Below are 72,089 nucleotides of genomic sequence, written 5' to 3' on the forward strand. Positions count from 1 at the left end.
TTTCTCCACGCCACATTACAAACTTCTGTCAAACTTTGAGAATTTTGTAGCCAAAAAAAAACCAAATTACTGCTGAGTCACATGTGGAAAACAATCTGGTGAGCTTGACAGATATTAATTTATTCCATCCCCTTAAAAAAGCCACATTGAGTAACAGTAGCTATTATTTAACAACAATAACATTTAATTCAACTAGGTATATTAAGTTTTTATACGATACCAGAAATTTTTCTGGGTTCCTAAAGATAAAAGGATTAATGTGAAGGAGAAAATGCCCTGGCCCTTAATGAACTATCCAGCTGAGGAGGCAAAAGCCATATATACACACATATACACACATACACACACACACAAACACATATACACATACACACAACCTATAGCTACTTCACAGATTGAAACTATGTGTACACATGTATATATAAGAACATGTTCATGTACATTACATTCATGATCTTGGTCAATTTATTTTATCTCTATGATCTTATTTTCTCATCCTTTATTTTTAAATTTCTGACTGCCTACTTTTTACTGTTTTTTTCTAGTTATATATGTATATTAAATTTTAAATACATATTTTTATGAATCATTTTGGGAGAGAAAAATCTGAACAAAAGGGAAATACTACAAGAGAAAAACAACAGAAAAAAGGGAAAAAAGTGAACATAGAATATGTTGATTTACATCCAGTTATATGTGTGTATATATTTATATTTCTCCTCTTTTAAATGAACAGATGTTATGTCTTTGTTCATGATGTCATTTTTTTTTACACAAATCTAGAGTTCAGCTAAAGGGCACAGTGAATAGAGCATCCTCCTTGGATTCAAGAGGACTCTTTTATATATCCAAACTTTATGTATCATTTCAAGTTCAGCTCCAATGCCTCCAATGTGTCCAGGAAGATTCGTCATAACTTCCCACTGAGATCTGATGTATGTCTTTGTTTTATAATTTTCAAATAAATTTGCTACCTAATGTCATAACTAATACTTATTATTATGTGTCACTTACCTATAACAAAATACCTTTGCAGGAGGGATTGTGTCTGATTTGAACTTGATATTTACCACAGAGTCTACAATCACAATCTGCTGCTAGTATCTGCTTAATATTACTGAAAATGACCAAAAAATTAAATTGTTGGGCTAGATGTTCTCCAAGATACCATGTAATTCCAAGTCTTATGATCATTATATTATCTAAGTCAATTGGAAAACATACTTCTCCTCAGTGGTATTTTATATTCCTTTTTGCTGGAAGCCCTTCTTTATTTTACAGTGATTTTTTTTTGCTCTTATAGATATTAAATTTTTAAAGAGTTTTTTTTTTATTTTTAAAATATATGCAAAAATAGTTTCCAATATTCAACCCTGAAAACCCTTATATTGCAATTTTTCCTCCCTTTTCCTCAATGCCTTCCCTAAAGAGCAAGTAGTCCTATATATGTTTAATGTGGAATTCTTCTTTACATAGTTCCACATTTGTCACTCTGCACAAGAAAAATCAGATCAAAAAGAAAAAAAAAAGAGAAAAATAAAGCAAACATACACAACAACAAAAAAAGGTGAAAATACAATGTTATGATCCAAATTCAGTCCCAACAGTCTTCTTTCTGGATGGATCTCTCCATCATAAATCTATTGGAATTGTCCTGAATTACCTGATTGTTGAAAAGAGCCGCATCCATCAGAGTTGATCATCACATAATCTTGTTGCTGTATACAATGTTCTCTTGGTTCTATCACTTCACTTTACATCAGTTCAGGTAAGTTTCTCCAGGCCTTTCTGAAATAATTATACTAATCATTTCTTATAGAACAAAAATATTCCATATATTCATATGACATAATTTATTCATACATTTTCCAACTTCTGGACACTCACTCATTTCCCAGGTCTTTGTCACTACAAAAAGAGCTGCTACATGCAGAAATGTATGAGTATCTTTCCCATTTTTGTGATATCTTTGGGACACAGGCCCCAAAGAGACGCTACCCAATCAAAGGGTATGCCCAGTTCTTTACACATAGTTCCAAATCACTCCCCAGAATGGCTGGATCAGTTCACAATACCACTAACAATGTATTAATATTCCAGTTTTCCCACATCCCTTCCAACATTTAATCATTATTTTCCTGTCATCCTAGCCAATCTGAGAGGTGTGCAATGATACCTAAAAATTGTCTTAATTTGCATTTCTCTGATCAATCTTGATCTAGAGTACTTTTTTCTTTTTTGGGGGGGAGTTATGGATTTATTTTTTTAATTTTTACAGAAAAAAATTATGCATAGGTAATTTTCCAATATTGACAATTGCAAAACCTTTTGTTTCAACTTTTCCCCTCCTTCTTCCCACCCCTTCCCCCAGATAGCAGGTTGATCAATACATGTTAAATATGTTAAAGTTAAATACAATATATGTATACATGTCCAAAAAGTTATTTTGCTGTACAAAAAGAATTAGACTTTGAAACAGTGTACAATTAGACTGTGAAGGAAATAAAAATGTAGGCAGACAAAACTATAGGGGATGGGAATTCTATGTAGAGGTTCATAGTCAATTCCCAGAGTTCTTTCACTGGGTGTAGCTGGTTCAGCTCATTACTGCTCTACTGGAACTGATTTGGTTCATCTCATTGTTGGAGAGGGCTTCATCCATCAGAATTGATCATCATATAGTATTGTTGTTGAAGTATATAATAATATCCTGGTCCTGCTCATTTCACTCAGCAGCAGTTCTGAAATCATCCTGTTGGTCATTTCTTAAGAACAATAATATTCTATAATATTCATATGCCACAATTTATTCAGCCATTCTCCAATTGATGGGCATACACTCAGTTTCCAGTTTCTGGCCACTACAAAGAGGGCTGCCACAAACATTCTTGCACATACAGATTCCCTTTCCTTCTTTAAAATCTCTTTGGGATATAAGCCCAGTAGTAACACTGCTGGATCAAAGAGTATGCACAGTTTGATTACTTTTTGAGCATAGTTCCAAATTGCTGTCCAGAATGGCTGGATGTATGTCCTAGTTTTCCCACATCCCCTCCAATATTGCACATTATCTTTCCCTGTCATTCTAGCCAATCTTACAGCTGTGTAGTGCTATCTCAGAGTTGTCTTAATTTGCACTTCTCTGATTAATAATGACTTGGAGCATCTTTTTAATATGGCTAGAAATAGTTTCAATTTCTTCATCTGAGAATTGTCTGTTCATATCCTTTGACTATTTATCAATTGGAGAATGTCTTAATTTCTTATAAATTAGAGTCAACTTAGAGTACTTTTTCATATGATTAGAACTGGTTTTATTTTTACCATCTGAAAATTTTCTGTTCACGTCCTTTGATCATCTATCATTTGGAGAATGGTTTGTATTCTTATAAATTTGATTCAGTTCTCTATATAGTTTAGAAGTGAGGCCTTATCAGAAATCTTGGATGTAAGTTTCCCCCCACCCCCTGCCAGTTTTCTGTTTCTCTTCCATTCTTGGCTGTATTGGTTTTGTTTGTACAAAAACTTATAAAATTTAATATAATAAAAATTGTATATTTTGCATTCCATAATGTTATTTAATTCTTCTAAGGCCATGAATTCATTCTTTCTCCACATATCTGAGACATAGATAATCCCATGCTCTCCTAATTTGCTTATAATATATCCCTTTATGTCTAAATTATGAGCCCATTTTGACATTATCTTGGTAAAAGGTATAGGTCGATGGCTAGTTTCTGATAAATTATTTTCCAATTTTCCCAGCAATTTTTGTCAAATACTGAGTTCTTATCCTAGAAGATGGGTTCTTTGGGTTTATCAAACACTAGATTTCTATGCTCATTGACTATTATGTCTTGTGAACCTAACCTATTCCATTGATCAACTACTTTTCTTAGCCAGAGTCAAATGGTTTTCATAACCACTGCTTTCTAATATAATTTTGGTCTGGTACAGCTAGGCCACCTTTATTTGCATTTTTCATTAATTCCCTTGAGATTATTGACCATTTGTTCTTCCAGAAGAATTTTGTGGTATTTTCTTCTAGCTCAATAATATAATTTTTGGCAGTTTGGTATGGCACTGAATAAGTAGATTAATTTATGTACAATTGTCATTATATATATATATATATATATATATATATATATATATATATATATATATATATATATATATATATATATATATATATATATATATATATATAAGCTTGGCCCACCCATGAGTACTTGATGTTCTTCCAATTGTTTAGATCTAACTTTATTTTTGTGGAAAAAATGTTTTGTAATTGTGTTCATATAGTTCCTGACTTTGTCTTCGCAGGTAGATTCCCAAATATTTTATATTATTTACAATTATTTTAACTAGACTTTCTCTTTGTATATCTTGCTGCTGGACTTTGTTGTTAACATCTATATGTCAATGATCTAAATGTCAATGATTTATGTGGATTTATATTGTACGCTAAACTTTTGCCTAATTTGTGAATTATTTCTTATAGTTTTTAAGTTGATTCGATAGGATTCTCTCAAGAATATAATCATTTCATCTGCAAAGGGTGATAATTTGGTTTCCTCATTACCAACTCTAATTCATTTAGTTTATTTTTCTTTTCTTTTTGTTAAAATTAACATTTCTAATACAATACTGAAAATTATTGGTGATAGTGAAAAACCTTGTTTCATCCCTGTTCTTATTGGAAATGGTTTTAGTTTATCCCCATTACATATGGTGTTTGCTTATGATTTTAGAAAGATACTGCTGATCATTTTAAGAAAAACTTTATTTGTTCCTTGTTAGGATTCTTACAAGGTACTTATGCACTTAGTTCACACCTTTAAAGGAGTTTACACCTTTAAAGGAGTTCGCTCATTGGTCCACACATTATAGTCACACCTTTAGAGAGCATATAAAAGCCCATTCTCTGGGAGGAGAAGTCAAGATTTCATTCGAATTTCAACTTTCATGCTGGCTGGAGACACTTGGACAAGAGCTCTTGGGAACCAAAGAGAGAGAAAGGTCTCTAACAAAGCTAGACGATACCCAAGTGAAGGACACAAGACCTGAAGCAGAAAATAAAGTATCTGGAGCTAAGATTTGGAAAGAGACAGTAAAGGACTTTAACTCCTGTCTGCATTTTGGGATTATTGAACTGAACTGAAAGGAAGGCTGCCTCCAGAAGCTCCCCAAAGGATCTGCTCCCAGAGAAGGATTACAACTTAGAGAAACAGAACATCACAATTACTGTGCTCTGTAGTTTTTTATTTTTTTATTTTTTTTTTATTTTTTTTTATTTTATTTATTTTTTTTTTATTATATATATACATATATATATTTTATAATATTATCCCTTGTATTCATTTTTCCAAATTACCCCCCCTCCCTCTATTCCCTCCCCCCGACGACAGGCAATACCATACATTTTACATGTGTTACAATATAGTCTAGGTACAATACATGTGTGCGAATATCACTTTCTTGTTGCACAATAAACATTAGATTCCGAAGGTACATGCAACCTGGGCAGACAGATATTAGTGCTAACAATTTTCATTCCCCTCCCAGTGTTTCTTCTCTGCGTGCAGCTACCTCTGTCCATCATTGATCAACTGGAAGTGAGTTGGATCTTCTTTATGTTGAAGATTTCCACTTCCATCAGAATACATCCTCATACAGCATTGTTGTTGAAGTGTACAGTGATCTTCTGGTTCTGCTCATTTCACTCAGCATCAGTTGATTTAAGTCTCTCCAGGCCTCTCTATATTCCTCCTGCTGGTCATTTCTTACCGAGCAATAATATTCCATAACCTTCATATACCACAATTTACCCAACCATTCTCCAACTGATGGACATCCATTCATCCTCCAGTTTCTAGCTACAACAAAAAGAGCTGCCACAAACATTTTGGCACATATATGTCTCTTTCCGCTCTTTAGTATTTCTTTGGGATATAATCCCAGTAGTAGCGCTGCTGGGTCAAAGGGTATGCACAGTTTGATAACTTTTTGGGCATAATTCCAGATTGCTCTCCAGAATGGCTGGATTCTTTCACAACTCCACCAGCAATGTATTAGTGTCCCAGTTTCCCCACATCCCCTCCAACATTTGTCATTATTTGTTCCTGTCATCTTAGCCAATCTGACAGGTGTGTAGTGGTATCTCAGAGTGGTCTTAATTTGCATTTCTCTGATCAGTAGTGATTTGGAACACTCTTTCATGTGAGTGGATATAGTTTCAATTTCTTCCTCTGAGAATTGTCTGTTCATATCCTTTGACCATTTATCAATTGGAGAATGGTTCGGTTTCTTATAAATTTGGGTCAGTTCTCTATATATTTTGGAAATGAGACCTTTGTCAGAACCTTTGTTTTTAAAAATATTTTCCCAATTTGTTATTTCCCTTCTAATCTTGTTTGCATTAGTATTATTTGTACAGAAACTTTTTAGTTTGATGTAATCAAAATCTTCTATTTTGTGATCAATAATGATCTCTAGTTCTCCTCTGGTCATAAATTCCTTCCTCCTCCACAAGTCTGAGAGGTAGATTATCCTCTGTTCCTCCAATCTATTTATTATCTCCCTCTTTATGCCTAAATCATGGACCCATTTTGATCTTATCTTGGTATATGGTGTTAAGTGTGGATCCATATCGAATTTCTGCCATACTAATTTCCAGTTTTCCCAACAGTTTTTTCCGAATAATGAATTTTTATCCCTAATGTTGGAATCTTTGGGTTTGTCAAAGATTAGATTGCTATAGATGTACCCTTTTTTGTCCTTTGTATCTAATCTGTTCCACTGATCTACCGGTCTATTTTGTAGCCAATACCAAATGGTTTTGGTGACTGCTGCTATATAATATAGCTTTAGATCAGGTACACTTAGACCACCTTCCTCTGAGTTTTTTTTCATTAGTTCCCTTGCAATTCTTGACCTTTTATTCTTCCATATGAATTTTGTTGTTATTTTTTCTAGGTCATTAAAATAGTTTCTTGGGAGTCTGATTGGTATAGCACTAAATAAATAGATTAGTTTGGGGAGTATTGTCATCTTTATTATATTCGCTCGGCCTATCCAAGAGCACTGAATGTCTTTCCAATTATTTAAATCTGATTTTATTTTTGTGGCAAGTGTTTTGTAATTTTTCTCATATAATTCCTGACTTTTCTTTGGTAGATGGATTCCCAAATATTTTATACTCTCAACATTTGTTTGGAATGGAATTTCTCTTTGTATCTCTTGCTGTTGCATTTTGTTAGTGATATATAAAAATGCCGAGGATTTATGTGGATTTATTTTGTATCCTGCCACTTTGCTGAAATTTTGAATTATTTCTAGTAGCTTTTTAGCAGAGTCTTTGGGGTTCTCTAAGTATACCATCATGTCATCTGCAAAAAGTGATAGTTTGATTTCCTCATTTCCTACTCTAATTCCTTGAATCTCTTTCTCGGCTCTTATTGCCGAGGCTAGCGTTTCTAGTACTATATTGAATAGTAATGGTGATAGTGGGCAACCTTGTTTCACTCCTGATCTTACAGGGAAAGGTTGCAGTTTATTTCTATTGCATATTATGCTTACTGACGGTCTTAAATATATACTCCTGATTATTCTAAGGAATAATCCATTTATTCCTATACTCTCAAGAGTTTTTAGTAGGAATGGATGTTGGATTTTGTCAAATGCTTTTTCTGCATCTATTGAGATGATCATATGGTTCTTATTAATTTGATTATTAATATGGTCAATTATATTAATAGTTTTCCTAATATTAAACCAGCCCTGCATTCCTGGAATAAATCCTACTTGATCATAGTGTATTATCTTGGAGATGATTTTCTGAAGTCTTTTTGCTAATATCTTATTTAAGATTTTAGCATCAATATTCATTAAGGAGATTGGTCTATAATTTTCTTTCTCAGTTTTCGATCTACCAGGTTTAGGTATCAGTACCATGTCTGTGTCATAAAAGGAATTTGGTAGGACTCCTTCATCCCCTATTTTTTCAAATAATTTATATAACATTGGGGCTAATTGTTCTTTAAATGTTTGGTAGAATTCACATGTGAATCCATCTGGCCCTGGGGATTTTTTCCTGGGGAGTTGATTAATAGCTTGTTCTATTTCTTTTTCTGAAATGGGACTATTTAAGCAATTTATCTCCTCCTCTGTTAATCTAGGGAGCCTATATTTTTGGAGAAAGTCATCCATTTCACTTAAGTTATCAAATTTATTGGCATAAAGTTGGGCAAAGTAACTCCTTATTATTTCTCTAATTTCCTCTTCATTGGTGGAAAGATCCCCCTTTTCATTTGTAAGACTATCAATTTGATTTTCCTCTTTCTTTTTTTTGATCAAATTTACCAAAGGTTTATCTATTTTATTGGCTTTTTCATAAAACCAACTCTTGGTTTTATTTATTAATTCAATAGTTTTTTTACTTTCAATTTTATTGATTTCTCCTTTTAATTTTTGTATTTCGAGTTTAATTTTTGGTTGGGGGTTTATAATTTGGTCTTTTTCTAGCCTTTTAAGTTGTAAGCCCAATTCGTTAATCTTCTCTTTCTCAATTTTCTTCAAATAAGCCTCTAAAGATATAAAATTTCCCCTTATTACTGCTTTAGCTGCATCCCAAAGATTTTGATATGATGTCTCATCATTATCATTATCTTGGGTGAAATTGTTAATTGTTTCTATAATTTGCTCTTTCACCCAGTCATTCTTTAAGATGAGATTATTCAGTTTCCAATTACTTTTTGGTCTATTTACCCCTAACTTTTTACTGAATGTAGCTTTTATTGCATTGTGATCTGAGAAGAAGGCATTTATTATTTCTGCCTTCCTACATTTAATTTTGAGATCTTTATGTCCTAATATATGGTCAATTTTTGTATAGGATCCATGAACTGCTGAGAAGAAAGTATATTCCTTCCTATTGCCATTCAGTTTTCTCCAAAGGTCTATCATACCTAGTTTTTCTAATGTTCTATTTACTTTTTTAATTTCTTTCTTGTTTGTTTTGTGGTTTGATTTGTCGAAATCTGAGAGTGCAAGGTTGAGATCTCCCACTATTATAGTTTTACTGTCTATTTCTTCTTGCAGTTCTCTTAACTTTTCCTTTAGAAAGCTAGATGCTATACCACTTGGTGCATATATGTTTAGTATTGATATGGCTTCATTATTTATGCTACCTTTCAGCAGGATATAGTTTCCTTCCTTATCTTTTTTAACAAGATCTACTTCTGCTTTTGCTTGATCTGAGATAAGGATAGCTGCCCCTGCTTTTTTGGCTTTACCTGAAGCATAATAGGCTCTGTTCCAACCTTTTACCTTTACTCTGTATGTATCTCCCTGCTTTAAGTGTGTTTCCTGTAGGCAACATATTGTAGGGTTCTGCTTTTTGATCCAATCTGCTATCCGTCTCCGTTTGATGGGATCATTCATCCCATTTACATTTACAGTTAAAATTACTAATTCTGTATTTCCTGCCATCGTATTATCCCCAGATTATACTTTTTTCCCTTGACCCCCCTGATCCCCCTCCCCGATATTTAATTTACAGACCCCCCTTGTGACGCGCAACCCTCCCTCTTTTTTTTTTTTTTTTTTTTTTTAGGATCCCTCCCCCCTCCCTCCAAGTCCCTTCACTTATTCTCCTTTTCCTTTCCCCTTTTCCTCTCCCCCCTTTTAATGAGGTGAGAGAAAATTCTCTGAAAAACAAATATGTTAATTATTTACTCTTTGAGCCTCTTCTGATGAGAGTAAGATTCACACAATGATTCTCCCCCTCACTAAGTTCCCTCAGATATGGTGTATTTTCTATGTCTCTTCCTGGGATGTAGTTTCCCTCTTTTTATCACTCCTTCCCCTTTTTCTGAACCGACCTCCTTCCCTTTACCACACCCCCCTTTTTTTCTTTTATATCAGTAAAATCAAATTATCCTTGAGTATTTTTTATATACCCACAACAAAGTTACAGTTCTCAAGGGTGCTGTGTACCTTTTTCTGTTTCTCTTCAGTCTTGTGGATGTAGATCAAATTTTTTGTTTAAGTCTGGTTTTTTTCTTAGAAACATATAGAATTCCTCTGTTTCATTGAATGACCATCTTCTTCCATGGAAAAAGATGCTAAACTTAGCTGGGTAGTTCATTCTTGGTTGCAGTCCTTGATCTTTTGCCTTTCGGAATATCAGGTTCCAGGCCCTTCTATCTTTTAATGTGGAGGCAGCCAGATCTTGGGTGACCCTTATTGTGGCACCTTGGTATTTAAATTGTTTTTTTCTAGCTGCTTGCAGGATTTTCTCCTTTGTGTGGTAATTCTGCAGCTTAGCCACAATATTCCGTGGTGTTCTTTTTTTTAGGGTCTATTTCAGAAGGAGTTCGATGAATTCTTTCCACATCTACTTTCCCTTCTGTTTCTATTATCTCTGGACAGTTCTCTTTGATAATTTCCTGTAAAATAGAATCTAGGCTCTTTTTTTGGTCATAGTTTTCTGGAAGTCCAATAATCCGCAGATTATCTCTCCTAGATCTATTTTCCAGGTCTATAGATTTTCCCAGTAAGTATTTGACGTTGTTCTCCAGCTTCTCATTTTTTTTGTTTTGTTTGACTGATTCTTGGGTTCTCTGTGAATCATTCATTTCTATTTGTTCCATCCTGACTTTTAAGGAGTTATTTTCTTCTTTCACAGTTTTTAGTTCTTTTTGTAAATGCCCAATTTCGTTTTTAAATGAATTATTTTGCTCTATTGAGTTTTTTTCCATTTCCCTAATTTTTTTTTTTGAGAATTATTTTCTTTTTCCAATTCAGAAATTCTATTTTCTTGAGACTTTTTTATCTTTTCCAATTCAGAAATCCTACTTTCCTGTGTTTTTTTAACCTTTTCTAATTCACTAATTTTGTTTCCCTGCATCTCCTGTGAATTCTTTATTTTTTCCAACTCCAATTTCAGGACATTATTATTCTCTATCATAACTTCCCTTTCTTTTCCCCATTTTTCTTCGATCTCCCTCAATTTCTTAAGAGCTTCTTCTAGGAGAGAGTTATGTGATGGGGGGCAGGAATCGTTCCCCTTTAGGTTGTTATCTGATTCTCTGCTGTCAACTTCCTCGGGGTTGGACACCCGCTCTTTCTCTGTATAGAAGGAATCTATGGTTTTTCTAGCTTTTTTGTTCATACTTAAAAAAAATCTTTTGGGGTCTGTCTCTGGGGTAGGAAATTATTTACTTCTTTACCAGCTTCCTCCCAGACCGGATGGATGCAGCGGCTCCTGCGCCCGAGCTAAGAGAGAGCTCTGGGAGAGAGTTCCCCACCCTCTCCCTGGGAGTGCCTCAAAGGTGATTAGCACTGCTGTGCTTTGAGGGCGTAGAATAGTGAAGACAGCAAGAAGCTCAGCCTATGTGTCCGGGTGGGGAGTGGGTGTCTGCAGCAGGTGACGTAAGAAGCCCCTGCGCTCAAACTGGAAGTGTCTGCCAGAAACCGCGGTCCCTAGTTCAAAGGTTCCGCTTCTCTGGGACTTCCTGGAGCTGAGTTCCACTCCCTCCAGCTAAGCTAGGCAGTGTGTGTTGCCTTGGGCCGTATCCACCCACTTGTCAGTCTCTTAACTATTCTCAGGAGGTAGCTGAGGCCACACCCCCTGGTGCCGAGTCACCCCCAGGGTCCGGGGAAAATTTAATCTGAGTTTTAAAATATTTTGGCTTTCTCTTCTGAACTGCTAAATAATTAGCAGAGAAGAGCTAACAGCCTGTGCCAGATTCCTTTACCTCAGTGGCTTCTCTGATCCCAGAGCCCTTCCCAGCGCAATGGGCGCAGTGTGCCCCTACCCCACCGTCTGTGCTGGTCTTTCTTATTCCTCCCCTGAGAACTGACCTTTCCTGTTGAAACTCCAGATTCTCTTCAGCTGGTAAGTCGTGCTTCCAGTCCTTGTGGTATCTATCAGTCCTGAGCTAATTTTGAGACTTAATTTATCTAATTGGTTGTGAGGGAGTGAGGACGTTCACTGAGTCGTGTGTTTCCTCTCCGCCATCTTGGCTCCGCCCCCTCTGTAGTTTTTTAAATAGGAATGGGTACTGGATTTATCAGATGCTTTTTCTGAACTTATTGGGATAATTATATGATTTCTGTTAGTTTGCTTATTAATATAATCAATTATGCTAATAATTTTCCTAATATTGAAACAGTCCTGCATTGCTGTTATAAATGCTATTTTGTCATGATGCATTACCTGGTGATGACTTGCTATTAATCTCTTTGCTAATATTGCTAATATTATATAATAAATTAAATAATAAATTAAAGATTTTTGTATTGGGTGGATTCTTTGAGATGATAGTCTCCTTTAGATCTGGGACCAAACAATGGATCCATTTGGTCCCAGTAAATCTCTCCCATTTAAATAAATTATTAAATTGTTCTCTAATCACTATCTTGCTCAGTTTCTCTGGCATTACATTTTGGGGCTCCCCAGCAAGATGTTAGAAAATGAGCAGGATTAGAGATAAGAGACTTTCTGGCCTCTGCCTTGGGCCTGAGTGGCTGTGGATCTGAATTCTTGGCCTCTAGAGGCTGGGCCCCCCTGATTTTTTTTTTCCAGAGCCTCCGGGAAAGAGAGCAGTTTCCAGCCACAACAGCCTGACACCCCCCCATTTTGGACACATGAGAGTGTAAGTCTGTCTGGGTACCTTTTGGGGTACCATCTGTTCTGTTTGTATAAGAATTGCATAAGGTCCTATATGTGTTCTGTTCTGTATGCTAGCATCTAGATTCCCAGAATTATGAAATGCTGATGGGCATAAATTCTGGAAGTGGGGTCTTCTGGACGCAGGGAACCCTATCTGGTGTCTAAGACACATCTGTGTGCCAGTTGGCACAACTCTGGGCATTCAAGAGCACCATCTGACTAAAAAAAAAACGCACAAAACAACAACAATAACAAGAAAAAACAAAAAAACAGCAAACTCTGTTTGGATTATGGGAGGGCAAACTGGAGTTGGCAACCTCCCTCAGGGATATTCTTTCCAGATAGCCCCTGGTCTGTGTTAAATGTGTGTTCTGTGTGATTTGTTTGTCTGTTTTGTTAATTTTAAGAGCTCAGTTAAGTTTAAGAACAATGATCAAATTTGGGAATTGGTTATTTCAATACTGAACTCCTGCTGGAGAAAACATTTGATTAGGAATTTTAGGATGATTTTAAATTGTGGGGAAAAAAAATACCGTTGCCTATGTTGGCTAGATTTTTTTTTTAAATCTTTAAGTATAATATCTTAAAAGAACAATAGTTTGTTGAAGAAGTTCTATTAACTTGCCTGAAAGGGGTCACATGCATCTAATCAGGTAAAGTTTGTAGCAAAAAGGATCTGACCTTTCTGAAGGCTCCAACTCTGGCCAAGTTGGAGCTTAGGAGAAGTCCATTGGGAATAATTGCCATGTGGGGCCAAGAGGGAGAGAAAGAAAAACTATGCTGTTTCATTACTTGAAATATGATAGGAAAAGCAGTTTTTTATTATTAGGAATTTAAAACTGTATTTAGTTTGGTTCAGGGTTTGTTACCTATATTACAACATTGTAAGTTATGCTTTAAATCCAACTCTGCTAGACATATGGGTTTTATGGAATTTTCCTCCCTCCCACTGATTTCTGCTACTTTAAAGATTGGTTGGGGTAGGAAAATTTTGTTTCCAAAAGTGAAGATTTAAACTCACCCCCCACTGCTCTCTGATAGTTCAGGTCTGGAGCATCTAGTTAGCCTAGAGTGAAGGTTGGTTCACCTTCCTATCCCCCTTCCTCTTTGGAGGTGGAGTGGGGGGGAGGGCAGCCACAAGGAATCCTTCCCCTCTAAACTGTGTTCCAGCCATTTTCTATCAAGTTTTAGACACTTGATGCTTGGCTAAAAGCAAACAGATTCGTATAAATACAAGGTTATGTTTAGGATTTATCTGAAACTTTGCTTATTGGAGGTTATTGAAACTTGTTATTGGAGGTTAAATTTCTTGGGTTTGTAGTTAATATGTCACTGAATTTTTTTCCTCCTGTAACTGATTTCTATACTCAGAGCAATGGTCAACAAGAAACTGTTAATGCAATTCAATTATGCCATGCCTTGCTGTTTCTAATCCAGTTATCTGTAATCATTATATCCTAAATACTTGAGCAAATAAGTATTTAGTCTGGTCATCTATCAGTTATTAGATATTGTGTCTTGATATTCAAGGTTTTTTTAGGTTTCTAACTAATGAGAGGCCACATCTTGTAGCAGTCCTTGTGGGCCAGTCTTTCTATCTCAGACTGTTCTAACTTTTCTTTGTTAGATTTATTTTTGTTTCTAGATTTGGTCAAATTACAGATACTGACTTGCTTCTGGGACCTAGATTGAGCTTTGATTGTCAGCACTCCACATTATACCCATCCTTCTCCCTGGATTGAGAATTTCCACCCATCTTCAGCAGAAAGCAGTTTTTGAGAAAGCCATCGCCATCGCCCCTTCTCCTGATGTAATTTGGACTGATATGGGGGAGTAGGAAAGTGGCTGAATTATTGTTAACATTTTTACTGTATTACTGTGTTTAAGATTTGGGATGGAAATTGTTAAACTTGTGTAATTATTACTGTTATGTTTGAGGGATTTTAGTCTGTTATGTATATGTATATGTATAGGAATTTTGATTCACTCTTGGGATTTGTACGTAGAATGATTATTTGATAATTCCTTTCCATGAGAAAAAAGGGAGGAAGAAATAGGAAACTGGTGAAACTGGTGTATTTTCTTAGGCACTTCTGCCCTACCCCCTATCCACTAGTTCAGATTGAATTGGACGTCCTTAAATTTACTGTACTATGATTTACTGGTTATGCGTTAACTTTGAAATCCCTTATTCTGTTGAATTGCCCTGGAAAACTCAGTTTTTTTTTAGAAAAAAAACAGAAGTCAGACACCTGGCAGTCTCTCTGATCTGTTTTTCCACTTCTGTATCCCCAGGTCCTTAATTAGTATTTCAGTGTTTTCAAAGAACCATGCAGCAGTTTGATATCAGGCCTCTAAAAGTTTGGGATTGCTTGCCTTGATCTGAGCATACACTGCTCAGAAATCTGGATCCTAGTAGCAGCTCCTGTACCATTGAGGGGACAGGTGGAACTACTCCAGGCCCCACTTTTCCCTCTAGGACTTGGGATGCCCCTCTTAGGATGGGCAGCAAATTTAGGACTGTCTTGAGCCTTGCTGCTCTATAAGCAGAGGCTGAGTTAAATGAAGAAACAACCACAGACCTAACTCACAGTGAACTGTCCATATTCTCCCCAACTGCAGAGGACCTGGCATGATTGCAATGAGGAGCCTTTGTACTGCTGATTAACTCTGGGGTTATCTGGCAGAGACTTGTCCTTGGCATAAATCCTTGTATTGTTCTAGCTTTATTTTATTTACTTCACATAGGATTGGTCAAAATTATGGGGCTAAGACTTTCTAGAGGAAGGTTATTCAAAGTTTTGAATAGTTAGATAAGAGAGAGTGTGGAATGTTTTGCCACAGTTCTCTTTTAATGTCCTGACTCAGCTTCCCTAATTGTCCTATTCAGTTACTATGCCTCAGGTTATAACCATTCCCTTTTTAATGTTAGGATAAAGGTTTTGTATCTTAGACCTTAGGCTATACTTATTCCCTCTTAATATTTAATGGGATAAAGGTCTTTATGCATTTTAGATATCATTAGAATATCTGGAGCCTCTCCAGTACCTCCCATTATGTCATCCTAGGTGCCTCCCTCCATTAGGTCATCCCCATCCAAGTACCTCCCCAATTATGTCATTGTTCTTGTTACCCTATAAAGAATCTTGTGTATCTGACATTGGATCTGGATTCTTTGAGACTATAGTCTCCTTCAGACCTGGGACCAACCATGGATTCATTGGTCCCAGTAAATCTCTCTATTCAAGAAATTCTGTATTGAATACTCTCTTAAAAAAAAAAAAAGTATCAATATTCCTTGATATTTTTTTTCTTTATGGCTGCTTGCAGTATTTCCTCCTTGATCTGATTATTCTGGGATTTAACTATAATATTTCTTGAAGTTTTCATTTTGGGGGGGGTCTCTTTTAGGAGGTGATTGTTGGATTTTTACAATAAATATTTTATCCTCTGTTTCTAGGACAACAGGGCAATTTTCCTTGATGATTTCTTGAAAGATGTTGTGTAGGTTATTTTTTTCATTATGGTTGATTCTGATTGAAGGAAAGATAAGTTCAGGCAAAAACCTGTTTATTCTGCCATTATGGCTTTACCCCTATTTTCCTATAATCTTGAAATTCTCCCTGAAGTTATAGTGTAACAATGTCATTATCAAATGAGATTATGGGAGTAAAAGTTTCTGTAATAGTAATCGATCCTGTGAATATGTTATTATGTGCAGAAGGACAGAGACTAGACTTATGATTTCACTGGCATAGGGAACTCTGAAGGGAGACCAATATCTCCCTCAATGAAAGTCATCACCTTTTCTTCAATTTGAAATCTGAGAGCTATTTCAAGCACTGAAAGGTTGAGTTACTTTTCCAAAATCACCAGCAATATATGAGTCAGACTTGAAATATGAGTCAGACTCCCTAATCTGAGGCACCCTCTCTATCAACTAGGTCATATTATCTATGGTCTTTTATTAAATATATATATATATATATATATATATTTAATAAATGGGAATAATGGCAGTACCTTCTCTGTTGTGAATATCATGAAATGAAATATATAAATTTCTTTGTAAAACTTAAAGCACAATGTCAGATATTCTTTTTATTCTATTATCCAAGTATCTTCCCACTATGCTCTACTTCTTCCTGTTCTAAACTAGCATCATATTTATGTTAACACTGCCTTAATTAATTCAATCTGAACTTCTTAAACTTAATGCCATGGGGATTGTTTCTAGATATGTAACTAGAGATGTAAAATCTAAAGGGACTCTTTAAATGTTCTACGTTACTCATCTTCTTTATTACCTGCCTTCATAAAATATATTTGATAATTTTCAATGCTATCTTTATGATTGGAACCATATTTCTGCTTTTTTATGACCTGGGACTATAAAACAGAAGTGTATGACGGAGGTTAAGTTTCCCAGTTGAGCATAAATGAATTCAGCAGAACTAGGATTGTCCCAAAAGAGAGTATGAGGCCATCTGTTGTCCTTTGTACTCATAGATTACTTGATTGTATTTGCATAGCCCTTGAATTTAGCCCCCATGAAAGGAGTATAAGTAAAACAAATGATTTAGCTGCACTAAAAAGGATATAAAATAATGATGGCAAGGAAGAGGAAAAGGAGGGAAAGAAAGGAAAATAGAAAGAATAGGAGGAAATGAACAATATTTATACAGCCCTTTAATATTTGCAAAATACTTTACATACATTATGTCAACCAATATGTGAAGCAGACACTATATTTATTTCCATTCTATTGAAGATCACATATTTCATAATGTCTGAAACAGATCTCAATCATCAGCTTCTGCACAAGGAGCAAGAGTAACTCACATTGAAAGCTTAATCAGGGTCAAAAATCATTCACTTTTGAGAGCACTAAGTAATGAATAGACTAGCCAATCTCTGACCCCAATTCATAATGAATACCTGACCCTGAGCTTTCACATCAGCAAAATGGAAATGATAGCAGATCTAAAAGGAATAAAGGTGTTAACTAAGTGTTTATCATAATATTTGACATTAATTCACTAGGAAAGGAGGTCTAAAAGGTAAATCTTTATTAAAATGTTTTGACTTCAAATAATTTCTTCCAATAATTCCCTCCCTTAAGAATTTGATTTTTTCCATTCTTTGTATTAAAAATTTTATTGCATCTTCAAAGGAATTTGAAATTCCTGATTATAGTTGTTACTGAGTAACATCAGAACCAGGATTTAAACCCAGAAATCTCTCACTTACAAAGGTAGAATTTTTTTCTCCTGCATGGGTTATTACTCAAAAAGCATTGGATTTGGATTCAGGATAACTGAATTCAGATATTTGTTCTACTTCTTATCCTCTGTGTAAAACTTAGCAAGTCATTTAATATGTCCAGCCCTCTTTTCCTTCATGTTTATGTGTTTGAAAGTAGGGGAAGGGTGTTCACCTGAAGCAAATTAAGCAGTATCTCTCTGGTTTCCATCCTTTAATATATAGTCACTCTTTCCCATTTCCTCACATCAAGTACTATGTCAATAATTGACTTTTCTTTCAGCCACCACCACCACTATGTGTATAAGGGGTGGTGGAGAATGGCAAGGGGTTTCCCATACATAGTGTGTTCATTAACTTGTTAAAGGGGAAGGCTAGAGTAGTAAATTTGCCTGAAACCACTGGCTCAGAGAAGTTTTTTTTTTTTTTTTTTTTTTTTCCTGCCCCTACTTACTAAGCTTTCTCTTCCCTTTCAGGACAGTAATTGCTCATTATATGCTGAAGTGTGGTCCAAATTCGCTTAAATTTTTCTCTGCTTTGGGGAAGCTACAATATTATATGTTAACCTTTTTTTCCTCTTCATTTGACTCAAGCCCCCAGCTGGAGAAACAAATTCCGATTATCAGAAAATCTTATTTTCTCTATTTTTCTGCTTTTCTCTCTGTCCCATGATCTGGTTCTCCCTCTTCTGTTCTATTTCTGTCTTCCTTTCTGTCACTCTTTGTGTGTCTCTGCCTCTGTCTTTCTGCCTTTGTTTCTCTTTCTTTTTCTTTCGCTTTCTATCTCTATGTCTCTCTACTTCTGCCTATCTGTGTCTGTCTCTGTCTGTCTCTTTCTCTCGTTCTCTTTTGATGAGCTACTTGTTTCTCTTTCTGTCTTTCTCTGAATCTGTTTCTGTGTCTCCATCTCTTTCTCCTCTCTTTTTCTCTCTCTATTTTTTCTTTCCCTGTCTTTGTTAAACTCTCTTTTTCTGCCTCTATCTCTGTATATCTGTCTCTTTGTCTCTCTCTGTGTCAGTCTTTGTCTCCTTTAATGCTTATCTACTATTAATTCCACTAAGACACATGTACTCAAAGAACAATATCTTAGAGAAGGCAGTTTCTTTTAAAGATACATAGAAAATACAGAAAGTGAGCAATCCTAAACAAATGGAGAATAGGAAATAAGCTCAGCAGGAGGCAGTCAAAGAGAGCTAAATGATAGGGAATCAGGAGTGTCAGCATTTCATGCCCTTATCATGACAAGGGTAGAATTGAGCATTCCCCCATCAGCCCTAAGCCTTCTTTCATCTTTTCTCTACCATCACATTTCTTCAACTCTCTTCTCGACAGATTTTAGTTCTTCTTTTCCCACAGGACTGGGAAGGAGCCATCTCATTGGTCACAGTCCCACAGCCTAAGAACTTGTGAAGAGGAACTAAAAGCCTGTATTTGTCAGCAATCTTCAGTCACTTTACACACAACACAAAATGAGAGGAATGGGCAAAATTATCTGTAAATTCCCGGGAAGCATATGACTTCCTCCAGATCTTAGTGAATTCATATTGCCACAATTCAGTTAACTTTAGGCTTTAGCTGAGGCATATTAGGACGTGCTAAAGTGACAGTCAGTAGGAGAGTCAAAAGCAAGTTCAAACATTTCTTTACATGGAACTTTATTAAATCGAAATTTAATAATTCATTTTCTTCCCACCAAGGTCCTCTAAATATTTACACAAGTCTTGAGGGAAAACTTTCCTTCCTGTGTTTTTCAAGTTGCTGGGAGCATAGCCAATCACCCTTAATCTTCTATTTAGTGCTATGGCATTAGAGAAATATACAGAAGATTTCCTAATAACAATGTTGAATAGATACTAAGAGACTAGAAAAAAATAGATATTAAATTTTGCTCTCAAACTGAAACTCAACATATTTGAAACAGTACCATAAAGGAGCATTAGTATGTAGTATGGAACAGATTATCCAGAACTTGATCATTACCCCATTTTCTTTTCTTTTGTAAAGTTCTCATGATTGCTCTCCACATATCTGTATGCAAGAAACAAAACCCAACTTTTCTGTTATCTCTTGGGATCATCTTTTGTTTACTTGCCTATATAAATGTATTCTTCTAGTGTGAGATCTGTGACATAAAATCTCTTTTTTCCTCTGTTTCTCTCCCTTGCTCTTTCTCTTTGCATATATATATATATATATATGTATATATATATATATATATATATATATATACATATATATATATATATACATATATATATATATATGTGTGTGTGTATATGTTTATATATGTATATACATATAACACAAGTATATGTTATGTATATACACACTTATTTTATGCACGAATGATATATATATATACAATGTTTTTCACTTAAATATATAATACACACATATGTAATACTATATTTCCTTTTCAATAACTACATTTAATTTTCAGTTTCAAACTTTTTCATTCCTACCCATTGTGAAGACAAGAAAAACAGAATCCATTCAAATATGTATAATTGGAAAAATTTATTTTTCCCATTAGCCATATGCAAAATTAAAAAACTAAAAAGAAGAAAGAGATATATTTCAACATAATTCATTTATTTTGCAATGTTATATATAGACTTTTTGTGAAATTTAAAAATGTTTTTCTGAGAAGGGATATGTAGATTTCCACAGATTGTCAAAGGAGACTCAAAGGAGTCTATGACACACAGACAAAAAAGATTTAAGGACCCTTACTCTAATGGAATGAAAGTTCCCAAAAGCCACAATTTCTCCCCCTTTGTTTTTGTATTCCTGCCCTTGGCTCAGTACATTCTATAAGAGTGATGCTTAATAAATGCTAATTGTATAAACCAATACATTGGCTCTTTGTTTGATGTACTTCATATAGCCCACTGCTGAATTTTGTTCTGCCCACTTTTTTTGCCTCAGGAAGAACCAGACACCTCAAGGAGTTGTTTTCCATAAACCTTAACATAAGACCTACTTCCAGTTCCATCATGCCCCAGGTAATGTGTTTTAAGTGGCACACTGACCTGCCACTGGAATTTTGTATGAAAAGGGATGACAGATGAGGAAGAGACAGCCATCAAGATGCTAGTTTATTAGCCCACTGCTGGCTGAGGGATTGTTATCTCTAAAATATAGCATTCCCGTTATAAGGTACAATTTTTCACATCCATTAAATTGCTTTGCATGAAAGTGTACTTCTCTGCTACCATGGCAACCATGTTTTCTAATCTGATTTCAATTTTTTTTTTTTTTTTTAACCGTGTGCTGCATAAGATAATGCTACTTTTTCCCATTTGGAAAGGAAGTTAGTGGTAGCTTGAAGTTGGGACTTTATGTCCCCAGGGGGGAAAAACAAATAACCTATATATTAAACAATGATTTTTCTCCTTAGGCACAAATGACCTAATATTAGTTCAGGCTCTTTCTTAATAATATTGATATTGAGCTTGGACATCTTTAATCAGATGGATCTATAGCCACTATGTGATGTCATATCTAGAGATATTCTAGATCACTCCTTCAACTGTTCCAATTTAGAAAATTGAAGTTATTTGCCACTCTCACTACCCCAACTCTATGACATTTTTCTTTGTGCCAGACAAAAACACTTTTCTCTCATTTACATTATTATTACATATTGTTATGGATATCCTTAACAGATTTTTGTTGAATTTTAATTTACTTAGGTAATAGGAAGTTAGAACAAAGAAGATGGGCATTCTTAGTTAGGAATGGGTAAGAGTAGATTGACAAGGGATAATGTTATAATTGATGTTATAATTACAAATAAATCCAACTCCTTCACAAGCACTAAAATCCTTAGACATTTCTCTTCATCCTTTAGCTTTAACCAAAGAAAATAATATTTTTCAACATATTTTATTTAATTTAGTAAATATTTCCCACTTATATGTTAAAAATGTGCAATTACAAAATTCTGAATTCCAAATTCTTTCTTTTTTCCTTGTCCCTTCACTTGCCTTGAGGAAGCAAGTAATTTGATATTGACTTTACATATGAATTCATGCAAAACATATTTCCCTATTAGTCATGTTGAAAAAGCAAATGAAATAATGGTTTTTAAATGGTGATTTCTTAAATTTTAATCCAAAGAAAATTAGGTCTGTTAAAAGTGTCATTCTTCTCTACTTGAATATTTGTAAAGTCAATTGTTTTCCTCTTTTTTGGATGATATAACTCAACGGTGTTAAGCCATTTCATGTTGTGTCAGGTTAGGAGTTGTGTTTCATAATGAAACATGACTGATACAACCTGACATCACATGTTGCAATGTGATTCTTCATCAGAGAACTCAAAAATATGTATTTTCCCCCTCAAATCGGTTGTTTCCATCACCTAAGGGATAGTTGAAAGAAGGGAAACAAATTTTCCCCTGATGGACATAGATAATGAAATTGCCAAAACGGAAGTAAATATTTTATTTTCTATAAAAATGGAAAACAGTATGAGCTTTTCAAAGTATTTTTTTTTTGGTAGGTAATGGGAACAAGATGATAAAATCATACCATGCAATAGATTTCTACTGCTGAATGACAAAACCATTTAGATCAGTGATCACTTATCCTCTCTTGTAAGGGGATTTTATGTTTTTGTTTGCTTGTTTTGTTTTGTTTTGTTTTTTACTGTGTGAAGAAAAAATTGTCAATTGGTCATTTGTATATATATTTTCTTGGGAGATTCTTACATGCATGTGAAAAAGTACATTTATTCTTTAGACCCACCACTTGTATCATCAATTTTCACTACATTTCCACAATCTTTGATAGTTTTCAAAGCCAAAAGAATACTGGCAATAGAAATAGAGCCATTTTACCTCAGGAGATAACTATCTAACAACAAAAAGAAACTTTTCAATCAATAAATAACACCAAGGTTCAAGGTATAAGAATTAATAAAAGTCTTTCAGCAATGTGAAATACATTCAACCTACATTCATACACCCACCAATGTTAGTTTTTTTAATTAAATAAACAATACATAATTTTCATGTATGCTGTATATGTTTATGTGGTATAAATATTTCTAGATATATACGCATGACTATATATGTATACATGTACACATATTTGCATGTTTGTCAGACTTAAGGGAAGGTAGAAGGAATGAAGAAACTAGAATATTGAACTATAAAGAAGTCCTTTTTGGTTAAAAAAAAGCATACCATGCTGTGGCAAGGATAAGAAACTTGAATAATTCAGTTGTATCTTAAGCAAAGACAAATAAATTATCTCTAAGATACAAGTAAAATTTGTACTTTTGTACCTAGATACTTATGTATATGAGAACCCAAAAGGACATTTCAATTATCTGAATCAGGATAGATCACCATAAATTAAGGAGTAATCAGTATTTGACTAACAGAACTTCTCTAAACAAGATAGGTTACTCTTAAAACCCTCCACAATAAGAGTAATCTTTCTAGGGATACAACCTACACTGCTAATGCCAGTGCAAGTTGAATGAGTGACAGTAATGGGAAGGGTATTTATTACATATCTATTGCATGTATATATTTATGTATGTTTGCATACAAGTATATTATGTGTATTTACACAAATATGTGTATTATATGTAAATTCATATATTTCTGTTTATGCTTCTTCAGGATGGATAAATTGGAATTCCTTCCCACATGAATTGTATATTACAATTCATATATTAACTCTCTTCTTATGTGATTTTAATCCATGCTTTTTCATAGAAAATCTAATGATAATCTTCTAATGATAATGCTCGTTCTCTACATCTTTTAATTTTGGTGATGCCAGAAGAGCATTTGGATCTATATCCCTAGTCTATATTTCTCTTATTCTTTTTTCCTCTATCTTATATTTCTTCAAAGGCATCCCGTGTCACTTCTGATATGTAGGAAATAATCATATTATAATACTTTCTAAAACATCCATAACATCTATATGAATATATGCATGCTTATATATGCAAGGTGTATATGCATATTCCGTATACATATATGTATTTGTTGTATAAATGTAATCTCATTCTTGAGTGTTGCATCAAACCTGAGAAGTATACACTATTATTATCTCATTTTAAAGATGAAGTTGAAGCTTAGAGAAGTTAAATGATTTATGCAAAATCATGCAATTAGTAAATTTTTAAGGCAGGAGTTTTAATCGGGTCTTCTTGATTGCTTGTCCCATACCCTGTTCACTATGTCACCTAGCTAATTCAAAGTAGCCTAATGGACAGAGATCATTAGGGACATTTTGTACCTTCCTGGTGCTTAATATTGATTTCTTCATTGGCCTTTGATTCTTATATTATTCCAGTATTTCAAATATATAACACCACCAGGACCACTTCTATGCAAAAATAACACTTTTAAGATGATTCATTATATGGGTATGAATTAGAACCATTAAAATATATTGTATTATTTCCCATTTGTAATGCAGTCTGCCCTCTTTATTCAATTCTAGACAACTCATTTTTTATTTTTTTCAGCTGCAATTACTTTCATATACATATATAATATACTTATAGACATATGTAGTCGTATATCTTTTTGCCATTTTCATTCATGAATTGTATTCAGATGCTGTAGCTTAACTAGTCCACAAATACTTCATCCTCTCTCCAAGTGGAGAAACATGACAGTCAAGAAAACACCAATTTAGAGTAAAATTACAACAGCAAAATAGAACAGAGAAAAAAGATGGATAATTATGAACAACATTAGTCCATAAAATAATGAAAATTCATTAAAATTAAAAAAATATAGAGCTTGTTGCATGCCTCAAGTACATCATATTCATGTATATTATTAAACTGAACATATATTGAAAAATTCCTTCATAGGAACATGGTAAAAATCTAAACTGAAATAATTAAGATTTTAGGATTATGTAATTTTCAGCTTCAAAGTTGAATGTTACCTCCATCAACCCTTTCATTTTACAGATAAATAAAATGAGTCCCAAAGAGATGACATAATTTCCCTTATAGGTTTTAAATAGCAAAGCCTAGACTTGAATCCACTTCTTCTGAATCATTGACAAGTATTTTTTGGTGTTTTGCAAGAACTGTTTAATTGATGTTCTTTTGACAAATTTTGCTTTAGAGTTAGGAATTTGCTAAATAGTTTTTTGTTTGCTTGTTTATTTGTTTGTTTTTAAGAGAATCTTCAAGCTGATAAAAGCTCAATAGTTGTGTGAATTAGGTTATGCTTTCTGTTAGAATGAGGATGAAGAACACTATTGGGTTGTAAATCCCATTTCTTTCATATTGCAGAGACTTGGAAATTCATATTGAAAACCTTGCTCTCTGGTGGATGAATTTTTTAAAGATGCATTTCCAGAAAATCCCATGGGTCTTTCATGATAGATATGAAAAGTATCAGAATGTTTTCACTTAGCTCTGATGGCATCTTACCAGTCCAGCAAAATCCTCAGTTTGATCTTGTTAAAGGAGTTATATAGACATAGCTTTACTAAAATTAGAATAGAAAATGTACATTACCAGTGAAAAGGAAGAATAAATTTAAAACCTAAAAAAAGACTGAAGCTAGATTGTACCATTTCCCATCTATCATTATGGAACATCTGAATATAAAATCCTAGTCCCCTATTTCTCTGTTTCTTTTTTTCTAAGTCTTTACTTTATTTCTCTAATCACCTTAGCTAGATACATTTTTTCATATGTCATTTTGAAATTATGTTGTGGAGACGGCAAATAAGAAGAATCTAATAAGATTCTTCTATGAAGAAAATAAAAGTTGATGCTTGTATATCAGGTAATAGAATAGTTTGTCTTATTAAAAAAAAAAAAGAAAAAAGAAAAAACTTAAAAGTTATTTTAAGATAAAATGAAAAGAAAAAAAATCCCAAAGTAGAAAGAAACAAAAAATAGGGAACATGAGGGAAAAGTAAGGGAAAGAGATTTGAAAGAAGAGAAAGGAAGAAGGAAGGAGGAAGAGTTTAAGTTTCTATGAGTGTGACTATGGGTCTATTCCACAATTCATGAGAAATGATTTCAAATTCTTCAGTCTCAGTTGCAAGTGATAATTATATTTCTTATATTTTATAACACAATTCCTAGATCTAAATAGATTTTACAAACTAGTGATAAATAATTAGTTTTTGACAACATATGAATCCCACAAAGAAATTGATTTTTGGTACCAGCAACATCAATGGCATTATATGAAATGTCTAAATGTGAGAATTTAATCATTTGTACAAATGTGATTTACAATCACATACTTATAATGATCACTAATAAAAAGTATGTTCAAGATTAGCTGTACAAAAAAAGAAATTGTGGTAGTCCTGTCCATAGACCATTGAAGGTCACATAAAGATGAAGAATTCTTAATCTCAATAGGTGATAATACACTGAAATTTCTAAGACTACAAGGAGCTATAAATAACCAGGAAAAATAATTCTGCATTTATCTAACAGTTGAGATATAATGTTTACATATCTTCACTTTCTAAATCTTTGCAGCATATGTATATATGTGCCTATTTTGATGTGCATATGTGTGCACATACACATGCTTACATATGTGTATACATTTCTAGGTAATGGCAACCCAAATTTAGCTGGAATTGGTTGGGAACTCTTCTACAGCTATAAGGTGACTGCATTCGCAAAGTTTTTCCCCCCCTTCTACCTGCAATTCCAGACTAAAGACCTATCACTAAAGTTGCTGCCTCAAATATATCCTCAGGGAAATCAATAACAAATCAAGCAGCTATTCACACAGATTTATTGGCATAACCAGGTGAGACTGCCAAAAACCTCCTAGAGTGGATTGTTGATTATAAGGCAGCCAGTGGAGATCAAGCTCTAGCTGGATTTCATGCTGATTTGATAAATTCACCTGCAGCAACTGATAGTATGAGTGCTAACTCAAATGATACTTCCCAAAGATGCAATAACATTTTTCATCCCACTTACAGCATAGATGTAGCTAATCAGTCTTAATCTAGACATAACTCACAACACACATAACTCAACCCCTGTGTACCTTTGGGGCTAAAAGGAGGCAGTACTATTCTCACAATCCTAGTAATTTCGACTTTACCAAAATTATTTTGGGAATTTGCTGCTATCTATGGGTGTGTAAAGCAACCTTTTTTGGGGGGGGTGGGGATCTTTTACTGAATTACCCAATGATGTAATCAAAATTCTTATTCAGACTGGTAGCATCAGCTCTTTGAAGGGTACCTAAATGAATGGGAAGGCAAGATAGATTTCTTCTTTTTAGTAGAGATTCACCTCCTTCCTGCAACCAAGCAGGATTACACTCCTGCCTCCTGCAATGAGACTGGACCTGGAAATACCTTGGAAATGGATGAGCAGACTATGTACTGAGCCATCAATTAACTACCTTTATTTCTCACACACTAAAATACATTTTAGAAATGCAAAACTGCAGCTTTCTGGCAAAGCAAATAAATAAAGTTCATCTTATGATAATTTCCTCCCATGTTCTATGTGGCTAACAATTCATCAGTAGCAATTTGTGCTTTATTACTTTTTTTTTTCAGAATAAACACTGCCCTACCATATTGACATTAACTTTAAATTACCATTTCATAGCAGAAAAAGAGCCATATCACTGTTCACAGGTTATGAATTTCCCTTTCCATTATTGCAACTGCATTAATTTACAAAAATAATCAAAAAGGAGTGATGCAAGTCAGATTTACCACTGATATAATTCCTTGGACCTGATAGTCAGACACAGTGAAACAGAATGTACAGGTGCACATTTCTGGTTAATGTCCAAATTCTGTCAGTGCAAAGCACTTTGGAAAAAGCAATTGGAGAAATGTGAATTGTTCATGATTCTGAGAAAAATAGGTTATAATTCCAAACATCTGCTTCCTACAAAATGTTACATAAATTACAATCTTGAAGTTCACATTCAAAAGCATATATATGATGTTTATAAATAACAATTGCCATGCAAAGGAAATTTAGAAGATGACTTTTTTCCTAACAACCTGTATAGGGTACTAAGGAAATCAAGAGGTTAATCTTCTTATTACCTAGAAATGGGATGAGGAGTAAAAGAAATATGATGTAGAAGATGATAATATAAAGGAAGTACCAGGTTTGGGCAGAGAACAAGAGTAGTGAATTATTTCTTGTCCTTTTTGCTCATCTTCCCAACCAGATGGTCTTCCTACCTTGCTGGATCCTCAGAAGAGAATACATGGACTTACTGGGAAGAGCATGAGATGCTGAGATGGAAATCCATAGTCAAATCCTAAAGTTTTTATTAACCAATCATGATTCACTTTCTAAGAACTTGGAGTAATCACATTTCCTATATTATGATGGAGTTGTGAGAAAAGGTGTTGTGGGTCTGCTTCCCTGCAGCTTCACTGGAAACTGAAAGTTTCTTACTGCGCGCCTCACGCTATCACCAGCCTTCGGACGTCTCCGGCCCCGCTCCGGAGACAGGAGCGGGGAATAAGCAAACAGAGAGCCAACGTGTAGCAGAACTGGTCTTTATTGTCTGCACCCAAAATGTCTCCCCGAGTTGCCGCTGGCAATTCCTCTTATAGAGGTTCTCGGACCCTCCCCGAAACCTCCCATCGTGGGCGGGGCCAGCTCCCTTATCAATGCCTAGTCGGGTTTCTCCTTTTATGGCCAGGCGACTCATAGCTCTACGCATCCACAGACACGTAGCTCTATTAATCAACCCGGAGCAACATTCTGGAGTTGACTGACATTAGGGCGGCTCCCTTCCGCACAGAGAAGATCGGTTCTAGGCCCTTTACAATTCCCCCTTTTTGTTTAAAAAGAGGACGGTCTAATACAGCCATCACAACTTGGAAGGACATAGATGGAGGTAGAGCACCAGGAATATCAATTATAAAAATTATCAAAATGGAAAATATTCAGAGCACCAGAAATCGAAACACAAATAGATAATATCGAAATACATATACAACATTAGGCTCATTGATCAGGGGTTGTTTACAAATCTCCTTTGGCATTTAAGACATTAGATGCCTTCAGTTCTGTCAGAGACCGACGGAGTGCAAAAAGTATGGCTCGAATCATCAAAGGCAAAAAACACAACATAAATAGTACAAGGACGAGGGCAACACACCCGAGAATTAACCAGTGAATTACATTGTGATAGTCAAGCCCATTCAACCATGCCATCAACGAGGAGGTCAATTCCTCCCATTGCTTATTGAAATCAATTGTCACATTCTCCAATCCATTTATAATTTTGTCAAGGGCCATTAATTCATTTTGTAAAGACGTTTGCATAGAAGCATTACGTAAAAGACGTTCAAGATATGCATAATCAGAGGAATTATATAACACAGGTAATATACAAGAGGCACGATATAAAAAGCTACAAGTAAGTTTCACATATTGGGACAACAAAGCTTGTTGTTTCACTAACTCCAAGGAAACATATTGCAGTTGAGTTATTTGAGAAATCAGCATAGAGTCTATGGCCTCCTGGTGTCTCCAGGCCAAGTCATTTTCAGTCATGTACTTCTGCAGCTTCTCCGCCACAATAGTTAATTGTGTATTCAGTTCTCTTATCTGGAATTCCTCTGAGATACTCAGAGCTAAGGTCGCCAGTGATAAAAACATACTGCCACCTTCCCGTTTTCCTCTGTGGTGCAGATTTTTCAACAGTCCTTGAAGAACCCCTTCTGCTTTGGTTATCTTATAGTTTGAGTTCAAACATATCAGGAACAATGCATTACCCAGAGTCCACAATTGTCCTTCAAAGCTATAACACAATGTACTATTTGGAAAAACTCCCCCTCTGCAAGTGGAGTTCTTGTTGCCAAAAACCCGATGCCATTGGGTAAAAGTCAACTCCCTGTCCTCATTATTAGATATATGTAACTGCATTTTTATCCTATTTGTAACTAATCCCACTTTCCACAGATGTGGCTGTAGGACATGATTAGAATAGAATACAGGAGCAATTAGTTGAGAGTGAGAATCGGCATTCTGATCCCAAAACGTCAAGTTCACAGTGCCATCTTGCAAAGATATGCTTTTCCTCATTAGTCCTGTACTGTATTCCCTTAATTGTCCAAAAACTACACCCAACTTTGAGTCTATACAACTCGGCAAATCAGTACGTTGCTGTCTCACAGCATTCATTGTATTTTTCCCATGTATTTCCTTCATCTGCACCATCATACTGGTACTTATATTATTTAACTCATCATTACTGTGTAGCAGATGACTTCTATTCAGCCTTTTCATGGTTGCACACCAATCATTCCCTTGTCCCTCAAGAACTATGCACAGTGGCAAGTGGGTTGTCATAAAAGTTAAGCTGTCTTTACTTTGTTTAAACATTTGAGGTTGTCGTTCTGGGAACCCTGAGTAAATATGTGAGCCTACCAAGAATGAGCCATTACCAGTCAATTTTAAAGGGATACTTTCATGAACCCATGTCATCATTCATAATTTGGGAAGATTAGGAGTTATAGCCCAATGAGTTGGTGCCTTAGCCGCATGTAGAGTATACATTGGAATCATACCCTTGCCATCTTTTTTCTTACCCTCCGAAGGAGGGCGTGGGGTGATAGGGGGACTCTTCAATAAAAATATAACCCCGCTGTTAAAGGCTAAGGTCTTTTCCCCAATTTCATTGGTGATAATCGCGTCATAGCAGGATGTCCTCCAGGTATCATTAACTCGCTCAACTGACGCTATCAAACATAACAAAAAGGCTGTACCGTCAATTGACTGAACTCTACCTTTAAAAGGGAAGCAGGTTTGAATCTGATTAACCTTAGAATGTTTAAAGCAGGTAGTATTTTTCCCTAGTAAACTTCCAAACCTTTCTCCAAAATCCTTCTTCCAAACTCTATGCAGCAGCACCAGCAGTTTGGTAGGATGTTCATGTAGAGGAACATTAATTATCGTAATTGCTAGTGTCAGACCTATCTTCCATAGGTGATTCTGAATATGCCCTTCCACTATGGGTGTTGGTGCAACCAGTACCGGTGCCTCATCTGTCTCCCCATTCCAAAAGCTGATATTAACTTCTGGCAAAAAGGGGCCTTTACGAAACACGCCCGTGGAACAACTGATCAAAGGTGAAAATAAAGGCGAGTTCATAACCGGGGTACAAGGGGGAAGGGGACTTTCAACTTCATCTTTTATCTCATGTTCCACGTGGGGAACAGCCAACATCTCAACTATCATCTCGCTAGTCAAGTCATTTAGGTCGCTCGTTTTGTGGGATGATTGCTTAATTCTAAAAGGTTCCAGCATAATGCATGAACTTATCTTTAAGTTATATGTCAGGCATAAAGGGACATCCTGAGTAATGAAAGTGAGCTTCTTAAAATGTTCCTTCCATACTTTTGATTCTTTGTATGCCCCCATACCTTCCAAAAAGGAAACATTTCCTAACGTGGCTAATGGTATAGGCTGATGATGCCAAGTGACCATTTGAAAACTAGACAAATCTGCAATCATATTTCTCTCCTCACTCTTCACCCCTCCTATCAGGCTACTTAATCCTAACAACATGCATGCAATTTGATTCATTCGCATTTGAGTTTCTCGTCTTCCTTCTCTTCTCTTTGCTCGTTGGGTTCGGTTTTTTCCATTTCTCCTCCTTTCTCCTCTGCCCCGATGGATTCGTCTTCTTTTTCTCGTACCAACCTGGTCCTTCTGATCGGGATCCATCTTTTCTCCTTTTCCCCTGTTGAGACACAAACAAATCTTTTGCCTCTCACAATAACTTTGTAAGGGCCTTTCCAAACGTTATTCTCATCTTTATACATTATCTTTTCCAATCTTAATTCTTTGGAATCATTTTCCGATTTTTCTGTCATTGATTTTCTTTCTGGTTTATTACCCATGGTATTTTCAACTAAAGCCTTCATGGCCGGGGTTAATCCCTCATCGTCAAATTTCAAAAAATTGATAGTGAAGAGAGCTTTATCAATATCTTGTTGAGTTATTTTCTTGCATCCCATTCCCCCTTTTTGTTTAATGAGCATAGTTTTTAAGGTTCTGTTCATTCTAGTTAATTTTCTTATCATGTCTATAGACAAAGAAGGATTTTTGCCAAAAATTTATATAAGGGTTTGGCACATACATCTGTGTAGGTGCGGGATACGGAAGGGCTTCACTAGTTGACTCGTTCCATATTGTCTGTATCTTGACAGTTCTTTATTAATTGTCTATGCCCAGGGAGGGAGCCACTCTTCTCTGGAGCACAAACATCTCTAGGAATGGCTAGTTCCTAGCATCTAGTGTCAAAAATATACAGAGTTCATGGAACGGTCAAGTTCCCATAATTTGGAAGCTGAGGCCTGTTAGATTTGAGTGAGCTTATAATCCTAATATGAAATTTTTAATTTCTTAATCATTTGGCCTTAAGATCACGAAAATAATAAGAGGACTGAGCTAGTGGGGTGAAATTAGAGTAAATTAATTTCATAATATGGGTATGGCTAAACTATTAAAATAAATGGTAGCGCTACCTGATCTAAATAAGAAATCATACCAATGGTGGTTAGTATCCGATGTTACTAAATGAGAGGCCTCGATAAGTTGTCCTGCAGCTATAAGAGTCTGTATTTGATGTTCATTTAATGCGCGCTGATTAGACTCTAATAGTTTCTTCATAACTTAAGATCTGTTTAGGATATCCATATATATGAAGTAAAGCAAAGTAATCAGGTAAGACAAAAGGTAATACATGAAATTAACACATAACAGCCCATATCTTAACTTGACAATACACAATAGTTCCAGTACACCAAAAAAAAAGTACACATAGCATTTTCAGGTCATTGTTTTTCCATGCTTCTGGTAAATTAAACATATAATCCCACATTGCAACAATCTCTGAGCATTTTCTTTTTGTATCTAGGTATACATATTTTGTAAAGAGCATTTGGTCCACTTAAATAATTTACTAATATTTCCAGTAAAACCCAAACTAGTAATAATACTATCATCAAAAATCTGTAGAAATTGGCCTTGATATTATAATGTATTTTGGTGGAGTAGGATCGTCGTGGGCAACTATTTGAGCATTTACAGTCAAAGCCTGAGAAACATCTTGTCCAGCACTGCGCAGTCTGCTGGCCAAGATCTCAAGGTCTATTGAATTAACTATACCGAAACCAGTTCCAGCACCACCAAATAAAGTGTCATACCAGGTTCTTTTCTTTCTAACACAATTCATCAGAGGAGGAAAAGTTACATTATTGGTACAAGTTTTAGGAACTCTTATGATTGATGGAGGATGTTTTGTAGGAGGGGGAGGTGTCAGTAATAGATATTTTATCTAATAGTGAGGTTTCAATACCTCTATCAAGATTTTACATGCACAGTTTATCAGTTGCTTTTCAATGTTTGTCTCAGCTTGTTCTCTGCATTCAGTTGGGAAGTCCACACCCTCAGAGTCCACTCTCTTTCCTATGTAGCACTGCTGTATCTGGATCTGGAACAGTCCTTTCCAGCTCAGGGTCAGCTTGTCCTCCTTCCACGTCCTAACCAGGACCCCTTCTCCAAGCTAGAACTCATGCACTGTTGAAACCCTAAGGGAGAAGTCTGAGCAATAAGCCTGTTTAGTTGTAAAGTTTTCAGATGTTAAAGTAAAGACATAACATATTTCCTTAAAAACAAATCCTTGGTTTCAAATATTGGATATAAGGAAGAATTTTGAATCCCTTTAAATCAGTTTGCTTTCTTTAACCAGAAACAGCTGCAGCTTCCTATTGCTGCTCTAGCCCTGCAAAAATACGTTCCGTCTCACAGTCACCTCTCCGTGACTACCTTTTCCAACAAGTTCCTTCTTTTCCCCACTGATTTCTTCTTGAAATCATTTGCTCCCACTAATAAATCCTTCTTAAATCACTATTCTCCTGTCCCATCTCTCTGTTTCTCTCTTCCCAATGCCTACTTGCTCAAACTTTCTCTGACATACTTTAAACACTTCCAAACCAATAACTCTTCTGACTAGATGCTTCATTTAAACTATTAATTAATTTTGCAAATCAATCTCTCTTGTCCCTTTTCTTTAATCACCTTTTTTTTTTAAACTTTAAACTTCAAGATTCATAACCCATAATGATAACAAGTTACCCAATGTTTCAGAAGCAAACCAAATAGTTTTTTTTTTTTTTTTCTTCTGCCTGAGTGCTTCAAGGCCACTAGTAAGAAGCTTCCCAGGCGGTATTAAGCAGATAAGATTGTAATGCCATTACTCCCCTTTTAGCTTTGAAAATCTGCTTTTCAGAGAAAACTTTCCCACCAGTTTAAAATAGTCAAGTTTTTTTTTCTTTTGTTTTACTTACAAATTGGTACAACAGGTTAAAAAGTTTAAAATCACAAACAATTTTTAAGACCAATACATTTTGAACCACTCTGAAAGAATTACTATTCTGAATGAATTTCAATTTCCACAATTCAGCCTGTTATTTTTCTAAGCCTGTAACACAGAGGCTGAATTCTTATCTCTTATGAGCTTGCTAACTTTTAACACAGAACAAAAAATTCAAAGCAGACAAACATACACAGACAGACACAGAGCTCTATTTTTTCTATCCAGGCTCTGCATGCTTTTAAGTTAAGATCCACTCCATTCTTTTTACGGAGTTTATATAGCTATGAAGCATATACTCCTGAATCTGTTGGCTCGATATGGGCTTTAACTATTTTTTGTCCCATGCCTCATCTAACTGCGTCTAAGCAGTCAGGCTGTTTGCTTCTTCTTGATTCTAAAAATCAAGGAGCGCGTCTTTTTACTTACCTTTCCTTGTTCCAGCGAATACACTGCCCAGGTCCCTGTTCAAGGTGCCACTTGTTGTGGGTCTGCTTCCCTGCAGCTTCACTGGAAACTGAAAGTTTCTTACTGCGCGCCTCACGCTATCACCAGCCTTCGGACGTCTCCGGCCCCGCTCCGGAGACAGGAGCGGGGAATAAGCAAACAGAGAGCCAACGTGTAGCAGAACTGGTCTTTATTGTCTGCACCCAAAATGTCTCCCCGAGTTGCCGCTGGCAATTCCTCTTATAGAGGTTCTCGGACCCTCCCCGAAACCTCCCATCGTGGGCGGGGCCAGCTCCCTTATCAATGCCTAGTCGGGTTTCTCCTTTTATGGCCAGGCGACTCATAGCTCTACGCATCCACAGACACGTAGCTCTATTAATCAACCCGGAGCAACATTCTGGAGTTGACTGACATTAGGGCGGCTCCCTTCCGCACAGAGAAGATCGGTTCTAGGCCCTTTACAAAAAGGTGTTTTTATTGTAAAATGTTCAATAAATATATGTAGGATAAAGTTCAATATGGGGAAAATTCAGGTAGATATGAAATGAGCTATCAAAAAAAGTATATCAGATGTCTCTTCTTGAAGATTTCATTTTTATTTATTTTGTTTGCATCATGTGGACTTCTTTAGTAGCATGTCATCCAATCAGAATCATTGTATCTTAAATAGTGCTTCCATAATTTGTTCTTTGAAACACCTCTTTTCTTTTTTTTAATTAATTTTATAATTATAATTTTTGACAGTACATATGCATGAGTAATTTTTTTTTACAACATTATCCCTTGTATTCATTTTTCCAGATTTTCCCCTCTCTCCCTCCACTCCCTCCCCTAGATGACAGGCAATCCCATACATATTAAATGTGAAACACCTCATTTCTTAATATGTCCCTTCTCCTTTCTCTATAGAATGACACGGCCTTTATAATGAAGAATTAAATAGGCAAAAAAGTTATTTGCTGAAACTAAGCAATCCTTTAACCAAGTCTGATCAAATATATGATGTTTTATATCCATTTATATCCAAAAAACAAAAACAAACAAGAGGAAGTGCATTTTCAGGTCTTCTCAGGGTCATATTTATTATGATTTGTATTGTACTTGTCCTTTTTGTCACTGTAGTCACTGTGTAAATTATTTTCCTTATTCTGATATAGATATTTTCATGTACAAAAGTAGTATCTGCCTTTTTTTTATTTTGCTATATTAGAAATAAATCTATGCCTTGTAGTAAGATCTCTGCGTCACCCTCTTAGAATAATTCCAAATTGCTTTGAAGAATGATTGTACCAATTTAAAGCTCCACCAACAATTTTGCCCTGTTCCCCTAATATTAATGATGATGAAATTATTGCCATTATTAAAGACAATTGTTTGACACAAAGACTAGGAGTTCCATGAGAAAAATCTAAATGTTAGTGAAACTTCCCCCTCTTAAGCATGATGTTCTTAGCTAAAATATTAAATATGGACCTGAATTATAGTTACATATTATATTTTAAAGGAAATTTTGCTGAAGCTTTTCAGTCAGTCCCAAATACAAAACAGATACATTAATTGAATATGAATTGAAATGAATTGATTAATTAAAATTGACTATTTCTTCATTCCTCCTTTAAAAGAAGATTCACATATTTCCAGGTTTCCTTTCAGATTTGCTAAAAGTAGAGAGGGGGAATTGTAAAAAACAAACACACAGGGGAATCTAATATCTCAACCTATTCCTGATTTTCATCTTGGCCCATAGAATAGAAAATGTTCCCTTGGATGAAATTATTGCTTCTTTCTTGGTTGAAAAAGTTCTGATCTCCCTCCCATCTAAAAACTCCATTCAGTCTTCTTTGAATTTATATGCATGCATGTATACATATAGTGATACAGTGATAAATATATATATATATATGTATATGCATATACATACCAATGTATTTCTGTCTATAAAAATTTAGTCTTTTATCCTTCTCACAGGAGAACAGACATATTTACCTTACATCCCCTTCTGCTCCTTTTCAGGCAGAAATCAAAGTTTCCCTGGGGAGGAATGACTAAGATTTCATAGATATTTACTCCTGCCTCATTCAAGTTGTATTTAGAAGATCCCTGTAGAAAGAAACATCTTTCATGTGCAATACATACCTTTCATATTAAACATTTGTTAAGTCTTTATTTTATAATGTTTTTTTTTCTAAATTTTCCTAGTTCTGTTCATTTTGCTAAGTATTAGTTCTTAAATTTCCCTAAAACTCTCCTATTCATTCTTTCCTTTGGCACAATAGTATAATAATTTCTTCATTTCCCATTCATTATTGATGAATATCATATTAATTTATAATATTTTGGAAGTCTAGAAAAACTGATATACATACTTGTTGAACAGATGAGTCCATCTCTTCTTTGTTAGATCTCTTTAGGGTATTGCTCTCATAGTGGAGTTTCTGGGACAAAAAATATAGATAATTAAGTAACTTTGGTCACAAATTATTTTCCAGAATAGCTGTGCAATTCAAACTTTCCTAATAGTACATTAATGTTTATTATTTTATTATTTTCTCAGTGTGTCCAACATTTGTTTTTTTTTTCATTTTTCCCACCTATGATGTGTGAAGTAAAGCCTCAAAATTGCTTTGATTTGCAATTCTCTCATTATTAATGATATGAAGCATTTCTTTGTAAAACTTTTTGTGGCTTGATTTTCTTTTCTTGAAAACTGACTAATCACAGTAAACTGACTAATCACAGTCTTTGTCCATTCATCTAGTACAAAAAAAGCCTTTTGAAAAATATGAATCTGGGGGATTCAATGGATTGAGTACAGGCCCTAAAGTCAAGAGGACCTGAATTCAAATTTGACTTCAGGCACTTAACACTTACTAGCTTTCATGACCCTATACAAGTTGCTTAACCCTAATTGCCTTGCCAAAAATAAATAAATAACAATATGAATCTGTTCCTTACATGTCTTAGAAATAAGACTTTTTGTTAAAGAAACTTGTTTCTTTTCTAATCTTAGCTGCAATGGTTCTGTTCGTGGGAAAAGAAAAAGAACTTATAAATTTCATATAATCAAAACTTTCTGTTTTATCTTTTGTAATCCTCTCTATCAATAGAGTCAACATTTATAAGGCACCTCGTAAAATATTTGACAAATAATAGGCACTAAATAAATGCTGACTATCTTCTCAACTTCCCTTTTAAATTTTTCCCTCTTGTTTTGTCATAAACTTTTCCATATATCAAAAATAAAATGTCCTTAATTTGTTTATGATGGGACTTATTTTATCTGTGCCATATATCCATTTGAAGCTTATTTTGATAAATAGTGTGAAGTATTAATTTAAACCTAATTTATGTCACACTGCTTTTCAGGTATGTCAACAATTTTAAAAAGAATTAAATTTTGAGCCTTCTTTCATTAGTAGCTGATTTATCTGAATTTATCAAACTTTATAGGTTTGTTAGGTTCTGTATACTTGAATACCTAATCTCTCTCTCTCTCTCTCTCTCTCTCTCTCTCTCTCTCTCTCTCTCTCTCTCTCTCTCTCTCTCTCTCTTTCCTCCCTCCCTCTCTTGCCTTGCCTTATTCTACCCCTCTCTAATTGTTTTTCCCCCCTGAGGCTGGGGTTAAGTGACTTGCCCAGGGTCACACAGCCAGGCAGTGTTAAGTGTCTGAGACCAGATTTGAGCTCCAGTCCTCCTGAATTCAGGGCTGGTGCTCTATCCACTGCACCACCTAACTGCCCCTTACCCCTCTCTAATTGCTGTGATGATTACTACTCTGTACTATAGTTTGAAATTTGCTCGATTTCCCTTTTACAGCCTCTATTTTTTTCAGTATTTTTCTTGAGATTCTTAACATTTTGTTCCTGCATTATTTTAATGTTTTATAATTCTACAAATAAACCCTTATTGGTTTGATTGTATGACAATAAGTAAGTAAATGAATTTAGATAGCATTGAATTCATTGTATTGACTTAGCTTATCCATGACTAAGATATTTTGTCCATTTTGTAGTTATATTGAATAGAATTTCCTTTCTACCAATTACTACTGTATTTAGACATTGTTTTATAGAAAAGTTGTTGACTTTTATAGTTTTTTTTTCTTTTTTCAGCTATTTTACTGTGATCATTTCTCAATTAGTTCTTTATTGATCATGAAATCTCTAAATTATCTTGTCACCAGAAGTATTCATAGTTTTATGTCTACGTCTTTTTTACAAGTTTCATTTATTTCTTTTGTTATTCATACTAGGCTTTCCCAAATTATTTAAAGTTATATTGGGAGAAGTGGGTATCCTTGCTTTACTCATGTATTGGACCTTCATCTCAATTTCCTGTACCATAAAATAGATAAAAATAGATAGAAAGAAAAAAACTTTCTATTCCCAGGCAATGTATAGTTTTAACTTAAGTGAAATTTGTACTTTTTGATATTCTATTTTTGAATATATGGAGATATTCATATGATTTGGAGTGTTTTGCTTTTAATGTTTTGTATTATTTCTTAATGTAAAACTATATCAACATCATTACAAATCTAGTCAGATCATAATGAGTATTATCTTAACTCTTAATACTATCAATTTTTGCAATTATTTAACTTTATAATTTAATTCCTCTATACTGAGTTTTATAATTATATATTTCTTCTCATTGATCAGGTTACCTAATATTTTATTAATATTATTAATCCATTCAAGTAACTACATTTATTTCTATGCACTGCTTAAACTTTTTAATACATTTCTCACTTAGTTTGCAAAATTTCCTCTTTTGTGCCTATTTTATTTGTTTATTTTTCTATAAATTGTATATTTAATTTATTAATCTGCTCTTTGTTAATGTGTGATCTTAGAATTTGCTTTTCCTCTAAAAATACTGCAATTACATCATAGAAAATTTGGTATTATCATCACATCATTAGGAATATATCGTTATAATATATTCTTTGACCCATTCAATTTTCAAAATACCACTATTAAATATCCATTGAGACATGGATATTTTTTTATGTTTCTTGTGTTGATTACCATCATATATGTGATGAATTTTAAAAGATATGTCATTAACATTTAGAGAAAATATATAATGAAGACATATAGTGACATGGGGAAAGGTTGAAATGTATTGTTGACACCCAGAGCCAAGTTTAGCATAGCAGTGAACATCAATTCACTCAGGAATAGAATCATATGTGATTTCTTTTGTTCTTTTCATCCCATGGAACTATATATTAGGTGATGGCATGGTAAGTAGCACAATATAGCTTTGGATCAAAAGCCTAAAGCTTCTGAAGGTCTGGCTTTACAAATGGTTGTCAGATAAAGGGTCTGCAGTAGCTGCTTGCAAACATTGGTAGGGGAATGGGATTAGCGAGCAGGGATTAATATGAAAGGAATGTTGTTAAGGAAACAGAAATTACTACCCATGGCCTAAGAATCAGGTAAGTTTTATTTCATAGCACATTTCAGAGGGGATTTTGTAGTTTCTATCATTGGCTCAAATAATCACTGAATGTATTCCATAAATTAGTCAATAAGGACAGATCCTATGTCAAGCACTATTTGGTCATTGTTTGAACAATGATTGGCTCAAAGAGAATGCAAATAGAATACTTTCTATTTGAGCCAGAAACTCTGAAAGTCTTCCCCTCCCAGATTGATATGAACTGATAGATTGATGAATAGAATAGACAGAAAACATATAGCCCTTTCTAACTATATGTTTAAGAGGGGAAGGGACTGGTAAAAGATACTATATTGTGCCTCATTTCTTACCAAGTTTTAATTATTGTTTGCACCCAAGTCCATCTCCAATTATCCTGATTTTTATCTGGCTACTGGGCCCAGATGGCTTTGGAGGGGAGAGTGAGGCAGGTGACCTTGCATAGTCCTCCCTCCCTCAAATCCAATTCACTTGCATGTCATGTCATCATCTCCTTCATTTTATGATCCTCTTCAAGAACAAACAATAAGAAGAAACATTTATTAAAAACCAACCAGAGAAAATGTCTCAAGTTAAATTTGGACTTGTCCACTATCAATGTAGGTTTCAGTCTCTTAACTTTGGCCTCTAACATTTCCCCTCTCCTTCTGTGAGATGCTGACCAGGGATGTCTACATTTATCTACTCACAGTTGATCTCTTACTATCAAATTATGTTCTCAAAACAATCTTTGGCTTACTATAGATGTATACTTCCTTACTCAAAAAAAAATTCTTCAGCAATAGACCTTTGTGTGTTGAAACTACCTTTTTCTAATGGCAATTCTGTTCCTTCAACTCCATCACTTTTATCCTATTCTCTGTAGCAATCTTCCCATTTTGTTGAGAGGTTAAAAGAATTAGTATCACATTCACTCTTTACCAACCGACTTAGTAGGGCTGTTTTACCTATTCCCTTATCTCTAATACTCCATACTCTATAATGTCTTCTTATGATAGGTTCACATATAGGTAGTTGGAGAATTTAATCCAATGAATATTGATTCAACCATTTCAACTTTGTTCTCTTTTGATTCTTTAAATTAACTTTAAAGTTTTAGGCAATTAGGTCATTGTCAATGCCTTAATTGTTCTTTCTTCTTTCCCTTACCATAAAGAATACTTTTTGTCTTTAAAAAATAATAACCTATAACCAACAGAGAATTAATTTCCTGATAATTCCATGTTTGTGCTTCTGTTTTTTAGGATATCTGCAAATTGAATAATCTGCTCACCTATTGGCTTATGTATATTTATGTGGATATGTGTATGGATACATGTGTGTTGTATATATGCACACACACATATATATGTATGTATATGAGTATATGCATATGATATATATAGTTGTTTCAAATCTATTTTTTGCTCAGTATTATAGATTATTGTGGTGGATATATTCTTTTTTGCTACATGCTTGCCAATTATTTTTTATTGTTGGTAGATATGATTCCAAGACATGTGTTCTTTCATTGTGACTTATGGTAAATCCTGCATAATTCTAATGGTAGTTCCATCATATTTGAATTGCTTTTTTTCTTGTTTCTTACAAAATTTTCTCTTTGATCTGGGGCTTTTGAAATTTGGCAATAATGTTACTATGTGTTTTTCACAAAGCATCTTGTTGAGGTTATGATCAATAGATTTTTTTTCTATTTTTATTTTCCCCTCCTATTTTATCACTCCAGAACAATTTTCTTGTATTATTTCTTGCATTATTGGGTCAGGGTCCTTTTTTGGTCACAACTTTCATGCATTCCAATTATTCTTAAATTCTCTCTTCTTGATTTATTTCCCAGATGTGTATTTTTCTTATAACATGTTCCACATTATGTTCTATTTTTTTTTCATTCTTTATAATCTGTTTTATTATTTCCATGTCTCTCATAGCTTCATTGGCTTCTCCTTGCCCAATTCTAATTTTCAAACAGTTATTTTCATCTTTGAAATTATCTTTCTCCTTTTTAAATTTTTTTCATAATTTTCTTGTTTTTCTTGGATGGTTTTTATTTTTCTTTTTAGTTTTTCCTCAATGTCTCTCATTTGATTTTTATTTTCTTTTTTAAGTTCTATAAATTCTCTGGGCAGAGAATCATTTTACATTACCAGGAACCCCAAACCAAGGGCTCCTCCTTCCAGCAAGTGCCTGCAGCCAGCAAAATCCCTGCCCCACTGCCTGTGCACTCATCAGATACTGGTTCCTTCTCGTCCTCAGCAACATAATTGGGGCCTGTGTTCCTAATCAACCAAGGTTCCCTCAGGCTTCCCGGACTCAGACCAGAACTCAACAAAGAATTTAGGAAATGAAAGTTGCTGTGGTTCCTGCTGAAGTACCAGCCACACTCACTTAGTCCCAAGGAGTCCCACTTGGCGTTTTTAAGGAGCTAGCCAGGAGGTGTTTGGACTTCATTTGGGTTAATCCTGTGTCCTGAATCTTTCTTTGGCTCTTCTTTGATCTTTCTTCAGATCTTCTTGAGTTGCTTCAGGAGGACCCCTGTTCTGCTCCAAATCTTGATTTGTTCACCATGTTTGCTCTTAGTGCAAATTTGTTCTATTTGTGGAGGAAATTGAAAGAGCTTGAAATTTATCAATCCACTCTACCATCTTTCCAGAATCCTCCATATTCATCTTTTTCAATAATATTTATGCTTAGGCTTACAGGTATATAATTTGTGACTTGTTGGCTTTTTAGAATATACAGTCAGATTCTCTCTTGTAGCTTATAACTACAGAATAATTCTTTATTATTGAACTGTCCATATTTAAAGAATTTTCTACTATATTATTAGACATATAATTGAATTATCAAATTTAATTGCTATGAATTTTGTAACTTGAAGCACTATACCCACTGCAGAAATAGTCTCTAGATTGTCTTGATCAGTATTTTGTTGTATGTATTGTTTTGTTGTTGTTGTTATTATTTCTCCTTTGTTGTAGGAAGGGACTAATGACATTATGGATAATGTCCTGAATTAAGCATGAATTGGATTTAGTGGAGTTTTCAGACTTTTCAGCCTGTCTTCCAGAATCATACAATCCAGTGGCAAGACAAATGAGGAAGACTAGAGATGGCCTGGGATGCAGTGGATGACTTTGGCTTCTTCATATCTGACCAACCCTTAAGCATTCCACAGACACCTGCTTCAGTCCACTTCCTGGTTGCTAGAGTATATTGTATTCATCTGCCCATTGTATTTGGGGGAATGTTTATGTGCTTGAGGTAGACATGGATGTAATAGAGAAATGCTGAACAGTTTAATGGCATTTTTTTCTTTCATTAATATATTCACTTAAAACAACTTTTTATATTCTTCCATGAAACCTCTGATAATTATGTTCTATTCATAATTTGTAAAGGTCAAATCACTTTGACCTGTGTAGAATTATTTTATTCTTTAAATATTGTTACCCTCATCCTGCCCTGGGTCCACAGCCCAGCAGGAGGCCTGACCTGCTCTCCCTGTGGTCCCTTTTGCTTTGTGGCCTTCATGGCTAAGTCTACTCCCCTCTATTTTCCCTCCTCAATTATCTGTCCTGCCAACTTTTAACCTCTCTTCCCGGCAGGCAATTGGTCAGGTTGGAAGAAGAGAAAGAAGAGGAACAGGAGGAAGGAGATGAAGGACAGGCTTGCAGAGAGGGGACAGCAGAGAGCCAATACTTACACTGTCAAGTGTTTTGAGCCAAGTGTAGATTTGATCCAGCTCAGTTCAGTAAGAACACAATGTTTTACCCCATCTGTAAGACCCAGATAAAGAATTGCCTCTGGAATTGCATGTGTCTAACATATATTGGATCGCATGCTGACTGAGGGGACAGAGAAGGAGAAAGGAAGGAAAAAAAATAGAACACAGTGTTTTGTAGGGATGTGTTGAAAATTATCCAGGTATACATTTTGAAAATAATAGGCTTTAATTAAAAATTAAGTAAATAAAATTTTGTTGGAAAGAAAAAAAAATAGAATTGCCCTCTGTCTGTAGACAGAGCATTATCTCAGTGTCTCCCATCCCCAAATCAGCCAAATGATGAGGAAGGGACCTAGGTCACCAAATGGAAGAACCAAGATGTATACAAACTGTCACATACACCCCCATTACCCTCTGTCTTCCTGGTAAATCCTTCACATCAGGAGGCCTCTGAGGAAGCACCGCCTGAGACAGCTTCAAACACATTCTCCCTTATATACTGTAATATGGAGCCTTGGAAATATATGAGGCAGATGTGGAAGGAGGCTTCCTATCAGAACAAGCTGTGTTACTCTGAGAGGATGAAAATTTTTCACAAGATGTATGAGCTCCTGTGACCTTTTGCTGGACTTCTCTCCATAAACCCTGAAAAATAAAATGAACATTGTTGCCTTTTCATTTATTTTCTGAAAAATTTTTTTTTTCATTTCATTATTTTTGCATATTAAATGTGTAATTCTCTCTACTCCAGCTTCTGCTACTTTGGAGACAATGTCCATTATGTTATAACATTTTTTTTTTCCCTATGTGGTTCTTTGTGTTTTTAATTATGGACTTGAGATATCAACTTTCTGTCCTAAATACCTCCCTATACATTTTTCAGAATTATATTTCTTTTTTGAATCAGTAAGGAATCTCCCTTCTTTCTTTCCTTTTTCTCCTCCCATCCTTCCTTCCTTCCTTCCTTCCTTCCTTCCTTCCTTCCTTCCTTCCTTCCTTCCTTCCTTCCTTCCTTCCTTCCTTCCTTCCTTTCTTCCTTCCTTCCTTCCTTCTTTCCTTCCTTCCTTCTTTCCTTTTGTTCTTTCTTCTCTTTCTTTCTTTTTCTCTTTTATTTGATTAGCATTTTTCATTACCTCTGTAGTATCCATCAGGATTTTACCTTTCAACAGAAAATAATAGTTTGTTTCCTTCCATTTATATTTGCTTTAAAATTATTTTGAACTTTTATTCACTTTTCCCCATTATGCCTTTATAATCTTCTTTGTTGGTTTATCTAATTGAGGGTTGTATTTTATTCAGGCTTTTTCTCTATATATTTTCTTGTTTGGACTTTTTACTTCTGTTCCTCATCATTTAACTTTGTGAATCCTTACTCTCTACCCTATCCCTCTTCCTTTGCTACATATAGCTCTCTGAGTTGACCTTGCTGAAACTTCAGACTCCTCAAGTTTTAGAATCCAAGTATCTGATAACCAATCTCTAGTTTTAACTGGATATTCAATCTCTTTCCTTTACATCTGTTCACTCCACTCATCTTTTGTCCTGTCTAAATCTTTCTTGGTCTTTCTCCCTCAGTATTTGTACCTTACTTCTTTCTTTACCATTATTTAGCAAAAATCAGTGTTTTGTAGCATTTCTGGTTTTGGATGAGAGTGGAAAATTCATGCAGTTCTTGCAATGGGGATCTTTATAATTAAAAACTGAGTCATAATTCTATAAGTTAGTCATGCTCATTGCAGCAGGAATTCTGGATTCAGTTGGGAGTATATTTTTAAAGTTCTCCAGTGTCCATTGATGAGGTTTTGCCTTGAATTTATTACATTATTTTATCTTCTTATCTTATGAATTATTCTGCAGCTGGTACATAAATCTTTTTTTTTTTTTTTTTTTGAGGTTCCTGGTTTAGAAAAATTTGAAAGAAACTATTTAGCCATTTTGTTTGCATTTTGTGCATGGCTTTAAAAAAGTCAGAATTAATTTCTTCTCCCAAAGTGTGATGATTACCCAAAGGGAACTGGACATGACGAGCCTCAAAGAAGGACTAGCAAAGGCTAAAAATCTCTGTTTCAACTCGACCATGTTCCTAATGCAGGGCAGGGCCTTCATCTCCATGAATGAGAATTCCATACCAGTGAGATTTGCATAGTGTTAAAAGTTGTAACTGATTTGTTTCTCTTAATTAGCAAGGGTTTAGTAATGTAAAACACTATATAGAATATAGAACCAAAGAAAATTTAATTATAGGGATAATTAAGTTAATTTTTTTATTTCAAATATATATATATATATATATATATATATATATATATATATATATAAGTAAGAGTAAGAGATCAGGAATCTACATCTTATTCCATTGTAGCTTTAAGTAATTTGAATGGCAAATGAATGGGTTATAATGGTTACAATCATGCATGTATTTATTTTCTTTGTATTCAGGTTTACTTTAGAATTAAAAACAAGCACCCTAGTAAAATGAAGAGTTCTCTGATCATTAACTCAATATTTTAGATTAAATGTTTTTGCTTTTGACTAATTCATAAAGTTAATTTTTCTTTTCTCACCTATCACTTCTTGCCTTTCAATCCTTATGATAGATTGCAACAATAACAAAAATATTTAACATGGAAAGTTCAGACAAACTAATCAATATGTCAAAAAAGTCTCTTCCACACCTATAGTCCTCTATCTCTGCAAAAAAACAAAATGGCTCTGTCCCATTTCTTTTTTTTAAATGTGTGAAGAAAATTTAAAAATTTTAATCTAATTCAATTATAACATAGAAACACTTTGGGATGTTTTAAGTGATAGAGAACTAATTGTATATTTAAGAAAATTCTCAATTTTTATATTCTTATACAAATTATTCATAGTTGCAATGAGAATAGCTATATTTGTTTTATAAAATCAGATTCATTTTGATAAAGATTAAAACATAATTGGCTATTTGATTTTTTTCTCTAATAAATATGTCTTACCTTTTACTTAGCTTCTCCTTTATGAATGTTTACCTAAGGTAGCCATTTTTCATATTCTAGAAATAGATCCAAAGGGCAAAAGAAGGAATGGAAAAGTTGTAGGTGGGCTGAAATATATTACTAACAATAACAAAAGTCACACCAACAATTTGTATGACTCAGTACAGAATTCAGTGATGAAGCAAAATAGGCAATATCATATGGGCAGCCTTAGTATTGCATAAGTGTCCATGTAGTAATAGAATATTTTTTTTTAAAAGACTCCAGAGTGTAGGGTAAATAATTTGCTGAAGATTTATGTGAGGAGGGAAAGAATAATATACATATAATAATCCTATAAAATTACATAGCATTGGCTGTGTTGAAATCAAAAATATCTAGGTGGTTCAGTGATTAGAGTAATAGAAAGCCTGAATTCAAGTCCTATATTGGACATTAGTCATATAAACCTGGGTGAGTCACTTGATCTCTCTGAGACATAGTTTCCTCATTTGTAAAATATCAACATCCATTTCACAAAACTTTTATGAAGATCAAATAACACATGTAAGGGAGTGTGAAAATCATTAGAACCTTTGTAAATGACAATTATTATTACTCTCATTAACAAGATGATCAGATTATAAGCCAGGATGGACAATAGACGTCAAATATCATCTTGTCCAATATTTCCTTTTATAAATAATTAAATTGAAGCTCAGAGACATAGAGACATCTTTCCAAAGTTACACAAATGATAGAGAGAAGAATAGTTATTTAAATCCCTTTAAATAAAGAATTTATTCTATCATATCATAATGATTTTTGTGGTGGTGGTGATTGTTTTTGTTGTTCAGTCATACTAAGTCCCATATGACTCTTGGTAACCCTATTTGGGGTTTTCTTGGCCGATGTATTAGAGTGGTTTGCCATTTCCTTCTCCAGCACATTTTACAGATGAAGAAACTGAGACAGAGTGTTATGTGACTCCCACGGTCATATAGCCAGTAAGTATCTGAGGCCAGATTTGAACTCAGTAAGATGATTATTCCTGACTCTAGGCCCAGCACTGCATCCACCATGTCACCTAGTTGCCAGTACATCATAATATCTCTTACCAAACTGTGGATTTCGTATTCATCTTATGCCCTTGAAAACTATCTTCTTTGATAGATGAGGACAGAAGCAAATGGAGGCTATGTGACTATTCAGTGTCTCACAGTTGATAAGTATATGAGGCCTGATTTAAAATCAGATCTTATTAGCTCCAGGCCCAGGAGTCTATTCTCTGTTCTATGTGGGGATCCCATGCTTTCATGGCCACATTTTGTATATCAGCTCCACACATATATACACACACATACCAACATAAATCATGAGAACTCTGTCTCATCTTATTAAATGGTTTAATGAATTATTATCATTAAAACAAACAAAATAACCTATAACCTAGAGGTTAGTTTTCTGTGACCAGCTTCAACCTTATTTAATTAGGTTGTCCCTCAAACAGGAAGTAATCTGTTTCTAGACTCATACTCAAAGCCTTCCCTGCCTAAGAAGACATGATAAAATGTGTATTTCAGTTGTCTAGTCCTGGAGAATCAAAATTCATTTCAGTCTCTTGATGTGACCAGTGAATGGGATTGTAATGGTCCCCCATGATCATGTAAAATAAAATACATATACAGCAACAGTAAATCTTGTTCATACATGCTTTTAGAAACTGATATTAATGCCCATTCTCTCTAGCCACAAAAAACAAAGCTCAACATTCTATTCCTACTATTGTTAAATACCAGTTCCACAGCAATTCCTGCTACTTTAAAGATGAATCTCTTTACAGCTGCCAACATACTGGAGACAGATATTGCTCTCAGTGGTTCAGCACTACAGGAAATGAGACATTTTCCCTCAGTCAGTTTGAAGCATAGTTCTCAAACCATTTAGCTTGAGCCAAGTGGCCAGTCCTGAAGAGGTTTGCAGTAGGATAAACTAGTGTGACCTTTCGGGCCACATTGCTTTCAATCACCTGAAAGGTAGAATATTTGAAAATCACAAGTCAGATAGCAGTGTTTGGTATTCTCCTGCTAACAGAAATCACACTCTGTACCAACAACTGTGGGTCTCTTGCCCTCTCTTCTATCATTACATAGGAATAATGATGAACAGTAGAGTTCAAATAGTTCAAGAAATCTCTTGCTGAGAACAATTTTTAGTCTTCTTGAATCTTTCTTCTCTTTGATTAAGAGGCAATAGTGATCTTTATAGAATCTTTGCCCTCAGTCCCCATGGTCTCTCCTTTGAAATATATGTGATTAATAATGGCAATAATGCTCTCTCCTATTTGTATAGACTTTCAACATTTCAAAGTACTTTCCAAAGCATTATCTTATATGGCTCTCACAATAACTCTGAAAGAGGCAGGGCAGGGGTGATTTTCCCCAAATCACAGATGGGACAATGGGGCCTCATTGAGATTAAAGAATACTTGTCCCAGTTCACAAAGTTAAATTATTACTAGAGGACAGGAAAGAAAAATCTAAGTCTTCTGACTCCCACCTTTTGCCACTAAAGGCTAAATCCTGACAAGTATCCATGAGTAAAGCAGAATTCATAGTGAGATTTTCACCTAATACTTTCATTTCTTAGAGTTTTTAATAATTTAATTAAAGCCTTGTTTTCTGAGTACAAGTGTGAGCACATCACAGTTTTTGTGGAGTCCAGTTTTTTTGGGGAAATATATATTCTGTGACACTAACAAATATTTCTACCATTCAAATACATGTTCACTTTTTAATAGTTATAATCACCACAAAAATTCCTTGAACAATGGATTGTGTTATTAGAAAACTATGGAAAGATACATAGGATAATCATAGTGATATAAGAAACAAAACATAAATAAAACTTATTTTATTTTATTTATAAAAGAAAATCACTTGAAATTTTCTTCTTCTTTTTTCCAAAAAAAAAAAATGAACTCTCATTCTGAGATCAAAGTAAACATGGATGCACTGCAGAATTCTTGGAGAACAATGACTCTCATCTATGAACAATCCTGCCCAGAGCCTTACAAAATCTTAGTCACTTATACTCATGTGATGAAGGACTCCCAATAGCTGGTGTCTCTAAATGTGATTCCTAAGTATACTTCCTTCTTTTGCTCTTCTTTTTTTATAATTGGGAACTTAAAAATCATAGGAAATACAAACATTTAAATATATTAAAAAGAGGCTTATATAAGTAATTGTAAACTTAAATAAATTAAGTATATGTATATATTTGTACCTATATTTCTGTATGTGTACATATACATACGAATACATATGTATACATACATATATACATATGCAAGTATATGTGTATATTTAGTATACATATGTGTGTATAATTTAACAGTATAGTGAAATTTTTAAAAAGAGTTTTTCTTTTGTGTCTCATTCAGGATAATTTTTCCTGTCTACAAACTTTCTCTATGTTAATCCATACATTTTTCCCTATTACTTAAAGTTTCTTTTTCAACTGTTATCCATCTGGTTCTCTGTTCTGATTGCATGGGACAAATCATTTTTGTCCTGAAAATTTAACAAAGTTTCCTATCATATGAAAAGCCAGTCTTACAGCATATAAAAGGCTCTCCAGAAACTAGTTAGGCTCTTTGGGAAGTATATTTACTAATATAGCCCTCCATGGTGTCATGCAGTAAATTGCCAATTCAATGTCCTCAATGATACACAAGAGGCAGAAGAGGAAACTTTCTCACTGGGAAAAATTACTCTAATGTAAGCAAGCTTGGAAAAGAGAACTTCATTGAAAATCTTTTGATGTTTTTCCATCATGCGTTCTGAATTCTCCCTATAAATCCTCAGGATTGAATATTTGCTCATATATTACTATAACTTTTAAATCTTGGCATTCCTGAAAGAATTTCTAAGAAGATTACAATATGTGAACTTACTAATAAATGAATATGAAGGCAGTATTACCAATCAAGACTAAAAAAATATGTCCTGCTTAATTTGCAGTAAAGCAAATGTTTCTACTTGGTAAATGGATTCCAAAGGTTGGCATTTTCTCCCTATAGTGCTCTGAAATTTGGGGTTGACACCTGTTACTTCTGAGTCCCAATAGCCTAATGCCTCTTCTATGCTAACCCTCTCTCTCCTAAAAAAAAAAAAAAAAAAGTTGAGGATTCCCTTTGGCAGTATTTTTATGAAAACTTAGTACCTTTTGTTTTCAATGAGATATGTATGTTATTGGATATATAACCTTGAATCACATGTGCCTTTTAAATATTTTATAATACTGACAGTTGCTTAGACAGATCCCTGCAGAGATATTTTCCAACCTTCCAAACCATAGGTCCCATCAGGAATAGCTCTTAAAGAGCTTCATCCTAAGATATATTATAACCACTAGGGACTGCTTAAGAGCCTGTAGGTGGGAAAGAATGAAACTCCAACTGACTATACAGCAACCCAATTTTATTTTATATTGTAGAATATCTATGTAGATTTGTTATCTCATAAGCAGTCTCCCATTCTTTATGGGTATGTTGACCTTCAGGATCATTTCATAGAAATTGACAGAATCCCTTCATGCCTCAGACATCCTTGAGTCACTACGTCCCTATTACATAAATGATGAAAACTGTCAGCATATAAAACCTGCTTCCCTCTGTTAATCCCTTTCTCCCATGTTACAAAAGATACAGCAGTCACTATTCTGACTTCTCTCTTCCTAGAATGACAGAAAGACTTTTCTCTGACATATTTTTTTCCTCATTGAAAAAGGTTGTATAGATATGAGTGAAAAAGAGAATGAACCATTGTCATTTGGCTCTAATGGGATGTAGACTGTTTTGAGGATTGGTCTGAACCATTTGGTTTTAAATAGAAGTAAAGGATTTCAAGATTTAAAATTTATAATGGGCTTCCTAACAAAATTTAGCAAACTTTTATTAAGAGTTTATTCAAGAGCATATTAACAGTGCTAGGACTGTTGACACAACAACAAAAACAAAACCCACAACAAAATAATAATACAGTGCTGTCAAAGTCATTAATATGTGTTTCTTACAACAATCCTTTGAAACAGATAATTTAAATATCATTGGCACCCCACATAAATATGAGGAAACTGATTCTAAGAAAGATTAAGTGACTTATTCATAGTCTGAGAGATTGAGTGTGAAAGTCAGGATTTTAGATTAAAAAACATTTATATGACATCTAGTCTTTTACATTCAAGTCTGATATTCACAAACCATTAGAAGTCTTCTCTCTTTGGATGTCTTGTGAAGCCTATGAACCTTTTTCAAAATAATGTTCTTAAATAATGAAAAGGTCAGCTGAATTTCAATTTAGATGTTAGTGAAAAGAAATATATTACTTTTTTTTTTCTTTTTACAAACGTGGTTAACAGACTCATTGAATTTAAGAAACATTTGAGTACATCTTGCTATTCCCAAGAAACTTGATCTTTTGTGGGCTAGTACAGATATAAAATGGCTATTATTCAAGTTAGTAACTAATGAAGTATCCTACAAGATTATAGGAGGGAAGGATGACTTCTAGGAAAGAACTACTAAAAACGATTACTGGTGGTTTAGTAATGACTAGTTTTGCCAGAGTATAGTCAGTTGGCAAATCTTTTCCGATCTCTGTAAAAATTAAACACCCGAATAACCCTGGACTCATCTCCTCTGTTTCCTATTTGTTAGTACAGGAGTATATTCATCCTGGAAAAAGGGAAGCAAGTGACATCAGGATTCAAATTATGAACCACTGAAGAGGAACAAAATTTAATTTCCATTTCAGCTCTTCACTCATTGAATTAGCTCCTGCTCCTGACAAGTTAATGCTCAAGCACTAGTGTGCTTTTGTCACTGAAATTCCATAGAAATTGTCAGACTTCCTTTGTTTCCTTCAAAGGCAGTTAGCCAAAAATAGGTAATGGCATAGAAGGGATCTGTAGGTCTCAATCTAGGTGTAGTCCTGGAATTGACTTCATTTGCATCACTTTCCTTTGTAAAAGCTGACTTTGTTGTTGTATGTTTGTTTGTTGGTATGGAATAATTTCTAAATACAGGAGGAAAAAAAAAACAAAAACCTTTTTAATTCTATCCTACTCATTCTCAGTGGTCCAAGAATTGTTTACTGGTGAAATCTCAATCTTTCTATTTCATTTTTGGCTTGTTTAACCTTGTACTCTTAGTCTGCTATTGCCTCCTGACCAAATCCCATAGCAAAGAATTGCATCAACATTTCATCCTTTCATCTGCACTTAAGTACTTTTGATCTGTTGCCTTATAAGGGTTATTTATCTGTCACTTCTGTAGATTGAGGAGAATCATCTAGGAATAGAGCCAGGGAATTTTCATTCATTCTTCGAAAGCCTGAATAGCAACTTATATTCTTTTTGTATATAGCTTTAAAGCCTACAACTAGGACTTCTATCTGAAAAATTGTTACTGATTTTCCCATTATATCTCAATGGGGATGTTTGTTTTCCTTGAGTTCAGTTACCTATTGCCCCTTGAACTGATTATGCAAATGTACAAATCATACATTATGGCTTTAGAATTTAAAAAAAGACCTAAAGAGATCATGTGGTTTCTCTTGTTCTACCTCCAGATAGAATATGTAAATGATTGATGAATATGTAAATAATTGAGGAAATTGTCTCTTCTTTCAAATTGTTTTTTCATTTCAAAATAGAAAATCATGCTGAATAATAGCATAACTTACACTTGTTATTTTTTATGGAATTATAAGTTATCTTGACTTAGTGGAAAGTTGATGGGATTGGAATCTGGCTATCATAACAATTTCTCATCTAGAAAATGGGAATAGTGCTACTTATATTACCTACCGTGTGAGCTGTCTTGTTATGAATAAGACATGTTTTTTGCTAATTATTAATTACTATATAAATGGGATCTATCATTAACTAACAAAATGAATTCCTAACATGTAAAAGGCATTTGGTTAATAATGTGGCATAAGACATAATTGTTATCTTACTTTTCATGAAATGTAGAGTGTTTTGCCATTTCTTTTTCTAGCTCATTTTATTATTGAAGTAACTGAGGGAAAAAAAAAAAAAAGTAAGTGATTTGCCCAGGATCACACAACTCTGGGGCCAGATATGAACTCAGAAATCTTTCTGACTCTAGGTCCTGCACTCTTTCTACTGTTCTACCTATCTGCCCGAGGACACAATTACTAAAACTGAAAAACTTACATCTTATTTAAGTAAAAATAATATGTAAGTACAAAACTAACAATAAAAAGTAAAACTTGTTTTGTATTTCAACATCTAAGGTTCAAAATAGCATCTAAGAAGTTTAAGTGGAAAAGCATTGCAAATCTCAAAGCATTTGAAAAATTATAGTTGTAATTATTTCCATTGTCATCATCACGAATTAAAGAGAAAAGACTCTTTTACCTACTTATTGAATCAACTGACTGGCTCTCTAATGTAGAACAATACATTAAGCTGACAGAGGCAGTTCTATAGTGGATCAAATCATCATTTGTACCTGGGGGGACTTCTGACCAAGATGGTGGCATGGAAGCAGACAGATGCTTGAGCTTCGTGTTTTCTCTCAGGACTTACTTCATGACAAGCCTCGGAATTAATGCCTGACCGGGAAAGAAACCCACAAATAATCACCAACAGAAGACATCTTTGAAGTTCGCCAGAGAAGGTCTGTGTTTGCTCGGGGGAGGGGACAAACAGACTGGGCACAGACTGAGGGCAGGCAAGCCAGAGCAAGACAGACAGCTCACACAGCTCAGCCCTGAGGGGGGAGGGGTACTATCTCTGCCATTTCTGAGAAAAGACTTTTATCCCAGTGTGGATATTCTGTCTTCACAGCAAGCCAAAAGCAGTGGAGAGTGTGTAAACATTGGAGGGGAAGATTAAAACCCTGGAATGCTAGCTCTCTCAGAAACGGCCACCCCCAAACCCCACCTGGAGTGACTCAGAGCATTCTTAGAGCCTCAGAGCGCAGGCTCAGCGCAGCCATTGCTGTCCTGTTAGTGGCTCACTGCTGCCCTCCCTCCCAGTCTGTAGAGAAGCCCATCAACACCATCCAGCCCTATTTCCCCAAAAACAGACTTATTGTTTCTCTTGTCAATTTGTTTTCTTCACTTCCCCCTCTGACAAAATAAATAAAAAATTGAAAAGGGCTCTAATCATTGACAGCTTCTGTATGGAGAGAGAGCAGACTTCAAACACTGAGGAGACTAAAAACAGACAGACCCCAGAGGAATCCTGTAAGGGGGATATGATCTACTGCTCAATACACAAGATTCTCCCAGAGGAAATCAAAAAGGCTCTCACAAGAGAGCTAGAAGAGAAATGGGAAAAGGAAAGGGAAGCTTGGCAAGAGAGCCTGGAGAAGTCATCCAGAGTGGATAAAGAGATCAAATCATTGAGAAATAAAATTAGTGAGCTGGAAAAAGAAAACGGTTCTCTAAAAAATAAATTGCATTAAATGGAAAAAAATTCCATAGAAGAAAAAAACTCACTTAAAAACTCGATTGGACAATTACAAAAAGACATTAAAAAAGTGAGTGAAGAAAATACATCATTGAAAATTAGGCTCAAACAATTAGAAATGAATGACTCAAGGAGAAACCAAGAAGTAGTCAAGCAAAACCAGAGAAAGGAAACAATTGAAAAGAATATCAAGAACCTTATTGGAAAGAAAACAGACCTGGAAAACAGATCCAAAAGAGAAAATTTGAGAATAATTGGACTCTGAAAAATGTGAGGAAAAAAAAGAGTGTGGACACTATTTTCGAGGAAATTATCAAAGAGAACTGCCCAAAGGTTTTGGAAACAGAGGGTAAAATAGACATTGAAAAAATTCATCGATCACCTACTGAAAGGGACCCTAAAATCAAAACGCCAAGAAATATAGTGGCCAAGGTCAAGAACCATCAGACAAATGAAAATATATTGGAAGCTGCTAGAAAAAAGCAATTCAGATATGGAGGAAACACAAAAAGGATAACCCAGGATCTAGCAGTGTCCACATTAAAGGAAGGAAGGGCCTGGAATATGATATTACCGAAAGGTTAAGGAACTGGGTATGCAACCAAGAATAACTTACCCAGCAAAAATGAGCATCCTTTTCCAGGGAATAAGACGTACATTTAATGAAATAAATGAATTCCATCTATTCTTGATGAGAAAACCAGACCTACATAAAATGTTTGATCTTCAAATACAGAACTAAAGAGATTTCTAAAAAGATAAAAAGAAATCTTGAGAACTATACTACTGCCATAAAAATATGTAAAGAACATATGTATAATTTGTCCTAAAAACTAGAGATGGAAAGGAAATTATATCATAAAAAAGTGGAAAGTGGTGGAACTATATCTCATGAAGAGGCAAAGGTAACCTATTATATCTGAGAGAAAGAAAGGAGGGAGATGTGTATCAATAGACATATTCAATTTATGGTGAAACTTCTTCCACTTCATTGAAAAGTGAGAGGGAAGGAGTAAGCTAAGGGGAAGGGAATACAGAAATTGTGAGGAAAAGGGGTAAAATAAGGGGAGGAACATTAAGGGGGGAGGGATACTAAAAAGGGAGGGCTGTGAAAAGCAAGTGGTGTTCACAAATTTAATACTGGGTAGGGGGGTAAGAGGGAAGGAAAGGGGAAAAGCATAAGCAGTGGTTAACAGGATGGCAAGCAATATAGAATTAGTCATTCTAACTATAAACGTCAATGGGGTAAACTCCCTCATAAAGAGGAAGCAGTTAGTAGACTGTATTAAAAGTCATAATCCTATTATATGTTGTTTACAGGAAACACACCTGAAACAGGGTGAGACATTCAAACTAAAAGTAAAAGGGTAGAGCAGAATCTACTATGCTTCAGGCAAAGCCTTTTATCAGGGGTAGCCATCCTCATCACAGATCAAGCAAAAACAAAAATTGATCTAATTAAAAGAGATAAGGAAGGGCATTATATCCTGCTAAAGGGTAGCATCAATAATGAAGCAGTATCAATATTAAACATATACACACCAAGTGGTGCAGAATCTAAATTCTTAAAAGAGAAATTAAGAGAGCTGCAAGAAGAAATAGACAGCAAAACTATAATAGTGAGATCTCAACCTTTCACTCTCAGAATTAGATAAATCAACCCACAGGATAAATAAGAAAGAAGTCAAAGAGGTAAATAGAATACTAGAAAAGTTTGATATGATAGATCTTTGGCGAAAGCTAAATGGAGCCAGAAAGGAGTATACTTTCTTCTCAGCAGTTCATGGAACTTATACAAAAATTGATCATATACTAGGACATAAAAACCTCAAAATCAAATGCAGTAAGGCAGAAATAGTAAATGCATCCTTTTCAGACAACAATGCAATCAAAATTACATTTAATAAAAAGCCAGGGGCAAATAGACCAAAAATAATGGGAAACTAAATAATCTTATACTAAAGAAAGATTGGGTAAAACAGCAAATCATAGACATAATTAATAACTTCACCCAAGAAAATGCCAATAATGAGACATCATACCAAAATGTGTGGGATACAGCCAAAGCAGTAATAAGGGGAAGTTTTATATCTCTACAGGCCTACTTGCATAAAATAGAGAGAGGGCCAATGAATTAGGCTTACAACTAAAATTGCTAGAAAAGGAACACATTTAAAACCCCCAGACAAACACAAAACTTGAAATTGTAAAAATAAAAGGTAAGATTAATAAAAATGAATGTAAAAAACAAAAAAACTATTGAATTATTGAATAAAATTAAGGGTTGGTTCTATGAAAAAAACAACAAAATAGACAAACCCTTAGTAAATCTGATTAAAAAAAAGGAAAGAGAAAAAACAAATTGTTAGTCCTGAAAATGAAAAGGGAGAACTCACCACTAATGAAGAGGAAATTAGAACAATAGTTAGGAGCTACTTTGCTCAACTTTATGCCAATAAATTCGATAACTTAAATGAAATGGAAGTATACCTTCAAAAATATAGCTTGACCAGATTAACAGAGGAAGAAGTAAGTAGGCTAAATAGTCCCATCTCAGAAAAAGAAATAGAACACTCTATTAACAAACTTTCTAAGAAAAAATTCCCTGGACCAGATGGATTTACATGTAAATTCTACCAAACATTTAAATAACAACTAACTCCAATGCTATGTAAACTATTTTAAAAAATAGGGATTGAAGGAGTCCTACCAAATTCCTTTTATGACACAGACATGATACTGATACCTCAACCAGGTAGAGCGAAAACTGAGAAAGAAAACTATAGACCAATTTCCTTAATGAAGATTGATGCTAAAATATTAAATAAGATATTAGCAAAAAGATTTCAGAAAATCATCCCCAGCATAATACACTATGATCAAGTAAGATTTATACCAGGAATGCAGGGCTGGTTTAATATCAGGAAAACTATTAGTATAATTGACCATATTAATAATCAAATTAATAAAAACCATATGATCATCTCAATAGATGCAGAAAAAGCATTTGATAAAATCCAACATCCATTCATAGTAAAAACGCTTGAGAGTATAGGAATAAATGGACTATTCCTTAAAATAATAACAAGCATATATTTAAAACCATCAGTAAACATCATATGTAATGTTGATAAACTAGAACCTTTCCCTGTAAGATCAGGAGTGAAACAAGGTTGCCCACTATCACAATTACTATTCAATATAGTACAAGAAATGCTAGCCTCAGCAATAAAAGCCAAAAAAGAGATTCAAAGAATTAGAGTAGGAAATGAGGAAATCAAGCTATCACTCTTTGCAAATGCCATGATGTTATACTTAGAGAACCCTAAAGACTCTGCTAAAAAGCTATTAGAAATAATTCAGAATTTTAGCAAAGTTGCAAGATACAAAATAAATCCACACAAATCCTCAGCATTTTTATATATTACCAACACAATCCAAGAGCAAGAGATACAAAGAAAAATTACATTCAAAATAACTGTCGATAGTAGAAAAATATTTGGGAGTATAGCTACCAAAGGAAAGTCAGGAATTATATGAGCAAAATTACAAAATACTTGCCACAAAAATAAAGTCAGATTTACATAATTGGAAAGACATTGAGTGCTCTTGGATAGGCCAAGCTAATATAATTAAGATGACAATATTCCCCAAACTAAACTATTTATTTAGTGCTATACCAATCCGACTTCCAAGAAACTATTTTAATGACCTATAAAAAATAACTACAGAATTCATATGGAACAACAAAAGGTCGAGAATTTCAAGGGAAGTAATGAAAAAAAAATTAAATGAAGGTGGTCTAGCTGTCCCTGATCTAGAACTATATTATAAAGCAACAGTCACCAAAACCATTTAGTATTGGCTAAGAGACTAGTTGATCAGTGGAATAGGTTAGGTTCACAGGGCAAGATAGTGAATAAAAATAGCAATCTAGTGTTTGACAAACCCAAAGATCCCAAATTTTCAGATAAGAATTTTTTATTTGACAAAACTGCTGGGAAAACTGGAAATTATTATGGCAGAAACTAGGCATGGACCCACATTTAACACCACATACTAAGATCAGATCAAAATGGGTCCAAGATTTAGGCATAAAGAATGAAATCATAAATAAATTGGAGGAACATGGGATGGTTCACCTCTCGGACTTGTAGAGGAGGAAGGAGTTTGTGTCCAAGGGGATCTAGAGACCATTATTGATCACAAATAGAAAATTTTGATTACACCAAATTAAAAAGTTTCTGCACAGGGCGGAGCCAAGATGGCAGAGAAGAAACACACAACTCTGTGAACGTCCTTACTCCCTCACAACTAATTAGATAAATCAGCCTCAGAAATAGCCCTTGATTGATAAATACCACAAGGACTGGAAGCATGACTTACCAGCTAAAGAGAATCTGGAGTTTCAACAGAAAAGGTCAGTTCCCAGGGGAGGAAGAAGTGAGGCCAGCACAGACGGCTGGGTGCTAGCATACTGCGCCGATTGCGCCAGGAAGGGCTCTGGGATCAGAGAAGCCACTGAGATAAAGGAATCTGGCACAGGCTGTTAGCTCTTCTATGCTTATAATATAGCAGTTCAGAAGGGAAATCTAAACACTTTAAAAATTCAGATAGATTAGATTTTCCCTTGATCCTCGGGGTGACTCAGCAGATCTCAGCACCAGGGGGTGTGGCCTCAGCCCCCACCTAAGACTAGTTAAGAGATTGACAAGTGGGCGGATATGGCCCAAGGCAACACACACTGCCTAGCTTAACTGGAAGGGATGGAACTCAGGTGTGGAACTCACCTCCGGAAGTCCCAGAGAAGCGGAACCTTTGAACTAGGGGCCACGGTTTCTGGAAGACACTTAAAGTTTGAGCTCAGGGTCTTTTCAAGTCACCTTCTGCAGACATCCACGCCCCACCGGGACTCATAGGCTGGGCTTTGTGCCTTCTTTACTTCAATCTCAAAAGTCAGGGAAGCTGCTAGAACTCAACTCCCTCAAGGCACAGCAGTGCTAGTCACCTCTGAGGCACTTCCAGGGAGGGGGTGGGGAACTCTCTCCCAGAGCTCTATCTTAGCTCAGGCCCAAGAGCCGCTGCATCCATCCGGTCTGGGAGGAAGCTGGTAAAGAAGTAAATAAATAATTTCCTACCCCAGGGACAGACCCCAAAAGATTTTTTAAATATGAACAAAAAAGCCAGGAAAACTATAGATTCCTTCTACACAGAGAAAGAGCGGGTATCCAACCCCGAGGAAGTTGACAGCAAAGATTCAGCAGATAACAACCTAAAGAGGAACGATTCCTGCCCCCCATCACATAACTCTCTCCTAGAAGAGACTATTAAAAAGTTAAGAGATTTTGAAGATAAATGGGGAAAGGAAAGGGAAGCAATGATAGAGAATAACAACGTCCTGAAATTGGAGTTGGAAAAAATAAAGAATTCACAGGAGATGCAGGGAAACAAAATTTGTGAATTAGAACAGCTTAAAAAATCACAGGAAAGTAGGATTTCTGAATTGGAAAAGATAAAAAAATCTCAAGAAAATAGAATTTCTGAATTGGAAAAAGAAAATAATTCTCAAAAAAAAAAATTAGGGAAATGGAAAAAAATTCAATAGAGCAAAATAATTCATTTAAAAACGAAATTGGGCATTTACAAAAAGAACTAAAAACTGTGAAAGAAGAAAATGACTCCTTAAAAGTCAGGATGGAACAAATAGAAATGAATGATTCACAGAGAACCCAAGAATCAGTCAAACAAAAAAAAAAAAAAAAAATGAGAAGCTGGAGAACAACGTCAAATATTTACTGGGAAAATCTATAGACCTGGAAAATAGATCTAGGAGAGATAATCTGCGGATCATTGGACTTCCCGAAAACTATGACCAAAAAAAGAGCCTAGATTCTATTTTACAGGAAATTATCAAAGAGAACTGTCCAGAGATAATAGAAACAGAAGGGAAAGTAGATGTGGAAAGAATTCATCGAACTCCTTCGGAAATAGACCCTAAAAAAAGAACACCACGGAATATATTGGCTAAGCTGCAGAATTACCACACAAAGGAGAAAATCCTGCAAGCAGCTAGAAAAAAACAATTTAAATACCAAGGTGCCACAATAAGGGTCACTCAAGATCTGGCTGCCTCCACATTAAAAGATAGAAGGGCCTGGAACCTGATTCCGTAAGGCAAAAGATCAAGGACTGCAACCAAGAATGAACTACCCAGCTAAGTTTAGCATCTTTTTCCATGGAAGAAGATGGTCATTCAATGAAATAGAGGAATTCTATATGTTTCTAAGAAAAAAACCAGACTTAAACAAAAAATTTGATCTACATCCACAAGACTGAAGAGACACAGAAAAAGGTACACAGAACCCTTGAGAACTGTAACTCTGGTGTGTGTATATAAAAAGTACTCAAGGATAATTTGATTTTACTGATATAAAAGAAAAAAAGGGGGTTTAGTAAAGGGAAGGAGGTCGTTTCAGAAAAAGGGGAAGGAATGATAAAAAGAGGGAAACTATATCCCTTGAAGAGGCATAGAAAATACACCATATCTGAGGGAATTTAGTGAGGGGGAGAATCATTGTGTGAATCTTACTCTCATCAGGAGAGGCTCAAAGAGTAAATAATTAACATATTTGTTTTTCAGAGCATTTTCTCTCACCTCATTAAAAGGGGGAGAGAAAAAGGGAAAAGGAAAAGGAGAATAAGTGAAGGGACTTGGAGGCAGGGGGAGGGATACTAAAAAAAAGGGAGGGTTGCGCCTCACAAGGGGAGGGAGATCAGGGGCGTCAAGGGAAAAAGCATAATCTGGGGATAATATGATGGCAGGAAATACAGAATTAGTAATTTTAACTGTAAATGTGAATGGGATGAACAATCCCATGAAATGGAGACGGATAGCAGATTGGATCAAAAATCAGAACCCTACAATATGTTGTCTGCAGGAAACACATTTAAAGCAGGGAGATACATAGAGAGTAAAGGTAAAAGGTTGGAGCAGAATCTATTATGCTTCAGGTAAAGCCAAAAAAGCAGGGGTAGCTATCCTTATCTCAGATCAAGCAAAAGCAGAAGTAGATCTCCTTAAAAAAGATAAGGAAGGAAACTATATACTGCTGAAAGGTAGCATAAATAATGAAGCCATATCGATACTAAACATATATGCACCAAGTGGTATAGCATCTAACTTTCTAAAGGAAAAGTTAAGAGAGTTGCAAGAAGAAATACAGTAAAACCATAATAGTGGGAGATCTCAACTTTGCACTCTCAGATTTAGACAAATCAAACCACAAAACAAACAAGAAAGAAATTAAAAAAGTAAATAGAACATTAGAAAAACTAGGTATGATAGACCTTTGGAGAAAACTGAATGGCAATAGAAAGGAATATACTTTCTTCTCAGCAGTTCATGGATCCTATACAAAAATTGACCATATATTAGGACATAAAGATCTCAAAATTAAATGTAGGAAGGCAGAAATAATAAATGCCTTCTTCTCAGACCACAATGCAATAAAAGCTACATTCAGTAAAAAGTAATTGGAAACTGAATAATCTCATCTTAAAGAATGACTGGGTGAAACTAATCTATTTATTTAGTGCTATACCAATCAGACTCCCAAAAAACTATTTCAATGACCTAGAAAAAATAACAACAAAATTCATATGGAAGAATAAAAGGTCGAGAATTGCAAGGGATCTAATGAAAAAAAAAAAAAACTCAGAGGAAGGTGGTCTAAGTGTACCTGATCTAAAGCTATATTATATAGCAGCAGTCATCAAAACCATTTGGTATTGGCTAAGAAATAGACCGGTAGATCAGTGGAACAGATTAGATACAAAGGACAAAAAAGGGTACATCTATAGCAATCTAATCTTTGACAAACCCAAAGATACCAACATTAGGGATAAAAATTCATTATTTGGAAAAAACTGTTGGAAAAACTGGAAATTAATATGGCAGAATTAGATATGGATCCACACTTAACACCATATACCAAGATAAGATCAAAATGGGTACATGATTTAGGCATAAAGAGGGAGATAATAAATAGATTAGAGGAACAGAGGATAGTCTACCTCTCAGACCTATGGAGGAGGAAGGAATTTATGACCAGAGGAGATCTAGAGATCATTATTGATCACAAAATAGAAGATTTCGATTACATCAAACTAAAAAGTTTATGTACAAATAATACTAATGCAAACAAGATTAGAAGGGAAGTAACAAACTGGGAAAATATTTTTAAAAGCAAAGGTTCTGACAAAGGTCTCATTTCCAAAATATATAGAGAACTGACCCTAATTTATAAGAAACCGAACCATTCTCCTGTTTTGCTTCTTTTCACTGCTTTCTTTGTCATCTCTTTTTTCATCCCTTCTTCATTTCTCTTATTCCCATTTTTTCCTACTGCTATCTTGGGCAAGATAGATTTGTATTACCAACTGAATGTATGTGAATGTGTTTGATTATTCATTATGTGTGTGTCTTTTGTACAAAGACTTTTCTGTATTTGAAACAATTTATTTGTGAATGAATTTTAATCACTTCTTTCCTGCAATGCCCTCCTCCATTCCCCACATATACACCATTTCCCCCTTGACTAGAAAAGTTCTTTCTTACATGTTTCTTTCATGTGAGATAATTTACCCCACTGGTTTATGCTTTTTTCCACATTTAAAAATGTGGTCATGACATAAATATGTATTATTCTTGCCAATATATCTCATCAGTTCTTTAAATATTTAAATATATAAATATTTATATATTGATATGTCAACATCTCTAATGATAAGCCTGACTTGCCGAGACTAGTTCTTGGCAACAGGTTTGTACCAATATCTTTCCAACTAGTTAAAATATATTAGAGTCAGTACTCTGAAATTATAGACCTTGAGGAAAGGGCCACATACCACAAGGGTAATTACAATGTAATATTCTTGTTTGATTTATTGAATTAATTATGAATACAGATAAAATGTTTTGGGCAAAAGGATGCCATTCTTTGAAAGAATCTATTTGAAACTATATATATACATATACATATATATATATATATATATATATATATATATATATGAAAATATAGACAGAAAAGGAAAATAATAATGCTTTGGCAATATGTATAATACTAATTATAAAAAATAATTATCATTATCCCATAGGTCAATAGATACCATGAGTACTTTAGCATAGTTCAAAAAAGTATATTCAGGTATATTTCCTACTGCAATTTAGGGCCTTTATGTTTCCAGTTCTTTTTTTTTTTCTTTCTTTCTTTCTTTTGTTATCTAGATCTCTAGCTCTTGGGAAAGGATACCTCTGCACTATGTTCCAATACGCATTAATGAGATTATGAGATTCAACTCAGTTCAACATTAGAACTTTTATAAGCAAGCCAATAGAATATAATCTCTTTGAATACAGAAAATATTTAGAGCTGTTTTTTCACTTTGAATTCCTAATGCCAGATACATTTTATTTTTAAATCAACAAGAATTTATCAAGTTCTCTCTTCTGTGATAGAAGCTGTGAAACTGCAGAGATCGTACCCCTCCCCCTCTGGTCTGAGCTGTGTGAGCTGCCTGTCTTGCTCTGGTTGCCTGCCCTCAGTCTATGCCCAGTCTCATTGACCCTCCCCCAAGCAAACACAGACCTTTTCTGGCGACTTTCAAGGATGTCTTTTCTTGGTGATTATTTGTGGATTTCTTTCTGGGTCAAGCATTAAGTCTGAGGCTTGTCATGAAGTAAGTTCTTAGAGAAAATGAGGAGCTCAAGCAGCTGTCTGCCTCCATGCCACCATCTTGGCCGGAAGTCCCCGAGGATCTTCCTAGCATAAATTCTACTTGACAGTCATGGGGTATTATCATGGGGATAATTTTCTGTAGACTTTTTGCCAATATCTTATTTGAGATTTTAGCATCCATATTCATTAGGGAGATTAGTCTATAATTTTCTTTCTCTGTTTTCAACCTACCTGATTTAGGTATCAGTACCATTTCTGTGTCATAAAAGGAATTTGGTAGGACCCCTTCATTCCCTATTTTTTCAAATAATTTATATAGCATTGGGGCTAATTGTTCTTTAAATGTTTGGTAGAATTCACATATAAGTCCATCTGGTCCTGGGGATTTTTTTTTTCCTTAGGGAGTTGACTAATAGCTTATTGTATTTCTTTTTCTGAAATGGGACAATGTAATGTTCTGTTGTCTCCAGAAACTGCCAATTGCTCTCTGGGAGGAGATCTGCTGTCTCAACTCAATCTCCCAGCAAGACTCTTCTTCCTCCAGAGAGCTGTTCCAACTCTGTCCTAGAACAGACTCACTTCTCCAGGCCCAATGTTGTCTCTTTTATCCTCCCAGAGAAGGGGCATGTGATAATCCAAGGGCTTATGGGAAAATTACTTCAACCAATGAACTTGCTCCTTTTAAAGGTTGTGTAAACTCCTTTTCATATATAAACTCCTCCTCAGAAGTTCGAAGGGTAAACTCCCCTTAAAGGCCAGAACCAAAAGGTGTGAACTAGAGAATTGTAAAACTAGAGAAATTAGCACTTAGTAAGAACCTAACATCTCATCATCTCATTAGCACTTAGTAAGAACCTAACAGTTCAATTTAAGGAATTTACTTCCTCCTCTGATAATCTGGGAAGCCTATATTTTTGGAGGTAGTCATCCATTTCACTTAGATTATCAAATTTATTGGCATAAAGTTGGGCAAAGTAACTCCTTATTATTGCTCTAATTTCCCCTTTATTGGTAGAAAGTTCTCCCTTTTCATTTTTAAGACTAACAATTTTATTTTCCTCTTTCATTTTTCTAATCAGATTTAACAAAAGGTTTATCTATTTTATTGTTTTTTTATAAAATCAACTCTTAGTTTTACATATTAATTCAATAGTTTTTTTTATTTTCAATATTATTAATTTCTCCTTTTAATTTTAGAATTTCAAGTTTATTATTTGATTGGAGGGGTTTAATTTGGTCTTTTTCTAGCTTTCTAGGTTGTCAACTCAATTCATTCACCTTCTTTTTATTTTATTAAAGTAAGCATCTAAAGATATAAAATTTCCCCTTATTATCACTTTGGATGCATCCCACAAATTTTGATATGATGTCTCATTATTGTCATTATTTTGAGTGAAATTATGAATTGTGTCTATAATTTATTGTTTCACCCAATCATTCTTTAAGATGAGATTATTTAATTTCCAATTACTTTTTTGTCTATTTACTCCTAACTTTTTGTGGAATGTAGTTTTTATTGCATCATGATCTGAAAAGAAAGCATTTACTATTTCTGCCTTCCTGCATTTAATTTTTGAGGTCTTTATTTCCTAATATATGGTCAATTTTTGTATAGGTTCCATGAACTGCTGAGAAGAAAGTATACTCCTTTCTGTCACCAATCAGTTTTCTCCAAAGATTTATCATATCTAATTTTCCTAATATTCTATTTACCTCTTTAATTTCTTTCTTATTTATTTTGTGGTTTGATTTATCTAATTCTGAGGATGCAAGGTTGAGATTTCCCACTATTATAGTTTTGCTGTCTATTTCTTCTTGCAACTCTCTTAACTTTTCCTTTAAGGAGTTAGATGCCATACCACTTGGTATATATATGTTTAGTATTGATATTGCTTCATTGTCTATGGCACCCTTTAGCAAGATATAGTTTCCTTCCTTATCTCTTTTAATTAGATCAATTTTTGCTTTTGTTTGATCTGAGACAAGGATGGCTACCCATGCTTTTTTTTTTTTTTCCTTCACTTGAGGCATAATATATTCTGGTCTATCCTTTACCTTTACTCTGTATGTATTTAACTGCTTTTAATGTGTTTCCTGGAAACAACATATTGTAGAGTTTCTGACTTTTGATCCAGTCTTCCATCTGCCTCTGCTTTATGGCAGAGTTCATCCCATTTACGTTTACAGTTAAAATTACGAATTCTGTTTTTTTCCTGCCATCTTGTTATCCCCAGATTATGCTTTCTTTTTCTTACCTCCCCTTACCTGATTTCCCAGTATTAAACTTATGGATCCCACTTGAATCACTCAGCTCTCCCACTTTAGGATCCCATGTTTCTCCCTTTGAATCCCTTCCCCTTTCTTGTACCCTTCACTTATTACTCTTTTCCTTTTCCCTTTTCCTCTCTCCCTTTTTAATGAGGTAAGACAAAAATCTCTGTAAAACAAATTTGTTAATTATTTTCTCTTTGAGCCAACTCTGATGAGAGTAAGATTCACACAATGTTCCTTGCCCTCTCAAAATTCCCTCAGATATGATTAGTTTCCTTTGCCTCTTCATGGGATGTAGTTTCCCTCTTTTATCTCTTCTTTTCCTTTGTTCTGACACTATCCCCTTTCCACTTCTACTTCCCTTTTTTTCTGCTACATCAATAAAATCAAATTATACATATGTTCTTTATTTATATCCACAACAGAAATAGAGTTCTCAAGAATTACTTTGACCTTTTTCTGCTTCTCTTCAGTCCTATGGTTAAAGATCAATTTTTTTTTTCAGATCTGTTTTTTTTTTTTTCCTTAGAAAGAAATGGAATTTATCTGTTTCATTAAATGCCCATTTTCTTCCATTGAAGAAAATGCTCAACTTAGGTGGGTAGTTTATTTTTGTCTGCATTCCAAGTTCTTTTGCCTTTTGGAATATTATATTCCAAGACCTTAAGTCCTTTAATGTAAAGGTAGCCAGGTCTTGAGTGATCCTTATTGTGGCACCTGGGTATTTTAATTGTTTTTGTTAGTTAGTTAGTTAGTTCGTTTGTTTCTTTTTTGCTGGCTATCTATAATATGTTTTCTTTAGTTTGGTAGTTCTGAAATTTGGCCAAAATATTTCTTGGAGTCTTTATTTTAGGGTCTTTTTCAGAAGGTGTAACTTTAATTCTTTCAATGACTATTTAACCTTCTGGTTCTATTACATTTGGGCAGTTGTCTTTGATGTTTTTTCTGTAAAATAGTATCTAGGCTCTTTTTTTCCTCATAATTTTCAGGAAGTCCAATAATCCTCATATTAGCTCTCCCAGATCTATTTTCCAGGTCTGTTATTTTTCCAAGTAGATATTTCATGTTGTTTTTCTAATATTTCATTGGTTTGATTTTGCTTGACTGATTCTTGATATGTCGATGAATCATTCATTTCTATTTGTTCAGTTCTGATTTTTATTGAGTTATTTTCTTCATTAGATTTTTTTTACTTCTTTTTTACATAGGCCCAATTGAGTTTCTAAATGAGTGGTTTTGCTCTACGGATTTTTTTTTCCATTTTACTATTTTTAGTGAGTTATTTTCTTTTCTAATTCTCATATCCTACTTTTTTGGGAGTTCTTTAAATTATTATATTCATATTTCAGGAAGTTTTTCTCTCTTGCATAGCTTCTCTTTCCTTTTCCCATTTTTCTTTTAGCTCTCTTTTAAGATTTTTAATGGGGGGAGGGGGAGCGGTGCCAAGATGGCAGAGAAGATACACACGGATTTATAAGATCCCTTCTTCATTCAATACCAAATAATTAAATGAGGCTCAAAAATAACACCACATCCCAGGAAGGGACATAGAAAATTTACCACATCTGAGGGAATTTAGAGAGGGGAAGAAACATTGTGTGAATCTTACTCTCATCAGAGAAGGGTCAAAGAGTAAATAATTGACATATTTGTTTTTCAGAGAAGCCTCTCTCACCTCATTATAAGGGGGAGAGGAAAAAGGAAAAAGAAAATAAAAATAAGGGTAAAGTACAAGAAAGGAGAAGGGACTTAAAAGAAGAGGGAAAAGATACTAAAAAGGGAGGGTTGTGCTTCAGAAGTGGGATCCATAAATTTAATACTGGGGAAGGGCTTCAGAGGGGCCAAGGGGAAAAAAAGGATAATCAGGGGATAATATGATGGCAGCAAATACAGAATTAGTAATTTTAACTGTAAATGTGAATGGGATGAACTCTCTCATCAAATGGAGGCAGATAGCAACCAGACTGGATCAAAAGTCAGAACCCTACAATATGTTGTTTACAAGAAACACACTTAAAGCAGGGAGATACATACAGAGTAAAGGTAAAAGGTTGGAGCAGAATCTATTATGCTTCAGGTAAAGCCAAAAAAGCAGGGGTAGCCATCCTTATCTCAGATCAAGCAAAAGCAGAAACTGATCTAATTAAAAGAGATAAGGAAGGAAACTATATCCTGCTAAAAGGGAACATAGACAATGAAGCCATATCAATACTAAACATATATGCACCAAGTATTATAGCATCTAACTTCCTAAAGGAGAAGTTAAGAGAGTTGCAAAAAGAAATAGACAGTAAAACTATAATAGTGGGAGATCTCAACCTTGTATTCTCAGAATTAGATAAAGCAAACCATAAAACAAATAAAGAGAAATTAAAGAGGTAAACTGTGGAGGAGGAAGGAATTTATTACCAAAGGAGAACTAAGAGATCATTATTGATCACAAAATAGATGATTATGATTACATTAAATTAAAAAGCTTTTGTACAAAAAACACATTGGGAAATAACACATTGGGAAAATATTTTTTAAAATTAAAGATTCTGATAAAGGCCTCATTTCCAAAATATATAGAGAACTGACTCTAATTTATAAAAAATCAAACCATTCTCCAATTGATAAATGGTCAAAAGATATATACAGACAATTTTTCGATGATGAAATTGAAACTATATCCACTCATATGAGTGTTCCAAATCACTACTGATCAGAGAAATGCAAATTAAGACAACTCTGAGATACCACTACACACCTGTCAGATTGGCTAATATGGCAGGAAAAGATAATGATGAATGTTGGAGGGGCTGTGGGAAAAGTGGGACACTGATGCATTGTTGGTAGAGTTGTGAAAGAATCAAGCCATTCTAGAGAGCAATTTGGAACTATGCCCCAAAAGTTATCAAACTGTGCATACCCTTTGATTTAGCACTGCTATTACTGGGCTTATATCCCAAAGAAATACTAAAGAAGGGAAAGGGACCTGTTGGTGCCAAAATGTTTGTGGCAGCCCTTTTCGTAGTGGCTAGAAACTGGAAAATGAATGGATGTCCAATAATTGGAGAATGGTTGGGTAAATTATGGTGTATGAACGTTATGAAATATTATTGCTCTATAATAAATGAACAGGATAAATTCAGAGAGGTTTGGAGAGACTTGCATGAACTGATGCTGAGTGAAATGAGCAGAACCAGGAGATCCCTATCCACTTCAACAACAATACTGTATGAAGACATATTCTGATTGAAGTGGATATCTTCAACATAAAGAAGATCCAATTCACTTCCAGTGGATCAGTGATGGACAGAAACAACTACACCCAGTGAAGGAACATGGGAATTGAATGTAAACTGTTTGCACTACTGTCTTTCTATCCAGGTTACTTATACCTTTGGAATCCAATTCTTACTGTGCAATAAGAAAATTGGATTTACACACATATATTGTATCTGGGTTATACTGTAACACATTTAATATGTATGGGATTGCCTGTCATCTAGGGGAGGGAGTGGAGGGAGGGAGGGGAAAATTTGGAAAAATGAATACAAGGGATAATGTAAAAAAATATTACTCATGCATATGTACTGTCAAAAAATATAATTATAAAATTAATTTAAAAAAAAGATTTTTAATAGTCTCTTCTAGGAGAGCCTTTTGTAATGGGGACCAAGTTAAATCCCCCTTTGGGGTATTGTCTGGAGACTGTCTGCTATTAGTCTCCTCGGAGTTGAAAACCTGCTCTCTTTCTGGTCATGCTTTTGATCTTTTTACTATTTTTTTTTAAAGACTGTAAGGTCTGCCTTCAGGGCAAAGAGTTTACCAGTTTCTTTTGCAGAGCAAGTATACATTTATGGATGGTAGCCCTCCTGCCAAGAGGCTGCAAAGAGCTGTGAGTTATGGGAGTGCTCTGGGGAAAAGTTCCTCACTGGAAATGACTATGCCTGGATTGAGCTATGGAAGTGCCCTGTGTAGAAGAACCCTGCTGTGCAGATTAGCAACTGCCCTGGGGCTAAAGCCTGAGTAGTGTACATGTCACTACTCCAAGCCAAAGCCTACTGTGGGGCTATTAGTTTTAGCAGTTACCCAGGGGATAGTCCCCCATGGCACCAGAAATGGCTCCGCCCAGGAAAGCAGAGTCCCATTATGATAGTTCTATGGCCCTATGCAGAGCCTCCCACTGTATATATTAGAGGCTGCTCTAGGCCTACTTGCACTGATCTGCTCCAGCTGCTCAGAACAAACCTTTTCAGGCAATCTTCCAGATTATCTTCAGCTGGTAAATTGTTATACTTCTAATTTTCATGAATTTTACCAGTTAAGTGCTATTTTTGAGGCTGAATTTAATAATTGATTGTGAGGGTGTGAGAGGAGCTTAGAAAGTCGTGTGTGCCTTCTCTGCCATCCTGGTTCCACCCCATCCAGTATTTTTCTTAATTCATCCCAGTTTATTCCATTTCTTAATCCATTATACCACAGAAATATTCTAACCTTATATTATCTAGTTATTTTAAATAATCTAAACAGGATTTATTAATATGCCTGCCACTAGTATAGTTTCTCTAATTTCTCTTTTAATTAGATTTATTTTAGTTTTTTTTTTTCTTTTTCTTTTTTTTTTATTATATATATATATATATATATATATATATATATATATATATATTTTATAATATTATCCCTTGTATTCATTTTTCCAAATTACCCCCCTCCCTCTA

The 72,089-nt window shown here is 34.7% G+C and overlaps 1 protein-coding gene across 5 annotated transcripts; it reads right to left on the minus strand.

Moving 5' to 3' along the window:
* Positions 1-28,438: 28,438 nt before the first annotated feature.
* Positions 28,439-35,193, minus strand: LOC141555679 (uncharacterized). 5 transcript variants are annotated; one of them, XM_074288743.1, is made up of 3 exons: positions 34,718-35,193; positions 32,462-33,503; positions 28,439-31,651 (listed from the first exon to the last, which is right to left on the minus strand). In XM_074288743.1, the coding sequence occupies exon 3, from the start codon at positions 30,394-30,396 to the stop codon at positions 28,927-28,929; it is 1,470 nt and encodes a 489-aa protein (XP_074144844.1). In that variant the 5' UTR covers positions 30,397-31,651; positions 32,462-33,503; positions 34,718-35,193; the 3' UTR covers positions 28,439-28,926. The 5 variants fall into 4 exon arrangements, with proteins under 5 accessions (XP_074144844.1, XP_074144843.1, XP_074144845.1 ...); XM_074288742.1 differs by having other exon boundaries at positions 32,462-33,516; XM_074288744.1 differs by lacking the exon at positions 32,462-33,503.
* Positions 35,194-72,089: the final 36,896 nt, after the last annotated feature.

The sequence above is a fragment of the Sminthopsis crassicaudata genome, chromosome 2 (genome assembly GCF_048593235.1).
Source record: "Sminthopsis crassicaudata isolate SCR6 chromosome 2, ASM4859323v1, whole genome shotgun sequence".
Lineage (NCBI taxonomy): Eukaryota > Metazoa > Chordata > Mammalia > Dasyuromorphia > Dasyuridae > Sminthopsis > Sminthopsis crassicaudata.

What these genes read in the sequence shown, in the direction of transcription:
- LOC141555679 (XM_074288744.1), bottom strand. Translation starts at nt 30,396, where the DNA reads ATGATGACATGGGTTCATGAAAGTATCCCTTTAAAATTGACTGGTAAT.